At 39.6% G+C, this 72089-nt stretch overlaps 1 protein-coding gene across 2 annotated transcripts; it reads right to left on the bottom strand.

Moving 5' to 3' along the window:
* Positions 1–43404: 43404 nt before the first annotated feature.
* NRPC1 (nuclear RNA polymerase C1) lies at positions 43405–69072 on the bottom strand. 2 transcript variants are annotated; one of them, XM_086660025.1, is made up of 28 exons: positions 68497–69072; positions 68260–68350; positions 68001–68130; positions 67060–67209; positions 66698–66851; positions 61496–61680; positions 61207–61319; positions 60972–61071; positions 59691–59906; positions 59418–59566; positions 59145–59283; positions 58884–59024; positions 57918–58106; positions 57523–57718; positions 54424–54517; positions 53994–54228; positions 53507–53698; positions 52445–52543; positions 50295–50498; positions 49926–50204; positions 48515–48662; positions 46760–46911; positions 45665–45820; positions 45463–45579; positions 45253–45320; positions 44561–44765; positions 43923–44125; positions 43405–43817 (listed from the first exon to the last, which is right to left on the bottom strand). In XM_086660025.1, the coding sequence occupies exons 2-28, from the start codon at positions 68334–68336 to the stop codon at positions 43760–43762; spliced, it is 4149 nt and encodes a 1382-aa protein (XP_086516151.1). In that variant the 5' UTR covers positions 68337–68350; positions 68497–69072; the 3' UTR covers positions 43405–43759. The 2 variants fall into 2 exon arrangements, with proteins under 2 accessions (XP_086516151.1, XP_086516152.1); XM_086660026.1 differs by having other exon boundaries at positions 68260–68367; positions 68497–68914.
* Between the last annotated feature and the right edge of the window lie 3017 nt (positions 69073–72089).

The raw sequence follows: 72089 nt of genomic DNA, 5'->3' as shown, positions 1-72089 counted from the left end.
GGGCGGACATTTCGAATTTTTCTCAACAAAATGCCCGTCCGTGACCGTTTTGATAGTTGGGCAAACCGGATATCGGTCGGTCAGGCACCGGTCACTAATGATCAAATAAAGAATTTTTTATTCGAAACTAAAATTGTTTAGTAGCTAAATACAACTTTCTAAACTTCCACTTTACAATTCCAAAAAGTAAATGACTACAAAGAAATTAAAAAAATTGAGATTTCTCATGGATTAAGATCGGGTTTATTCTTCTTCTCATGGATTACGATCGGTGTATTATGATTCTTGGGTTACTAATGAGATATTGAGATTTTTATGGAGAGTGAGACGAAGACAAGATTAAGAAAAGTGATTTATAGGATTATATATTTTTACTCTTGAAATCTAACGATCGTAGCGAACCCTACAAATCTAAAGGCTTAAAATCAACCATATAGGCGGGCAGGTATAACGGGTAGGATAAACAGACGGGTATGGACGGGTATGGACGGGTTTGGTCGGGCGGACTATATAAGCGGACGGGTTTGGTCGGGCGGACTGTATAAGCGGACGGGTTCCGGTCGGAACACCGGGTAAGGACCTATGCCCGCGTCCGTCCACTTAAACTCTTTCGGTCGGGCGGGTACGGACTGATTTGGGCATCGAACGGTCACGGACCTTTCGGACTCGGACGGTCGTGGGCGGGTTCCGGATTTTCGGGCCAAAATCCCACCCCTAAGGCCCTTATTCGAGTTTATACTTGGTGTTCTCTTTGGTGATGTTTTTCAGATGATGGAGATAGTTAAGGGTAACTTTTCCGATAATGGAGATAGTTACCCGGGATCCCAATTTCGGTCTAGCTCCCATGATGGCAGTGGTCTAGGTGCCATTCCGGGTTTGGCTTTTGGTCGAAGACTTCTTCAACCATCCATGGGGCGATGTTTCGAATGGGAAGATTCTCCTCTCGATTGCCTCGTGGATGTGTGCCCTCAACTGCTTTTTCTTTTATTCTAGCAATTTCTTCTGTAATAAACCCGAGAGCCCACAGTCGTCTCGGTGCCCTTATCTGCAATTTCTTCTGTAATAATCTGAATGATCGCACTCTTCTTGACGTATTTTGGTTGCAATTTCTTCTGTAATAGGTCATGTTTCAATAATTAATAAAATCACATTCGTGCCCATTCATGACTACCCTTGTGTCTTATTAATACGCCTGAAAGTGTAGTACGAATGCTCTGTAATGCTTGTTATGGATATCCTAACGGTTACTGGGACTCTTCCCGGCGGCGACATAAGGGCGACCCTCTACATGTCTCTCAACGACGATGACTCTTCTATTGAAAACTTATGCACAGAAGTGGCCGGTGAAGGTTTCGTTGATGTCCTTCGTCCCCGGGACCTATTGGAAGAAGACAACCTTTCGGCATTGGCCGTAGCCAGATCACTTTATCCCCTGGTCTATTCATTAACCGGTATCACGAGTGCATCTGAACCTGCCCTTTTTTTGGCCGTCAGGTTTCTAGTTCGTCGTCGTAGGGGTGGTCGGCTGCTTGTTGTAATTGTCAAAGCCTCGGTGGATATTGGCGGCCCTCTTGCTGCTCCTTCCTCCTCTTTTGATGTGTAATTATCATAGCTTTTTGTTGTTTTCAGTGAACTCCTGTCAATGGCTGTCATCTTTATTCTTTTTACTTGCTTATCTCTCTTTTGTTTGCTTCTGTATAAAAAGATCATGGAACAGATATACATTATGGTTAATTAGCCTTAATCTTACTAATGCAATTCTTCTATCTACGTAATCTCCAGATGATCGCTTCTGCACAAAAAAAGTTCTGCCCCCGGTCGTTGCCTTAGCTACCTATTCTAGCATGACCTGACTGACTAATTCCCTCTGCAAAATAAAGCCCAAACTAGCCCTGTATAATTGCTTTCGAATAACTTTCAGATCTGAGTTCTGCCCCCGGTCGTTGCCTTAGCTACCAGGGCTATCTTTAGATCCCCTGATTGTTGTCTTAGCTACTAAGGCTGCTTCGTCGGCTTGAGCACGACTAGTTTCGCTAAGACTTCTCCTTAGGCCCCTAGTCGTTGCTTTCGCTACCACTGCTGTTGTCGTTGACTTGGGCTCAACTTTCGCTAGGACTTCTCCTTAGGCCTATGGTCGTTGCTTTCGCTACCAGAGCTGTTTTCGTTGGCTTGAGCTCAACTAGTTTAGCTAGGACTTCTTCTTGAGGCCTCTAGTCTTAGCTTTGTCTACCAGAGCTACCTGTTTTCGTTGGCTTGAGCACAACTAGTTTAGCTAGGACTTCTCCTTGGGCCCTGGTCGTTGCTTTCGCTACCAAGGTTTTTTTCGTTGGCTTAAGCGCAACTAGTTTAGCTAGGACTTCTCCTTGAGGCCTCTGGTCGTAGCTTTGGCTACCAAAACTACCTGTTTTCGTCGGCTTGAGCACGACTAGTTTAGCTAAGACTTCTCCTTTATTGTGTTGTATTTTTTGTAAAATACCGTTTATTGATAAAAACTATAGCTTATAGTGTTACTCCACCGCCTAACGACTTTATTTATAAAGTGAATTAATAAAAATAAAATAGGGTGCCGTATTAGCCATTCACCATACCTGAGCGGCTTTTATTATGGCATATCTACTGTGGGATCTCCGTAGAAAACCTTATCTCCTCCAACGGTCGTCGGGTTGGTTGTCTCCTCTCTGTAGGGATTTAAACCCTTATACTAGAGTTTATAGCGGAAATAAGACATCTAATGTCTACACTAGTATCCCCAGGATCACATGCAAAACTAGTAATTAAACTAATGGAGATAGTAGATTACCTTAATCGCTTTTCCCTCGAACTACTTGAATTGATTGAAGAAGACCAAGAGCTTCAAGTGTAGCTCCTCTACTTGGGACACGAGCAATCAATTTAATCTCCCACCTTGTTGTATAGCTAGCACACCAATGGTGGTTGGAAAGAAGAACACCTTCTTCTTTGACTAGATAGATAGTTAATGGGAATTAGCACACTTTCTCCTCTCTACTTGATGTGGTAGAGTAAGAAAGCTTAGAGAGAAATTCCACACCTTATTCTCTGCCCTAAGAGTGTTTATATAGAACCCTAATAAGAATCCACCTCCTTTTAGGTTTCCCAAAACACCCTTTAGAATAAGATTTAGGGAAATAGTCGAAAATAGCAACTATTGATATTTTCTCAATTCCCTAAGGAGGAGGTGCCCAAACACCACGAAAATTGGCAGATATAATTTTTATTATATCAGCAACTAACCCTCCAAAGTTCAGCCCAATCCGAGCTCTAGAAGTGCCCGAACCGGTCTAGGCCCAAAAACCCTGTTTTTGGCCTTTTTGTACTATCTTTGCCTAATTCCTTTTTAGGCCTATGAGATATGTTTATGGGACACTCCCATGATTATATCTCACTCCCACTAGTCATATCCTAGATCAATTTGTCACTCTTATGTGTAACCCGTTGTAGGATCCGATCGAAGTTAGCCGCGAATTACTTCGTAATTCGACGATCGTAGTTGGTCTTTAGCTACAACTCTACGATCCCTAAATCAACCGGACTTGATGATCTTCCACATCAATTGTCCTATCCGGCAAATTGTTCGCATTGTCACCTTGGTCGAAGGACATCTCCTTCAACTCCTTCAGACTCCCACTTGAACTTAGAACAAGTGCAATGCCTCGATTCCCGTGTCAATTTAGTATCCCATCTGATACGTCACGTCATTCAGACTTTCTTGATATCCGAGTACAACTGTAAAAGACAAGCGATTAACTTTTAATCCGTTTGAGCGCGGCCACGCATTTTCAGTTGCTACTCATCAAGTGGCCTTGAGACACTTTGTACCTAATGTGATTAGGGTGACACAATCCATTCTTGCGCTCCCACTTAACTTCATGTCTATCCTGTCCTTCCCAGTATCCGTCTTTATAACCTCCTTTTACGGCGCGGCGTTTGACGGAACCAAAGTCGGACATTCCTTTCATAAGATGAGTGGAGCACTCATGTTTTGAGGAATCTCTCCAAGTGACTTTATGAGAAGTATTGACGTTCATCACGAGTGATGTACTTCTCATTTGAGGGTTATCCAGTGTATAAACCTTTTACACACCCACGTAGTCGAATATAATTTACTATTCCTATAGCCCATGAAACTGCGCTATCCCATCGACTCCCGTGCTAGTCTTCGTGAGTCATTGTTGTCCATGCAATGACCTGGACCAGGGTTTTTGATAATAAATATTCCAAGTTCACTTAATAGGGTTTCATTCATCAGATCACGTATCTGACAAACCTATTCGGAACGTTTTATTATCGATGGACTGTCGTTTAAATACTAAACTAAATTTAGACGACTTGTGAAATAACTCTATTATTTCCGATAACGAGAGTTGTAAATCTGAGCCTCTTCCGTAAAACTCTTTTACCCACTTAGTTTTACTCGTCGAGGTTTATTCCAAATTTACCTCATGCCTTAGACTGTGTATGAGTCTCATACTATGTCTTAGGTGACAGTTTAGTTTGACTACGTATGTAGTCCGTTTTAAACTTTACTAATTATCAATTAATTTGAAGATTGCTTACTTCAACCTTGATAATTTCTAGTAACTTTTACTAGAGTTAAGGCTTTTAATTCTTTATGTAGTATTTGCAACAGTTCCTGGCTTAAAACACTTTTAGCCTACTTTCCTTCCATGTCTGGAAGTTTGCTACGATGACATGTTCAACTTTTGTACTACTTCATCCTTTAGCCTTCTAGGATGTTTCTATGTAGTGTTTCGGTTTTCAAATCCGAATTTGGATATTCAAATGCTAATCATATCCAATATGATTGACTTTATGTATTCGAACATAAATCTCCCTCTCATGCTTGTTTGTTCATCGGTGTCTTTTCAGACTCCGAGTTTTGCAACGCCCTCTGTCATGAGCTTTTGGGTCGAAATTCTTTTAGACTTTCCGAGTCTTAGATTTTCTGTTTCGGATCTCAAGCATCTCAGTGTACTGAGCCTCTCTAATCCTATCATCCTTTTGATCTATGCTTATAGATCTTCAGATGCCCAAAAATGGCATTTTATCCTTTTGTGTGTGGTCCTTTATTGAGTCAGTTCGTTACTGTTATACAACACCTTATATCGTACTCAATCTTTTGTATGTACTCTGCATACGGACCCGGAAGGTTTGTTTACTCCCACTTACCTTCTTGAAATTTCGTGATTCAAGATTTTCTTCATTCCTCGGGAATCAAACTTCTTTGATTGCCTTTTGAATCGAAGATTCTAACTCTTGCGTGCTTTTAATTCGTTGATAGATTTCTGAAGCATGCCTATGGACATAACTTGATTGGAAGAATCTTATTCTTCTTGTCTAGTTTCGGGAAACATGAATGTTTCCATCCTTCTCAGTTTTCTACTTTGGAAAACCAATTTAGGTCTTCTGCTGACTTAAATTATCAAGCTTCATGTCTTGACGAGATATGGATTCCACGATGATTTTGGCTTCTAGCCAAAATCTAGAGTCAGTTTCCGTTTCTGCGCAGGTCTTTTATCTCTTCAGAAATAACCTTTATTTTCTGAGTCTTTTAAGATTTTATTTTGACCTTTCAGGGCTTTTGAACAACAACTTGGAGTTATCTCAACTACTTTGAGATATTCCTTTAGAGACACTTTCACTCGCTTTGAGAGTTCTCCTGCGAATGACATTCGCTTTTGTGCGGTGGGTTTACAAGATCATATCTTTAACCTTTCCTTTTCCAAGGAGTCGCAGTTTGTTGCTCTTGGTCGAATTTAATCGTCTTGTACAAGTTTCATGATTGTTCTTCATGACCCTCCATGATTTTTCTCATGATCGAATTAAATCGACTTGTACTTTTCTCCCACTTATTCTTGTAATAATTAGTGTTTTTCTCCCAGACTACTAGGTGTGCTAATTATTAGAAGAATACTATCATGAGCAACAAAAACTTTGTTCTCTTGATTGGTTATGGAAGAAGCCCAAATTTCTTTCAAAAAGAAATTGCGTCAGATATTAGCTAGTTTTGTAACGCTTTTACAAATTTAGTTTTAGACGGAATTTTGGTAGTTTTGTGAGAAGCTATGTCTAGACTAATGGATTTTGGAGGATAGAGTTAGATTCGTGTTCTTCATCTTAATCCTTTTGGACACTCCAAATATGGATAGGTTAGAAGTACGTTTGAAGATCAATCTCTGTTTCTGACTCAAAACTTTCTTTCTTGTCAGTTTGATTCATGTTTTGGTTATAATGGACTTGTTGTCCTTATCCCTTTCGGATTGGGATGAACCTATCTCATAGGTTTTTGACCATGTTTAGAATCTTTTGGTATAATTTGTTAAATTTAACACTTATTAACATCTCAATTTAGAAATAAAGTTCTTTATTGATTCTCCGTAATGCTTAGTACAGAGATGATGTTAAAAACTAGAAAACTATTAATCTAGAATAGTGCCTAAAGTAGACTTCGATCCCTTTCAGCATCCTTAGCAGTCGAGGCTTCTGCTCCCTCTTGGATCTTGTCTTCCTTAGCCAAATACTCAGTTCCCAGCTGCGCCTGTACATTCACAATGATAGGGCAATTTTAGGTATCATATACCAAGGTTTGGGAATTTTACAGCATTTGATAAGTTAACTGTTTATACCTGAATTGGAAGCCACTGTTCCATTCTTCTTGTCCTCCAAGAACTTAGGGCAGTTTCTTTTCCAGTGGCCCTTGCCATCACAGTAGAAACATTTGGTGTCAGGAGGAGGACCTTTGTCTTTAGGTTTGGCAACTCGTTTGCTTTTACCTTTTGACGCGGTTTTCTTCTTCTGTTTTCCACCTTTCTTGAACCCTTTGTCCTTTTGTACCATAAGAACGTCCTTCTTAGTCTCCACTATAGCGACGTCCTTTTCGGCGGTTAGAAGCATAGAATGAAGTTCCTCCAACGTTTTATCCCATTCATTCATGTTGTAGTTCATCTTAAACTGATTAAAACCACTATGGAGGGAGTGAAGGATAGTGTCGGTAGCCGTCTGTTGGCTATAAGGGAAACCTAGTTTAGCCAGCTTGCCCATGAGCCTGATCATTTGACGAACATGAGGCCCAACTGGTTTTCCCTTTTCAAGGTGCATGTCCATAATTGCTTTAGAGGTTTAAAACCTCTCCAATCTCGACTGTTTCTGGAACATTTCCCGAAGTTGTCGGATCACGGAGTAAGCATCCATGTCTATAAACTGCCCTTGCAGAGTCGGTTCCATGGTTGCTAGCATTAAGCAAGTTACAGGCTCTGCCTTTTTCCGCAAACTCCTTTCTTCATCTATCTCTTCTTTAGTCGAATTATCATCCAATACAGGAATTGGAGTTTCTAGTACATGTTGCTTTCCTTCCATCCTGAGAACTATTCCCAGGTTCCTTTCCCAGTCAAGGAAGTTGTGCTCATTCAGCTTCTCCTTGTCGAGAAGTGAGCGGAAGTTGAAAATATCTTTTGTCATCTTTGAACTACATAAAAGAAATGGCAAAGTTTTAAAACTCGTTATCGTTTTTGAAAAACTTAGTTTTCCCACATTATTCAATATAAAATTGTCCCCGATTGAATAAGTGATTCCAAGACCCCAGTTCTTCGGAGTAAAGCGGACGAAGGCCCTACCCTTTGACTCCGTCGTTCCGGGTGAGCGAACTACTTCACTGATCATACCTTATGGCTCTTGGTTAATAGATTTCATTAATGAATGACTAATCTATCCTTTTGCCTCGAGTATCCAAGACTCTCTTGCTGATCTCGTTGAGTAGAACCATTTAGACATGTAGGCCTCTTCTATTGACCTACCCGCATTGTCCCAAGGTAGAGGAGGTACTCTGCGAAGGCCGACCCACCTTCCTCGAACAAAGGGCGCAACGAGTGTCTTAATCTGGATAGGCGATTACTCAAGATTACGTTTTGGGGACTTTTACGCTAGTCTGGCGTTTGTTATAGTGAACTATTTAGCCTAACTAACGTCCACGACATAAAGCGTAAATAAATAAGTAAATGCGCGCGAGAAAGTAAATCAAGCAGACATGGATCCTAGTATGGCCCCTAACCTAGAAGATCTAATCTCCTTTGGTTTTCTTCTTGTTTCGCCTTTCGGTTCGTCTTAGATCGCCATCTTTGAACCTCCATTGATTTCTCCCACTCGCCTTTGGATTTCATCCTCGAGTTTCTTCAATGGACTCATAGACCCTAAACTCTAATTACAAGACTCTAACGATTCGCAGATCGTATAAACTTGAAATTAAAATTAATTACAAAGCATGCACCCATCCGTGCTTAAAACAAGAATAAAGATATAAATCTATGGCCATACTAGTTTCCCGCATTCACATCACATGCAATCATATAATATATCCAGGCTAAGAATTATATATGCATGATTATCTTGGGAGATACTTTAGTTGACATCACATGTCACATTACGGACCTTAAGTCTAAATTCGAAGAATTCAACTAATGGTGCGTTCCGGTTTTATCTTTTATGATTTCTAAAATCATCTTTAAGAAAAACTCCGTTTCGGGTTCTGAAAGCCCGGGTCAATTTCGGAAAAAATATTGGTTCGATTCTTAATGATTTCATAAATCAATTTAAAGAGAAATCCGTTTTGGCCTTCTGGATGGCCCGGATCGATTTTGGAATTATTTGGTTGGAATCGGAAGAAATTTTGGCAAAAACTCCCACTCGAATGATGGTCCCTTTTTGTGGTCTGAAAAGCCTCGAAAAAGCCCGGGTCAAGTCCTAGACAAGTCCCGGCCCAAGCCCACAAAAGGGCTCGGACAAGGTCTAGGACGCGTCTGGTACATGGACTTGTCTCCTGGACGCGACCAGTGGCAATCTGGTTGCAGCTGCTGGACGCGTCTCCTGGACGTGTATCAGCAGCTGCTCTGGACGCGTCCAGTGGACGCGACCAGCATCTTCTGTCCGGCCAGGAAGCTTCCTGGCCGGTCACTAGGGTTTCCAAAACCCTAGTTTCCAAATTTTTTTTTTTTTTGTTGTGCTAATCTTATTTGCTAACTTCCAATTTTAAAACTCTTTCTAAATTTTGAAATCTTTTAGAACACTTCTAAAATTTTTACAAAACTTGTAGAAACTTTTAAAATTTTCCAAATTTTGTTTTGAGAGTTTCCTAAAACTCAAAACACTTCTTTTAGAACACTTCTAAAATTCCAAATTTTTGTTTTTCAAAAGTTTCCAAAACTTAAAAACAACTCTTAATCAAACCAATTTTGGATCAAAATCTAGGTTTTTGAAACTTTTTCAAATAACAATTTTGAAATCAATTTGAAAAATCTTTGAATCCAATTCAAAATTAATCAAATTTTATGTTTAAAACCTTTTTAAACATTACTATCAACTTAATCAAGCATAAATTAGTTTGAAATTCGATCAAATTGAGTTTTTTAAAACACTTTTAATCATCAATTTGATTCTCAATTTGAAATTCATTGAATCCCATTCAATAATATCAAATTGTGAGTTTAAATAATTTTAAAACACTTTTAAAATACTTTTATAAACTCAATTTATCAAACTATCAATCATATCTAATATGAACTAGTTCGATTCTTAGCAAAAACTAGTTCATTGCAAGAGGCTCTGACGCCACTGTAGGGATTTAAACCCTTATACTAGTGTTTATAGCGGAAATAAGACATCTAATGTCTACACTAGTATCCCCAGGATCACATGCAAAACTAGTAATTAAACTAATGGAGATAGTAGATTACCTTAATCGCTTTTCCCTCGAACTAATTGAATTGATTGAAGAAGACCAAGAGCTTCAAGTGTAGCTCCTCTACTTGGGACACGAGCAATCAATTTAATCTCCCACCTTGTTGTATAGCTAGCACACCAATGGTGGTTGGAAAGAAGAACACCTTCTTCTTTGACTAGATAGATAGTTAATGGGAATTAGCTCACTTTCTCCTCTCTACTTGATGTGGTAGAGTAAGAAAGCTTGTATGGGTAAATATCCGCCCCACGAGGTGCCCGCAGAATTTATGAACAACCGCTTCGTAAGGATAAAATCCGCGAAGCTTGATAAGGAGGCCCGGTAACGGCCCAAGACGCTAGCATGATCACCAGATCCATACCCGCTTAACACTAAGCGTATCTGACACGTGTCGCGCGATAACCACCTTCTAGTACTAAGCTATCTGACGGCTAGAAGGTTATCGCGCAATCCATAACCGCACTAATGGTGAATATTCCGTATCTTCCACTTGAAGACGGACGTTACCGGCCAGTAGCTTATCGCACACGCGGTAGCATCCTGACCGTCCCCCAAGAGATTCGAATTCTCATCTGACGGCCAGTACGTCAGATCCCCTATCTCTTAACGTACTTCCATGAGTAATGTCACAGAATAATTACGTCGGTTACGAGCTGACCGTCATCAAGACGACCCTCCTCTACCACTATAAATACAAGAGGCTACAACCAGACCAGGGCATCCAAGATTCGACAACAATACTCAAGTAATCCTATCCATCTTCTCAAGCATTCACTCCGATAAGCCTCTCAAAGAACTCTCTGGTCTGATATATTCCCCAACCAACGGTAACGAGCTGACGGTAACACCCATCCAACAGTAGCTAGCTGGCCGTATCACCTTCCTAATACCGCCACCTCCTTATCGCATCATTCATCTAGCGATAAGACGCTTGACGTATCATCTTCATTCATCCAACGATTCTCGCCATCTGATCCTCTTACGATAAGCACCTTATTGCTGATCCCTTTACGACCAGCACCTTATCGCAAGTTCACTTACGACTAGCAAGTTAACGATACCGTCATCCTCTTAATTACAGTAAGTATATCATTACCGTGGGGATCTGTTCCGACAACTCCACGAGCCGCGACACCTAAGCACTCCAACGACGGTTACCTCCCTATCGCCCATTTTCACTTTAATTATATTTGATCGAGTATCTGACTTGACCGTCGGAGCCCCCTTAGGCCGGCACCATCCCGGTGTCCCAGAGGCTTCACGATCTTTTCTCTCTTTTTGTGTGCAGGTTCTTTTCGACACGTAGCCGGTCCCCGAAGCATCCGACCCGACCCGACAGGACTTTGACCGTTGACCCGTTGACTGTCAGACTTTCTGACCCGTAGACATTTTACCGTCTACAATTTGGCGCTAGAAGGAGGGGGCCAGCCACTAACTACCGAAAAGACAAGTACCATGGAAGGAGACATGTCCAACGCTTCTGTGGATTTTTCATCACAACTTGCTGCACTCACTGCCCAGATGCAAGAAAACGCCGAAAGATTGAGAGCTTTGGAGGAGGAGAACTCTACTGTCCGGGCAGAGAACATGCTACTGCAAGAAAGAATTACGGAGTTGGTGGTTCCAAGAAGACAAAGTTTGGGGGACAATCGACCACCTCCCAACGGTTCTGAAGCAGGAGGACCATCTAATCGCCCGACACCCCCTCACAACACTACTGCAGGCTTCACCACCAGCCAAGTAGGGACAGGATCCGCAAGTGCTCCATTCATAGCTCCAACACATACCTTTCAACAACCTCTCACTCCACAGCAGACCATGGCTGCTCCTCTTTACTCATCTTCCACTATTGCTATGCCTACTATCTTCCCTATGCCTACTCAACCCACCATGGCTTCTAATCCCTTATTATTTTCACATACAGGTACCCCTTTAGAGCAAGCTTTAGCAAAGAGGCTAGCTGAAATGGAGGCTCTGATCACTAGAATTCCAGGAGTCCCGACCCCCTTCAAGAAGAGTCTTCCTCAAAGCTATGCCGATTCTCCGTTCGTCGATGCAATTGCTCTGGTAGAGATGCCCAGAAAGTTCACTTTTCCCAACATGAAGATGTATGACGGCACCTCTGACCCAGACGATCACATAGCCTCTTACAAACAGAGGATGTTTACTGCTGCGATTCCGAGGGACTTGCGGGAAGCGTGTATGTGCAAGAGTTTTGGGTCTAGTCTGATTGGCCCTGCTCTGCAATGGTACACCAACCTCCCTCATAACTCGATTGCTTCATTTGCCCAGCTCACAGACACCTTTGTCGAGCAATTTGCAAGCAGTAAGAAGCTCGAGAAACTCTCTGGTGATCTCTACCGAATCCAACAACGAAGGGGTGAACCACTCAGAGAGTATGTGGGAAGATTTAATCGGGAGAAGGTGTCAATTCCTTACTGCAACCAGGAGACAGCAGTTGATGCATTCAGGAAAGGTTTACTGCCAGATGGGGAGCTGTACAAAGAACTCACCAAGTTCAATTGCACAACGATGGAGGATGTTCTTTCCAGAGCTTGGGTTGAAATTAGGTGGGAGGAAGACGAAGCCCACAGAAACAGATACTATTCACAGGAAGATAGGTCAAGAGACCGTCACTCCAGAAGATACGAACGACGGTCAGAGGCCAGGAGCAATGATCCTTACCCAACCAGGCGACCAATTCCAAGGGAGAACAGGAGGCCATTCAACCCTCCATCTAATCGTCAAAACGAGAAACCACAAGGACCCATCCGTACCAAGATTCCAGAATACAACCTCAACATTGAGCCAAGTGAGGTGATTGCTGTAATGAAGGGGATGGGTAACACGGTAAGGTGGCCAGGGAAGACAAAGACGCCAAGCGACAAGAGGGATACTTCCAAGTGGTGTGAATTCCACTCGGACCATGGGCACACTACTGCAGATTGCATTGCCCTCAGGCTTGAAGTTGCTGAGCTCCTAAAGAGAGGTCACCTCACCGACTTACTGACAGATAAAGGCAAGAAAACCATGTCCCAAGGAGATGCACGACCCAAAGAGCCAGAGGAGCCGATTCCAACATTGACTTGCAACATGATCACAGGAGGCTCGGAAGTGAGTGGAGTAAGCCACTCGGCAGCCAAAAGAAATGCACGAATCACAGCCAATCCAACTGCTCACTCGACAGAGGCGTCGACTCTAACTTTCACCAACCAAACCATCAGCTTCGTTGACAACGAAGTCTCAGGGCTCGTCAACCCTCATCATGACGCTCTTGTCCTCTCTCTCACTATTGCAAATGTGTTAGTTAAACGCATACTAATTGATAACGGATCCTCCACTAATGTCTTATTTCTTCATGCCTTGCTAGGAATGGGACTAGAAGAATCAAACATCTGCCGACGTTCTACTGTCCTTATAGGATTTAGTGGAGAACAGAAGTATACCTTGGGAGAAATCGTGTTACCAGTATATGCAGGAGGAATTAACCTTAGCACCACTTTTGTGGTACTGGACTGCCCATCAGCTTATAACATGATCCTTGGAAGACCTTGGATCCATGAGATGAGGGCAGTACCATCAACATACCACCAAGTATTGAGGTTCCCAACACCTTGGGGAGTACGGGAAATCAAAGGAGACCAAGGAGCTTCCAGGAACTGCTACAAGAACACGATGAAGGCTCCCAAGAAGCCCTTGTAGCAATTACAGAACAAAGTGCCCCTTAACTCGAACCTTAACCAACCGAACATGGAGGAATTAGACGAAGTCCAAATCAACCCCAACATCCCAGAGCACAAAGTTCAAATTGGAGCACAGCTAGCTCCTACTCTCAGAGAAAAACTCATTGAATTCCTAACCGATAACTCTGATTGTTTTGCTTGGTCTCATGCAGATATGACAGGGATAGATCCCTCTATAATAGTTCATGAATTACAGGTAGACCCTTCCCATACCCCGGTCAGACAGAAAAGAAGGAAATTCGCACCAGAACGCAACAAGGTAATCAACGAGGAGATCCAGAAGCTACTTGACATCGGATCTGTAAGAGAAGTGCACTATCCAGATTGGCTCGCTAATGTGGTGGTCGTTAAAAAGAAGAATGGTAAGTGGCGGGTATGTATTGACTTTACAGACTTGAACAAAGCATGCCCTAAGGATTCCTTCCCACTACCTCACATCGACATGCTAGTAGACGCCACAGCCGGACATGAACTCTTGAGCTTCATGGATGCATTCTCGGGCTACAATCAGATCCTTATGCATCCAAACGACCAAGAGAAAACCGCCTTCGTCACGGAAAGAGGTATATTTTGCTACAAAGTCATGCCTTTTGGACTAAAAAATGCAGGTGCCACCTACCAAAGGCTCGTGAACAAAATGTTCGCCAACATGCTAGGCGACACTATGGAGGTCTACATCGATGATATGTTGGTCAAGTCATTAGTAGCAGAACAACACTTGGAACACCTCAAACAAGCATTTGAGGTACTCAGGAGGTATAATATGAAACTAAACCCCGCTAAGTGTTCTTTTGGTGTGTCCTCTGGAAAATTTTTAGGGTATATGGTGACTCAAAGGGGGATCGAAGCTAACCCAGATCAGATTAATTCGGTGATGGGTATTCCTTCCCCGAAATGCATCAAGGACGTCCAAAAGCTTGCAGGTAGAGTGGCGGCACTTAGCCGATTCATTTCTAAATCTTCCGAGAGATGCTATCTGTTCTTCACCACTCTGCGAAAGGGGAAAAATTTCGAGTGGTCACCCGCCTGTGAAGAAGCTCTACAACAGCTGAAGAGATACCTCACTTCTCCACCTTTGCTCTCCAAACCAAAAGATGGAGAGAAATTATTCATATACCTTGCTGTTTCAGAGACAGCGGTAAGTGCAGTACTCGTTCGTGAGGAAGACGGTAAGCAGCTGCCTGTCTACTACACTAGCAAGTCATTGCTCGATGCTGAAACTAGATACAGCCAACTAGAGAAGCTAGCCCTTGCCCTTGTTACTGCAGCCAGAAAGCTGAGACCTTACTTTCAATGCCACCCAATTGTGGTGGTTACAACTTTCCCAATGAAGAATATTCTTCACAAACCAGAGCTGTCTGGGAGATTGACCAAATGGGCAGTGGAGTTAAGCGAACATGACATCAGCTACCAGCCAAGGACAGCAATCAAATCTCAGGTACTGGCCGATTTTATTGCTGATTTTACACCTAACACCTTAGTGCAGGCACAAGGAGAATTGCTCCATCTACAGGAACATAGCCAACTCAAATGGACCTTATCAGTAGATGGTTCCAGCAACATGAATGGAGTAGGACTTGGTGTTGTTCTCACCTCCCCAGAAGGTGACCTAATCCAACAAGCAATAAGATGCGGGTTCAAAGCCACCAACAATGAAACAGAGTACGAGGCCTTGATCGCAGGTATGAACTTGGCAAAGGAGATGGGAGTCCAGAAACTTGCGATAAAATCAGACTCCCAACTCGTAGTTAACCAGCTACAAGGAACCTACCAGGCCAAAGACGTGAAGATGGCAGCCTATGTGTCGCATGTAAAAGAACTACAAAGTCAGTTCACCGAGGTTAGTTTCGAACAGGTACCCAGGCTCGAGAATGGGCACGCTGATGCCTTGGCCAATTTAGGGTCATCAATTCCAACCAAGGATGCACAGACAATACCCCTAACGCTACTTCAGTGGCCGGCAGTATGGAAAATAAAGCCTTCAGAGGTAGCGGTTACAGATGCAGAAGAGACCTGGATGACACCAATAATCAGGTACTTAACTAACGATGAGTTGCCACAGGATCGAAATGAAGCTAGAAGGCTCAAAGTCAAAGCTGCAAGGTTTTGCATCATGGACGGCCAGCTCCTTAAGAGATCATACTCTGGGCCTTACTTGAAATGCATCACCCAAGAGGAATCCAAGTATGTCCTCAAGGAATTACATGAGGGGGAATGCGGTAACCACTCTGGCGGTCGCAGCCTGGCCAACAGAGCACTGACTGCAGGTTACTACTGGCCGACTATGAGAGCAGACTCTACTGACTATGCTAAACGTTGCGACAGCTGCCAGAGGTTCGCCCAAACTTCCCACCTCCCTCCAGAGAAGCTAAGTTCAATTCTATCCCCATGGCCTTTCATGAAATAGGGGATGGATATAGTAGGCAAACTACCAACAGCCCCAGGCCAGAGAGTCTACATGCTTGCTGTCACAGACTACTTCACTAAGTGGGTGGAAGCCGAAGCCTACCACCAAATCAGAGACCGCGAGGTAAAAAGTTTTGTTTGGAAACATGTCATTTGCAGGTTTGGAGTTCCCAAGGAGATTGTCACAGACAATGGTTCACAATTTATCAGCTTTGATTTCCAAGACTTCTGCAGGGAGTGGGGAATCAAACTAAGTTTTTCGACTCCTAGATACCCTCAATCCAATGGGCAAGCAGAATCGTCAAACAAAACGATAATGAACTCACTGAAAAAACGACTCAAGAAAGCTAAAGGGGCATGGGCAGATGAACTACCAGGAGTGTTGTGGTCATACAGAACCACTTCAAAGACCCCAACTGGGGAAACCCCATTTTCACTTGCATACGGTTGTGAGGCGGTAATACCAGCTGAAACAGGAGTTCCCTCTGCCCGATACCAGTGGACCACAGAAGAAAGCAATTGGGAGCTACTTAACCATAACCTGGATACGGTAGACGAGGTAAGGGACATGGCGGCAATCAGGAATGCCGCATATCAACAGAAAGCAGCCAAACATTACAACAAGAACGTCAGGGTTCGTACATTCAAAGTTGGCGACTGGGTTCTGAGGAAAGTATTTCAAAATACTAAGGAAACAGGAGCTGGCAAGTTAGCCCCTACTTGGGAGGGCCCATACCTCATTACCAAGGTAGTGGGACAAGGAGCCTACAAACTTCAATCAAAAGATGGCCTAAACATAGGCAATAGCTGGAATGCCATTCACTTACGAAGGTACTACTTCTAACCTTGAAACTTCTCCTATTTTGCCTTTTTTCCAAAAGATCACCTACTGACTTGGGCGTCGGAGGGTTGTTGGCTACGCCAACAACCACCCCTCACTATCTACGTGTGATGACAGGAACTGTCTCTAAGACACAACAAAGTAGCAAAAACAATAAGAGGCTGGACGTCAGAGTCGAAGTCCAAACCACCAGAAGAGTTCCGTACTTCGACTGGGGGGCATGAGGATACTATAAGAAGACTATGAAGAAACTGAAGAACAATACGGGTTAAACAACCCTCACCTGTCCAACAGGCAACTAAAATCACCAGGCACCTAAGTTGAATGACGAACACTTTTTCATTTGACAACAACAAGATCAACGTACCGTTCATCAAAATTAATTTAGAAGGAACAAAGTCCCGCACTTATTCCTCAAGTTCAATGTAATGTTCTTAAATCTAAGATATCACTTCCGATGTAAACAAAAATTTAGAAATAAAATCTCAAGTATTTATCCAGTAATTACTTGTGTTTAAACTTTATCAATATCGATGTCATTTCACTACAAGGGCATCTAATTACTTGTCTGGAGGAAAACAGTAGGTCGCTAGACGATCCCAATAAAGTGTCGGTCGTATCACTTTTATAAGTGAAGAATGGAAACCCATCCAAGACGGGACAACAAGTAGCTAGCCGTCGCCTGAACACAGTAAGGTGCTGGCCGTATCCCGTATGTAAATTAGCATTCAAGTTGGGACAACAAGCAGCTGGCCGTCACCTGAACGCGGTAAGGTGCTGGCCGTATCCCGTGTATGACTTAGGATTCATAATCCCTTCAAGTTAGGACGACAAGCTGCTAGCCGTCACCTGAACACAGTAAGGTGCTGGCCGTATCCCGTGTATAACTTAGGATTCATAATCCATTCAAGTTAGGACGACAAGCTGCTAGCCGTCACCTGAACACAGTAAGGTGCTGACCGTATCACTGGTATAAATTATGATTGGTAGTCCATCCAAGATGAGACAATAAGTTACTTGCCGACACCTAAACGCAATAAGGCGCTAGTCGTCTTCCCTACATAAGCATAACCACTCAACTAAGGAGAAAAACAACAATAACAAATGTATCCTTGAAGGAAGAGTCTTAAAGAAATCCAGTGGGTTCACTTGAACCGTTAAAATACAAATCCAGAAGTCTAGCTGAACCAAGAGTCAACAACAACATATATCCGACGCGTGTCGTCCAAACAAAAGGGCTGAGCGCCTGACGACACACGATGACGACTACATATAGTTCGTCAACAACAACATATATCCGACGTGTGTCGCCCAAACAAAAGGGCTGAACGCCTCACAACACACGACGACGACCAAATATGGTTCGTCACATAGAAAAGAAATCAACAACGCACATAGTATTTCTAGACAAGTCAAGTAAAGGAAAGCACTAATGAGGCGAACCGCCTCCAGTTGCATCATCGCCCCTCAACACCTCGTCCATATCTATCGTCATCTCTCCCGCCCGTCGCTCCGCCAAGAGCTCCTCGTAACGAACCCGCCAGGCCTCTATGTTATCATCTATATCCCATCTGTCGGGCCCATGCTCGCGGTACTCGACGAACAAGTCTGCACGAGTCCGTAACGCCGCGTCAGCCGCAATCTGATCCCTCTCACGGGGAAACTCATCAACCAGTTGCTGGTTGTACGCCGCTTCTCGCTCCAGCACAGTGTACCGCCCCCGAAGATCCTCCAACTCTCTCTCCCGGGCACGCATCCTGTCACCCTGCTCTTGAAAGGAAACCACCTGGCTGTCGTAGCGAGTCTGCAACCTGGAGAATGATCCCGTCAACTCCGCAACTCGGTCAACACTCTCGCTCAACTGATGACGGGATGAGATCGACGCCATGAGAGCCTACCAAGACACAAAACAAAGATGAGCATGTAAATATAACAAAAAATAGTTGCAACTTGGATAAGAGGCAAATACCTGGTATTGGTGCGAAACACCATAGTCTGCACCCCCGCAGGGACCATAAGCAAGGAACTTCTGATGATCATCAGAAGAGAGCAACTGGTCCCCTCCAGTAGATAAAAAAGTGGAACCATCAAAGGGAGAAGCGGAAGGATGATGCCTCCACATAGAAGCCCCACCAGAAGGCTCAGATAAGGGTATCGCCGAGTAAACCGGCTCCGTAGCTGGGACCTCCTCGGTAATAGGAGCAGACGAAGAAGAGTGCGGAAGAGAACTCGAACTGGTACCTGCCTTGGACCTCTTCATCTGGCCACCCTTCCGGATGTCCGCATAAGAACCAGGGATGTAGCCGGAACCCACCATTTCTGACGACGAGAAAGACTCTGTACTCGCTGCGGGAGGAGAGAATAAGATCGGCGCACTGAACACCTCTTGGGAATGACGAAGCGCACTCTGTATCTCGACAGCCGCAGCAGGAGGAGGAACTTGACCAACCAAAGTTCTACCAGGGACGAAATCCCACAGAGGAGTACTTGAAATAAGAGAATGAGACAGAAGGAAAGCGCTACTTCTCTCGGGGTCACGTCGTTCGAGCAGTTGGGAGATCCTCTCTTTCCAGCCACGAAGCTTCGCAACGTTCTGATTATTGAACGTGCAATCTGTCAAGAAGGTGATACAACATTAGGCAACAACATACATGGCATACTCAAAATAAATGGTAACATACTTACGGGCGTCTTGCCAACGGAAAGGAATTTGACCTATCCCCCGGTCACCGAACACCAGGTCACCACGTGCAAGAAAATAATTGGTTTTCCACTTTCGATCGGTATCCGGTAAACCAGTGATCAAAAGAACACCAGGTTTGCGCGGCTTGATGCCATACCGACCCTTGTCCCAAGAGTGACTCGCCAAGTGGTAGAAGCAGAGGACATCGTTCGCTGAGAGATCTACGCTTTGTAGATAGGCCAACACTTCCAGACACAACAAAAGCCTCCACGCGCCAGGCATGAGCTGCGAAGGAGCTATTTCGTAATGATCTAAGACCCCGTGAACCAAGCGGGGGATGGGGAATCTAAATCCCATGGAGAAAGGAGTCGTGTACAGTGCGGTCCAGCAGCCATGATCCTCGTCAATCAGCTCATCGGGTTGAGGAAGCCTGAGCTCTATAGAGCCGGGAATGTTATACATGAATCTCACATTCTGAAGCCCCTCCTCCGTAATAGTGGAGGCCGGGTTTTCAGATAAGCGCTTCAAGGATGCGCTTTTTCGCGCCAACATCCGTCTAAATTCGGAAGGTTCTGGCGTGTTAGTCGGATCAGAGGAACTACCGTGCTGACGGTGACTCATCTCAGAAGGCAAAGTCTGTATGGAAAATGGACAAGGTTTCAGATCCTACAACGACTAACTGAGGCTAAGGAAGTGAGCAATAGCTGGCTTGGTATGCAATATTTAGTTTGGTGTGTGCAGTCAGTTAATCGAGCTACGTGATAACCCACTCAAGGTATCAAACCTAGCAGCAACCCACTCAAGGTATCAAACCTTGCAGTAACTCACTCAAGGTATCAAGCCTAGCACTAACTCAGTCAAAGTATCGAACATAGCAACAACTCGGTCAAGGTATCTAACCTAGCAACAACTAACTCAAGGTATGTATCTCAAAAACACATGCCAACAAATAAGGAAAGTAACTTTGAAGATCAAACGCTATAAACACTCAAGAACGATTCAAGAATAATTGAAGAACACTAAAATTCAATCAAAGAACTCAACAAAATCAAGTAGGAAAGAGAAAAATACCTTATCAAGGTGAAGAATCCCAAGAATCTCTCTCCAAGCTCCAAATGGCAAGTGAAACAATGGCCTTACACCTCTCCTTATAGGGTCCAACCCAAGGGGTACCCCCCACCTCCTTCCCGCGAAGTGGCCTTTCGCGCAAATACATTTTAAACACTGATACGCGAAGACCATAGGCGTCCCAAGGACCCACGACATATCTAGGTCATGCGCGGAACCAAGCGGGTGACACCCGGAGAAAACGAAGCGATAAGATCCGATCGTACAAACAAGGTGCAATAGGTCACTGGCCGTCCAAACGGCCAACGCGCAAGAAGGGGCTGGCCGTCCGGACGGCCAGTACATATGCAGGAGAGCGCTGGCCGTTGAACGGCCAGCGCGCGCCCACGTGGCGCGCTCCTGGCCAAGCGCACAGGAGCGCGCTGGGCGTATCGCAAAGCCCAGCGCGCGCCACGTGGCGCGCTCCTGTGCGCCCCGCGCAGGAGCGCGCTGGGCGTATCGCAAAGCCCAGCGCGCGCCACGTGGCGCGCTCCTGTGCGCCCCGCGCAGGAGCGCGCTGGGCGTCATGCGTACGCCCAGCGCGCGCCACGTGGCGCGCTCCTGTGCGCCCCGCGCAGGAGCGCGCTGGGCGTAATGCGTACGCCCAGCGCGCGCCACGTGGCGCGCTCCTGTGCGCCCCGCGCAGGAGCGCGCTGGGCGTACGCAGACGCCCCCCTGTGCGCTCCGAGCGCCCTGTGCGCTCCGAGCGCCCTGTGCGCTCCGAGCGCCCTGTGCGCCTCGTGCGCTCCCGGCGCCCCGAGCGCCTCGTGCGCTCCCGGCGCCCCGAGCGCCTCGTGCGCTCCCGGCGCCCTGCGCCCAACAAACCCGCTACCGGCACTTGATATATCCGATTTTTTCACGTGGCACCCCATCTCGCGACCAATTTTCCGTCAAATGAATCTTCCCGCGATTCTGACAGACCAAGTATCTGAAACCTACCGGCACCCCAATAATACGAACAGGACACTCAACCTCGAAACAGCCATCGCTACGATGCAAAGTGGCACTCCCACTAGTAAAATATGATCGAGACGCGCACTCCTCCGCTGACACGGTCATACCTCACTACTCTCTAACTCCGCATCCGGACTTAGAGAGTGGGGGGCAAATTGTATGGGTAAATATCCGCCCCACGAGGTGCCCGCAGAATTTATGAACAACCGCTTCGTAAGGATAAAATCCGCGAAGCTTGATAAGGAGGCCCGGTAACGGCCCAAGACGCTAGCATGATCACCAGATCCATACCCGCTTAACACTAAGCGTATCTGACACGTGTCGCGCGATAACCACCTTCTAGTACTAAGCTATCTGACGGCTAGAAGGTTATCGCGCAATCCATAACCGCACTAATGGTGAATATTCCGTATCTTCCACTTGAAGACGGACGTTACCGGCCAGTAGCTTATCGCACACGCGGTAGCATCCTGACCGTCCCCCAAGAGATTCGAATTCTCATCTGACGGCCAGTACGTCAGATCCCCTATCTCTTAACGTACTTCCATGAGTAATGTCACAGAATAATTACGTCGGTTACGAGCTGACCGTCATCAAGACGACCCTCCTCTACCACTATAAATACAAGAGGCTACAACCAGACCAGGGCATCCAAGATTCGACAACAATACTCAAGTAATCCTATCCATCTTCTCAAGCATTCACTCCGATAAGCCTCTCAAAGAACTCTCTGGTCTGATATATTCCCCAACCAACGGTAACGAGCTGACGGTAACACCCATCCAACAGTAGCTAGCTGGCCGTATCACCTTCCTAATACCGCCACCTCCTTATCGCATCATTCATCTAGCGATAAGACGCTTGACGTATCATCTTCATTCATCCAACGATTCTCGCCATCTGATCCTCTTACGATAAGCACCTTATTGCTGATCCCTTTACGACCAGCACCTTATCGCAAGTTCACTTACGACTAGCAAGTTAACGATACCGTCATCCTCTTAATTACAGTAAGTATATCATTACCGTGGGGATCTGTTCCTACAACTCCACGAGCCGCGACACCTAAGCACTCCAACGACGGTTACCTCCCTATCGCCCATTTTCACTTTAATTATATTTGATCGAGTATCTGACTTGACCGTCGGAGCCCCCTTAGGCCGGCACCATCCCGGTGTCCCAGAGGCTTCACGATCTTTTCTCTCTTTTTGTGTGCAGGTTCTTTTCGACACGTAGCCGGTCCCCGAAGCATCCGACCCGACCCGACAGGACTTTGACCGTTGACCCGTTGACTGTCAGACTTTCTGACCCGTAGACATTTTACCGTCTACAAAGCTTAGAGAGAAATTCCACACCTTATTCTCTGGCCTAAGAGTGTTTATATAGAACCCTAATAAGAATCCACCTCCTTTTAGGTTTCCCAAAACACCCTTTAGAATAAGATTTAGGGAAATAGTCGAAAATAGCAACTATTGATATTTTCTCAATTCCCTAAGGAGGAGGTGTCCAAACACCACGAATATTGGCAGATATAATTTTTATTATATCAGCAACTAACCCTCCAAAATTCAGCCCAATCCGAGCTCTAGAAGTGCCTGAACCGGTCTAGGCCCAAAAACCCTGTTTTTGGCCTTTTTGTACTATCTTTGCCTAATTCCTTTTTAGGCCTATGAGATATGTTTATGGGACACTCCCATGATTATATCTCACTCCCACTAGTCATATCCTAGATCAATTTGTCACTCTTATGTGTAACCCGTTGTAGGATCCGATAGAAGTTAGCCGCGAATTACTTCGTAATTCGACGATCGTAGTTGGTCTCTAGCTACAACTCTACGATCCCTAAATCAATCGGACTTGATGATCTTCCACATCAATTGTCCTATCCGACAAATTGTTCGCATTGTCACCTTGGTCGAAGGACATCTCCTTCAACTCCTTCACTCTCCACAACCCTGCGCTGAGATTAGATAGCATTCCCGAGCTACTTCTTGATTCCCTTTGACCGTCCCTATGACGTTTGTTCTCGGGACTGAGAATTTCATCATTAGGTGGTTCATAGAGATTATGGCTCCTGACTCCCCCAGGAAGTTCCTTCCTAATATGATGTTGTAGGCATGCATTTTGTCGACTACGACGAAGTTTAGCATTATAGACTTTTTCACCTCCCGTCTCCTATCAGCATGGGTAGCGACGCTGTTCCATCGGTTTCTACCTGATTGTCGTTGAATCCTGTCAAACAAGATTTGTATGATTTAAGGTATTGAGGACTTACCCCGAGCTTTCGAAAGCACGTACGGGTCATGACTTCGGGTGAGCTTCCTGTGTCGACTAGGATGCGCCCGACATTCCAATTTGCCACCACCAACGTTATTACCATCGGGTCTGTGTGTGGGGTAATTACCCCCACCAAGTCATTATCGGTGAAGGTGATGGGTGGTGTTTCCTCGCTAGGCCTGATGAACAAGGTTGGCTTGCTTTTTGCCTCGTTGGCGTATCTGCGTTGTTCTCCCTTGGTGCTTCCGCTGAGGGTTGGTCCCTCAGCGATGGTATTGATGTTGCCTATTACTCCGACATTCTCTTCTGGTCCTTTGGCTATCTTCTTGGAGCTCGTGGAATGTATGTCAGTGTCTAGTCCCTACCCAATTCCTCCTCTGCTTGCTGACCTCTTGTTCTTATATTCAGGAGATTGTTGTTCTTTCTAGATCTTGTCTAGCTCGCCTTTCCTTACCATTTCTTCTATAAGGTTCTTAAGGTGTCGGCAACTGTCAGTGTTATAATCGTATCTGATGATGCACAAAATGCCCAGACGTCTGAAGAGTCAAGATCAGACCTGAAGTCTACTAGGTCAACCCGGCTTAAGGTACCAGGTCAGCTGAGCCCCTGATGGTCCACCAAATATTCCTCCAATTGGGAGGTCGGCCAGAAGAAACCAACCCTGCAAAACGCCCTTGGCTTGGACAGATCAGCCTGGGGTCTTCAGAGGAGTAAGGGGGTCTGCACAGGTTCGGCCAGTGTCTTACGCACAAAACTGGGGAGGCAGCAGCGCCAAGCGACCTACCGACTTAATCCCGAGACTTTTAGAAAGATCTAAGTCAGCTACACATCTCGAAGTGTTTAAGCCAATTTGGACTCCAAGTATCTAAAGGAGGAAACTTCTCCTTTAGAGTCTATCACATCGGCAAGATATCTACGAAGAATCCTTAAACTTAGGAACTTCCACTTATCAAAGATCCGAGATAGACTCTAAGATAAACCCTAGATACTCAAGAGAGGAAACTTCTCTTTTGGTTTGACGGCAACTGCCTCACCGCCGCCACTAATCACAGTCGGCCTAACATCGCCTATAAAAAACCCCCCACATCGTCCTTCACAGGACACGATCTCTTTACCTAAAAATATCACAAGAAACTCAGAGTTCTCGTAACTCGCCCCCCAAAAGGATCAATTAATATTCATTCTTTTACTGCAAAGAGCACCCTGACTGGCTTCAGCGTCAGAGCGGTTTTCGAACCCTTTACAGGTTTTCCCCCCTCGGGAACAGACGAACAGGAGCTGGAGCAAGAAGCAAGGAGCAGGAGCAAGGAGCACGAGCGAGGAGCTGGAATAAAGAGAAGTTGAGCTCGAAGCAGGAACACTAAGCTGAATAACATCTAACATAACAGAATAATCATACGTAACGGAGGCTGTCATGCATCAACTCTCTTTTTCATGCCGATCTAACGGAAGGCCAATTTTAGACATCAACAGTATCCTCGATGAAAAGCGCACCATGCAATTATGTCTCTGGTGCTGAACTCCTCTCTATTGTCATTAGGTTTGGGCAACTCTACTCTTCCTTTTGACTTGAGTATCTGCAAAATTTCCTCTCTGCCATTCGTTAGTGGGGTGTTGAAGGAGTTGAAGGAGATGTCCTTCGATCAAGATTGCAATGCGAGCAATTTTTCGGCTAGGACAATTGACGAAGAAGATCATCAAGTCCGATTGATTTAGTGGTCGTAGATTTTATGCTAGGAACCAACTACGATCGTCGAATTACGAAGTAATTCGCGGCTAACTTCGATCGGATCCTACATCGGGTTAAACATAAGAATGGGTATTTAATCGGATGATATGACTAGTGGGAGTGTGATATAACATTGGGAATGTCCCATAAACATATCTCACAGGCCTAAATAGAATTTGGGCAAAGATAGTACAAAAAGCCCAAAAACGGGGTTTTGGGCCTAGACTGATTCGGGCTCGGATTGGGCTGATTTTTGGAGGGACGTATCCTTATGTTATGAACATTAAATCTGCCAATTTTGGCTGGGTTTGGACGTCATCTCCTTAGGGAATTGAGAAAATATCAACTAGTTGCTATTTTCGATAATTTCCCTAAATCTTATTCTAAAGGGTCTTTTAGGAAACTTAATTGGATGTGGATTCTTATTAGGGTTCTATATAAAGACTCTTAAGGCAGAGAATAAAGTGTGGAATTTCTCTTTAAGCTTTCTTACTCTACCACATCAAGTAGAGAGGAGAAAGTGAGCTAATTCCCAAGCTATCTTCTAGTCAAGCAAGAAGAAGGTCTTCTTATTATCAAACCACCATTGGAGTGCTAGCAAGCTTTCAAGGAGGGAGATTAAATACACCGTTCGGTGTCCCAAGTAGAGGAACGACGATTGGAGCTCTTGGTCTTCTTTAATCTATTGGAATAGTTTGAGGGAAAGCGATTAAGGTAATCTACTATCTCCTATTAGTTAATTACTAGTTTATGCATGATGATCATGGGACCAATACTAATGTCAAGACATTAGGTGTATGAGATTCCACTTATACGACATTAGTAGACACCACCATAACCCAACAGTGGCGACAGAGCCTCTTGCAATTAACTAATTTTTGCTCAGAATCGAACTAGTTCATATTTGATATGCTTGATAGTGTGATAAATTGAGTTTTTCAAAGTGTTTTGAAAGTGTTTTAAAAGTATTTTAAACTCACAATTTGATTACAATGAATAGGATTCAATGAGTTTTCAAATTGAAAATCAAAATTTATGATTGAAAGTGTTTCAAAAACCTAGATTTTGATCCAATCTATGCTTGTTTAGATAGATAGTAGTGTTTAAAAGTATTTTGAAAGTGTTTCAAAAACCTAGATTTTGATCTAAAATTGGTTTGATTAAGAGTTGTTTTTAAGTTTTGGAAACTTTTGAAAAATAAAATTTGGAATTTTTAGAAGTGTTCTAAAAGATTTGGAAGAATTTTAGAAGTGTTTTACAATTGGAAAATAGCAACTTAGAGTTGCAAAAGAATTTTTTTTTTTTGGAAACACGAGTTTGTTAAAAACTCATGAAATCCGGCCAGGAAGCTTCCTGGCCTGACCAGTAGCAGCTGTGGACGCGCCTGACCAGATGCGTCCCAGCACTGGTGGACGCGTTTGCCAAGACGCATCCCAGCACTGGTGGACGCGTCTGACCAGACGCATCCCAGCTACTAGTGGACGCGTCCAGTAGCTCTCGACCAGACGCCATCTGCTGGTCCAGTCCAGTACCAGACGCATCTAGGATGCGTCTGGAGCAAGGACTAGCGTCCTGGCTCCATCCAGGACGAGACCAGGCCTAGAAAGGCCTCGGCCAGGACATGCCGGCCCTTCGGGCCGTGCCATGTCCGGACCTTTGTCCGAGCCCTTTGTGGGCTTGGGCCGGGATTTGTCTTGGACTTGTCCCAGGCTTTTTCAGGGCTTTTCAGACCATCAAAAGGGACCATCATTCAAGTGGGAGTTTTATCCAATTTCTTCCGATTCCAACCAAATATTTCCAAAATAAACCCGGGTCATCCGAAAGGCCAAAATGGGTTTTCTCTTAAAATTGATTTATGAAATCATTAAGAATCAAACCAAAGTTTTTCCGAACTTGACCTGGGCTTTCAAAACCCAAAACGGAGTTTTTCTTAAAATTGATTCTACGATCATAAAAGATAAAACTAGAACGCACCATTAGTCCAATTCTTTGAATTTAGACTTAAGGTCCGTAATGTGACATATGATGTCGACAAAAGTATCTCCCAAGATTATCATGCATATATAATTCTTAGCCTTGATATATTATATACATGCATGTGACGTGAATGCGGGAAACTAGTATGACCATAGATTTATTTCTTATTCTTGTTTTAAACACGGATGGGTGCATGCTTTGTAATTAATTCCAATTTCAAGTTCATACGATCTGCGAATCGTAAGAGTTTTGTAATTAGAGTTTAGGATCTATAAGACTATTGAAGAAGCTCAAGGAAGGAATCCAAAGGCGAGTGGGAGAAATCAATGGAGGTTCAAAGATGGCGATCTAAGACGAACCAAAAGGCGAAACAAGAAGAAAACCAAAGGAGATTAGATCTTCTAGGTTAGGGGCCATACTAGGATCCATGTCTGCTTGATTTACTTTATCGCGCGCAGTTACTTACTTATTTACGCTTTATGTCGTGGATGTTAGTTAGGCTAAATAGTTCACTATAACAAACGCCAGACTAGCGTAAAAGTCCCCAAACGTAATCTTGAGTAATCGCCTATCCAGATTAAGACACCCTTTGCGCCCTTGTTCGAGGAAGGTGGGTCGGCCTTCGCAGAGTACCTCCTCTACCTTGGGACAATGCGGGTAGGCCTATAGAAGAGGCATACATGTCTAAATGGTTCTACTCAACAAGATCAACAAGAGAGTTTAGGATACTCGAGGCAAAAGGATAGATTAGTCATTCATCAATGAAATCTATCAACCAAGAGTCATAAGGTATGATCAGTGAAGTAGTTCGCTCACCCGGAACGACGGAGACAAAGGGTAGGGCCTTCGTCCGCTTTACTCCGAAGAACTGGGATCTTGGAATCACTTATTCAATCGAGGACGATTTTATTGAATAATGTGGGAAAACTAATATTTTTCAAAAAAGATAACGAGTTTTAAAACTTTGCTATTCTTTTATGTAGAGTTAAGATGACGAAAGAAATTTTCAACTTCCGCTCACTTCTCGAAAAGGAGAAGTTGAATGAGCACAACTTCCTCGACTGGGAGAGGAACCTGGGAATAGTTCTCAGGATGGAAGGCAAACAAAATGTACTAGACACTCCAATTCCTATATTGGATGCTGCTTCAACTCCTGAAGAAAAGGAACATGAAAAGAGTGTTCGGAAGAGGGCAGAACCAGTAACGTGTTTAATGTTAGCAACCATGGAACCAACTCTTCAAGAGCAGTTCATAGACATGGATGCTTGCTCCATGATTCGACAACGTCGGGAAATGTTCCAAAACAGTCGAGACTGGAGAGGTTTGAAACCTCTAAAGCACTAATGGACATGCGCCTCGAAAAGGGAAAACCAGTTGGGTCTCATGTTCGTTAAATGATCAGGCTCATTGGCAAGCTGGCTAAACTGGCCTTTCCTTATAGCCAACAGTCGGCTACCGACTCTATCCTTCACTCCCTCCATAGTGGTTTCAAACACTAGAGGAACTTCATTCCATGCTTTTAACGGCCGAAAAGGATGTAGCAATAGTGGAGACTAAGAAAGATGTTCTTATGGTACAAAAGGACAAAGGGTTCAAGAAAGGTGGGAAACAGAAGAAGAAAACCACGTCAAAAGGAAAAGGCAAACGGATCGCCAAACCTAAATACAAAGGTCCTCCTTCTGAAACCAAATGTTTCTATTGTGATGGCAAGGGCCACTGAAAAAGAAACTGCCCTAAGTTCTTAGAGGACAAAAAGAATGGAACAGTGGTTTCCACTTCAGGTATAAATCGTTAATTTATCAAATACCGTAAAATTCCGTGCCTAAAGAATGTACAGGTGCAGCTGGGAATTAAGTATTTGACTAAAGAAGACAAAATCCAAGAGGGAGCAGAAGCCTAGACTGCTAAGGATGCTGAAAGGGATCGAAGTCTACTTTAGGCACTAATCTATATTAAATGTTTTTCAAGTTTGTAACATCATCTCTATACTAAGTATTATGGAGATTCAATAAAGAAGTTTATTTCTAATTGAGATGTTAATAAGTGCTAAATTTAACAAACTATACCGAAAGATTCTAAACTTGGTCAAAAACCTATAAGATAGGTTCATCCCAATCGGAAAGGGGATGAGGGCAACAAGTCCATTATAACCAAAACATGAATGAAACTGACAAGAAAGAAAGTCTTGAGTAAGAAAGAGAGATTGATCATCGATGTACTTCTAACCTATCCATATTTGGAATGTACAAAAGGATAAAGATGAAGAACACGAATCAAGCTCTATCCTCTAAAATCCACTATGTTTAGAAGTAGCTTCCCACAAATTTACCAACATCCGTCTAAAAGGATAAAACTTGTAAAAGCGTTACAAAAACTAGCTAATATCTGACGCAATTTCTTTGAAAGAAATTTGGGCTTCTTCCACATTAAGCTTTCTTACTCTACCACATCAAGTAGAGTGGAGAAAGTGAGCTAATTCCCAAGTTATTTTCTAGTCAAGCAAGAAGAAGGTCTTCTTATTATCAAACCACCATTGGAGTGCTAGCAAGCTTTCAAGGAGGGAGATCAAATACACTGTTCGGTGTCCCAAGTAGAGGAGCGACGATTGAAGCTCTTGGTCTTCTTTAATCTATTGAAATAGTTCGAGGAAAATAGCGATTAAGGTAATCTACCATCTCCTATTAGTTAATTACTAGTTTATGCATGATGATCATGAGACCAATACTAATGTCAAGACATTAGATGTCTGAGATTCCGCTTATACGACATTAGTAGACACCACCATAACCAATCAGGTGTATGCGGTGAAATCGGGCCTTGACCTCATGCTCTGGTCTCATTCCCTGGAGGGCTTTGCTTCCTCTCGCTCTTTCCTCCTGAATGGTTCTCCTTCGTATGGGATGTTGGATACTTCCTTCATCCTTCGATAATCTTCCTCTTTTCTAATGAATTGTTGGAACTTTTCTATCAGCTCTGCGTAGGGGTGGGAAAAGATCTGGAAGACCGCTATCCGACCCGTTCGACCGAGATAAAAAGTGTCCATGGACACCCAATGGTCATAACGGTTAGTGCCCGACCGGCCCGAAAGAATTGGGGGACGGTCACGGTCAAAATTTTATGTCGAAAGACCGACCGCTAACAGACCGACCAATATAGACCGTCCAAATAACCGACGGGTACTAGTGACCGAATAGGTTGACCGACTAAACTGTCCTTATTTTTAGAAGTTGACCGTTGGATTTTATAGACATATGAATATATGATGGTCGTTGGCTATAGTCATATAGTCATCTAGAAGACCAAACATGAGTACATGGCTTAATTATATCATGTCAAATGATGATCAACTGTGTTTTTTTCTTTTTTATATTTACTTTTGATTTTTTGGTTAAACATCTTCATTTGTAAGTAATTTTGTTTGTGGTAATAAAAATAAAGTTTTGAATTTGAGTAAATTTTATTGGAAAGCCCGGACCGAGACCGTCCGGTGTCCGACTGGCCCGGTAAAATAAACGGTCTTGGACGGTCAATGGACAAAGAATTATTGAGAATGACCGTCCGAGTCTGTTCGAGTAAATAGGTGGTCACCAACAGTTTATGTCTGAGTCGACCGGTTCGATGAAGTTAGAGTCCGGTCCCGACCGATTCCCACCCCTAGCTCTGCGAGCGTGCCTGGTCGTTGGTTGGGGATCTCTTTTATGATGTCATCCTGTCGGAGACTCATTTTCAAGGCGACGAACGCGACTTTTGGCTCAAACTCGAGGATCTGCACCATGAGGTTTCGTAACCTTTGCCAGTAGGTGACAAGGGATTCGTTCCTTCTTTGGACCACATTGAACAATTCGTCGGTCTCTCTCTTGATTGTGGTGCTTTCCCGGAAGGCGTCGCAGAAGACTTAGGCGAGCTGTTCAAAAGATTTGATTTAGCCTGACGCCAACGCTTGGTACCATGCCTGGGCTGGCCCTTTTAGTATGGTGGCGAAAACCACATACCACACGTTCTGGTCGGTAGTATAGAGGTTCATTACTGAAGTTTAATTATTGATGAACACTCCTAGATCTTTCAAACCGTAGTAGTGGTCAAGTGCTGGACACTTGAAATTCTTTGGCTTTTCCGACTCCAATATTATCTCCCGGCTGAAAGGAGGCTGGTGTATTTGTGCTCTTCCCCACTGCTTCTCTTTTTTTCTCTCTCGGGTCAGTCCCGCTAGTTGGTGTATGAGTACCTCGCAGACCGTCGGATCGTCAGTACATTATTCGTTGACCCCCTTGCCTTTAGGGATGTATGGGCAGTTTGGATCCAATGCTCCATATTCGTCTAGGATGCTCTTTAAGTGCATCTGATCGCCAGGCTGTAATTCTAGTGTTCCGGTCGAGAATGCATTGCCCGGCGAGAACAGTCTTCGGGCATGCACCCTGATTGCTTCCTTTCTTTCCTCTGGTGCTGCACTTTTCCTGGCCGCTTCGGCCTTACGAAGGCTTTCTTGTAATTGTTTTACCTTTTCATTCCTTCGTATGATGTCGATCTTAAGTTGCTCAATTTCGGCCATGAGTTCAACCACGTTGGGTATCAGGTTCTGGGATCCGTGAGGCGTGTGTTCCTCTGAGGACATGTTTATCTAAGGGTCTTAAAGAAATAGTTAGTGCTAAAAAAGTAAAGAGTTCGGGTTACCGAACTGATGATTTTGCTGGAGAGACCCCATCCTTCTAGCGCCAAATGTTGATGTCAAAAAAAGGCCTTCCGTTATATCAGCATGAAATAGGGAGTTGATGCATGACATCCTCCGTTATGGTCGAATATTCTGTTATGTTAAGTTAGATTCCGCAGAGTGTTCCTGCTTCCAACTCTGGTTCTCTGCTTCTTTACTCCTGCTCCTCGCTCTGCTCATTGCTGATGTTCCAGCTTCTGTTCGTCTGTTCCAGTTCATGTTCATCTTTTTTCGCTATAGAGTGTCCTGCATGACATTCTTATAAACGGAAATATTTAAGAGTTAAAGAACTTTATATTCTATCTTAGAGAATCTTGATCATGGACTCTTCCCGTTAAGGGAAATCATAGAGGTCCTCTTGTTTATATTCAATATCGTTATTCAGTAATGAGAATTGTTTCTCAAATCCAAGCTTATCAGTTTCGAGTCGAGCCAGGCATTGAATTGGCTTCCGCCAATTGGCAGCATTATAGTATAAAATAATTCAAATATTTATAATTGATTGAACGAGAAAAGTGTTCATCGTCTCAGTTTTTAGGGCCTCTAAGTGGCTTTGCCCAAATTGAGTTAGTTCATGCATTTGTGATATTAAAGCTAACAGTCTCTGCTTGAGTTGTGTTCCTTGGTCGTTTAAACCGAGCACGTGGTAGTGTTTTGTCGTTTCGACAATATTTTGGTTTAAAGAGGGTGTTCTATTCCAGGCGTTCTGTTGAACATCTGTTGAGCCGTTTGCACCTTGTTTGTGCATTGGTTCCCATATTATAGGAAATTAAAAGGTATTTATCAAGTTCAAAGTCTCGGTTGTCTGAGGAAGGCTGTGAATCAACTATTAGAACAATTATTATGATTAGAGACGAGAAACTTACGTGGTTGTGGTAGTTGCGTCGACCGTTTTCAACTAGAGTTGATGGGACTGGCTTTTTTGCTCTGAAACCTAGGTTGTTCCGCTTATTTCTCTTGCTGGTCACGGTTGGACTCCCGTCGTTGTTTTTCTGTTTCTTTCTTTTTCTTTTCTTTCGCAGTAAATCGGACAATTTTCCTCCTTCCCCAACTTGTTTGCTCCGAAACATAGTTACATGTAAAATACAAATTCAATTCAGTAGTAAACAAATCAGAAATTGATGCCTTACATGTTAGAATTTGATTATAAGCACTTCAGAACTTAGATAACGAGTTAGAAGTGATTATACTAAGTCAAAGCTATTTGTTCTAGCGTCGGGATAGTTTCAGAGAACTATGTATGTAAATATATTGCGATATATATCTATATATAGATCTATGTGTGTATTTTTCATGGTAATATTAAAGCTAGAAACCTTGGCTTGGCTTTTGGTTGCTAAATCGACCGAATGTTAAAGTTTCAACCATTGTCGGGTTCAAAGAGAGCAATCTCTCTTCTAGACACCTATCGGGTCGCTTCCGTATTGTTTGGGTATTGGTCTCGTAAGCGTAAGAACTTAGAATTAAACCAATTATTACTACGAAAGATGAGAAACTTTCCTTATTCTCGTTGGATCGATGTTCTTCAGTCGAAGTTGGTGGGATTGGTTGCTCCGCTTCAAATTCCGGGTTGCTCCATCTCTTTGTTGTTTCGTCTCCTGCCATTGTTGCTCCGAAACATATGTACATGTAACAAACAACTCAGAGTTAATGGTGAACAACTCAGAACGTGATAATAAGCAAATTAGAACTTAATAATAAGCAACTCAGAATTTAAAAGTAAGCGAGCTAGAACTTGCGGCGAGTAAATACCAATGAGGGAAGCAATCATAGGTATGGTATAGCCCAAAACTAGCTCCTAACGTTGTGGTTTGAAGGAATCAATTGTTTTTCCAATCGATTCATGTTAGTGTCAGGATAAGTGACAATAGCTTCGGAGGACTGTGCGTATAAACTAACATGAATATGTATAGATATATGTACATATAGTCATTACTATTATTATTCTTATTATTTTTATTTATTGAATATCCTATATCAGGCAAGGTAGACTAGAGACAACTCGATCAAATTATGCGCAATAGCGTAGGTTGTAGTCCGACTATACTATTTGTTCGTAATTGCCGCAAGTTTGGTTGAGACTATCCCATATTTGGTATCATCATGAAACCATAAGATAAGGAAAGCTAATATGTAATAATTAGAGTAAGAGAACTTCCCTGTTGGTTCCGTCGAGCCGCTGGAGAGATGGTGGAGGCAGCTTAAAGGGTGTAGTGGATCTCCCCATTACAGATGATTGAACTCCTCATAAGGATGAGCCTAGTATCCCTTTGGCAGAAGTTACTTTCCATATAGCTCTGAGTAAAGTTTCCCCTAGACCAGAGTTGAAGTCTCTTTAGGAAGAACTCTTCTTCTTCCCCTTTACTTTTTATGTAGTCTGTCATGAAAGCTAAATAGAGTTTCATCTCTTTGCACTTTCAACCCGAGAACAACAAGCAATCCATCAACACGAAAGTGTCGGCTGAAAAATCTTAATTTCTCCCTTAGAGATTGCTAGATTGACTCCAATCCCTCATAAAGTTAATCTGATCAAAATAACTTAGACAAGTATGGCCACTCCCAGCTATGTCCGATGCATCTTTTCCCAATGTGTTCTTTGATTGTTTTTGGTCTTTTCCCCCTGTTTGCTTCAGGTAACTTTGGATTTTTGGTTGGAAGGTATTATTGACCATGAGAGACCACTCCTTTCTTGAATCTTGTCGGAACGAATTTAGCTGACTACGATCTACGTATGTCGTTACATTTGGCATTGATACATCAAAAATGTGATACGCTCAATAACTGCCCAATCAAACTGAAACAAGACCGGGCCTATAGCCCAACATGACAATGGCCTAAAGCCCAACTACATTATTTACACCCTAATAATCCCAAATCCAATAACCAAAGATTCCACCTTCTCTAGGATTCGAACCTGAGACCTCCAGGGATTTCTGGACTTTATGTCAACACCTTGGAACCACTTGGGCTACCAACTGTTGACAACCGATAACATAGTTGGAGTTTTGATTATTCAAACCATTGAGAGAGAATTTGATTCCATTTTTCTTTCTCTGATTCGAGGAAACCGACCCTTAATCACCATATGTTGTTCAAAAAGAGAGAAGGGACCCTAATTTCTCAAACATTCTTTCTCCTTTTCCTCTTGTTCTTTTTAAAACCAAGGTATTTGCTTGCGATTCTTATACGCAAACCGCCATTACTGAATTTTTCTGAAACTTGAGATAAACTCCCAATCCTTATAGGAAGACAGATCCTCCATTATTGTCTTCTTTTCTACTTTGTCTCACCAGAACATGAGAGTCCTCCAAAACAGTAAACCAACTTGCGGAATCCAAATTTTAAGCGGCTACTTTAGAGAAAAAGGACTGTTGAAACCCTAGTTTCCCAAAAACGCACAGACCTTCTTTCTACTTTCCCGTTTCTCTTAACGAATAGCTTCCGGGGACTTGTTTCCCGTCATTGGTGGAAGCAACCATCAAAGAGGGAAAGCTCAAGAAGAAACTAAATCTAATTGCTGAAAAAGCAAACATTCAAAGATGAACATCAAAATCTAAAGAGATCAAACAAACATTCAAAATGAAAATTCATCTGTATCTATTAAAATCTAGAGAGAGAAAACAAATATTCATAGATTAGTTCGAATCTTTTGCTTTTGATTAGTTTTATGGTGATTTTTTTAATTCTATTTTTGGTTAATGATGATGATGATGATGATGAAATATGATGATGAATTTCAAACTCTAAAAAAAATCTGATGATGATGATAGATTGATAGTATGATGATGATGAATTTCTGATGATAGTTATCTGATGATGATGATAATTATCTGATGATGAATTTGAAACTCTAAAGAAAAAAAATCAGACGATGATTTCTAATGATTGTTATTTGATGATGATGAACTTGAAACTCTAAAGAAAAAATATGATGAAGGTTGATGATGAATTTTTTTTATAGTTATCTGATGATGATGAAATATGATAATGAATTTGAAATTCTAAAGAAAGAATCTGATGATGAATGTTGAATTATTCTTCATATAATTTTCACTTTCGTTACCCGTCTAAAAATATTTTAGAGAAAGACTTTTTAGAAATCAAAAGAAATGATGAGAGAAAGAAAGAAATAGGTTATGTCGGAGAATTAAAAGAAGGGTGATTTTGGGAGAGAAAATATAAGGTAACATGGTCTTTTGACGTTAAAGGCAAAAGTGGGTCATCTGGATATTTTTGATAAACTAGAAGGCTACGCGGAAGCTAGTCATAAATTAGGGGGTCATTTGGAAAATAACCCCTTTTTTTTTTGACACATCAAAGAAATACTAAACAAATAAGAAACCACACAATCACATTCTGTGGTACCCATGTAAAAAAAGATTTAATGGTACCTCCCTTCGCAGTTTGAATGCACATCTATTCCTAGCCAAACACTAATCAGTACTGAGGGATGCCTAAAATTTTTAAGGAATTTACATGCAAAACCATCCAGTAAATAATTGAATAAACTCAAGTAATTGAACAATGTAACCTAAACCCGCCTTGTCGTATTTTTCCATGGCACTTCAACAAAAAGGACACATAGGATCTATTGTTTCTTATTTGATATTTAACAATTACCACAAATCACATAGAAATGGAACGAAAATGATTAATTTTTTAGTCGAGAAATAGTATAAAACATAAGCAGTTTAACATTTAATATTTTTGTAAAAAAAGCATAAGTAGTAATGTCTATCTTTATCTCTTTCTTTCTTCAGGTGATACCCACCATACACCCACAGACCCACTCCAATTCTTCTTTCTCTAACATTTCTTTTATTATTCGTACAATACATATTGTACTCACATAAACTCTTGTTCATCCACCTCTATTGCAAACTTAAGTTGAAGATCCACCTAACTGTACATAGTTACAAGTCTCGGACAGAGGAAGTTTATTTTCGCGGGGATACACGTACGAGGCTGGCAAACTACAAAAACAGACCCAAAAAAGGATGGGGCATTACAACCAGTAGAACAAACCAATCACAATTGAAAGTATACATAGAAAACCTTATACGAAACTAATCTGCCAAACTCTCTCTCGAGTCTTGACTATGTAACTAATAAAAATTATTTGGCTTACTTGTAGTAGATACGCTTCTTGCTGAAGTTGTTAATAACTTAATACAGAAGGCGACCGAGTGACCAGTAAGTTAAGTTGGGTCAAAATACATGTAGGTTAAAATGAACATTGCATTTAAATAATGTACTTATCTTCTAAAAACTATAATGCATCACCCCAATACTACAAGAATTAATTGCATGGGCAAACCATCTCTTTTACTTTTCTACCCTAGAATCTTGAATGTTGAAACTATACAATACTCTGTATTTGTTATTTTCGGGCTTTCTTTGTCATCAACCTCCAATTGTATTCCCAAACTAAGTAAATTTCTCACAAATCTCCTTCAAATACATACAGATATGAACTTCACATGTTAGTGCTTTTACTGAGGTGGTGTTATATGGAGAAGTAACTGAGTCTATGCTGATAAAAAATGGAAAGTCTGCGAGACGGATAAACAATTACTACTACACCAAGTTTTACAATTTGATCAGACAATCAAAACTACAATATAGAATGTTGGGATTTTTGAAAATTAATAGATTTACGTAAAAAGACGTAACAGATATGCATGATATGTAGAATTCTAAACTCACATAATTAGCCTCATATAATTAGTTAAATGACATACCAGATATTATAATTCACATCTTACAAGTAAGAGTTTTCACTCCCGTTTTCATAAGAAAGTTGGATGGCCTTGCTTAAGCAATTAAATAAGCCTTCAGAGTCACTCTAGTACACACATAACACTTGAAAAATGTCAAAAACTCAAAATAATGCCAAAACAAACCTTGGTATACACAACAAACTTAAAGAATGTCAAAAACTCATAAGTCCAAAATAATACCTGACATTTCTTCAGTGCATTGGAAATTGCGACAAGATACCATTTAGCAATGATTTACAAGGTTCTTGATGAGTGATTGTTTCTCTATAACTTCATATACCTCAACTTCTTCAAGATACCTAGCTAGAAAAGGAAAATGGTCAGTTTCATTTAATTGTTTTGCTTTAGTTATATAAACTGTATGGACATTAGTGTCTTCGAAACTATTCTACAACCAAACTCGAAATATTGTAAAAGCAACACAAGAAATTCACTTCCATTCAAAGCTATTAAGTCTCATAAAATCGAGAATAAAATTTCTTGATAATTCTATTAAGTCAAAAAAATAGTTGTGTATAATTACATAATGTTGACAGTTCTAGCTGCTTCGTGAAAGACGAATTGAACACGTAAACTCCAATATGTTCATTATGTTAGCAACCATTGCAAAATTTCAGGTGAGCAAACATGAGAACCAAAAAAATTAGTTAGAGATCGATCTAGAATATTATTAGATAAAACCGCAACACCACGACAACAAAATATTTTTAGACATTTAAAAAGTAGAATGACTTAAATGTGCACCGTTCGGCTTGATTGGTTTGCTTAAGTGCTCAGTAATTCACTTTGGACAAGGTCAGCCTCTCAGCTCTAAGAAAACCATAGCTTGCTCGGTCGATTGTTCATATCGTCCATAAACAGAGCCGTGTTTGAGGGGGGGCGGGAAGGGCGTCCACCCTGGGCCCCCACCTCAAAAGGGCCTACTTCCTATAAAAGGGCCATAGTTTAAAGGTTATATTATATGCGATATCTAATTAATCATCTAATTACTGCTAGCTTTGTTGGAAAGGGTGATTGATGCCCATGCAGTAGACACGGGTTCAAGTCTAGAGTTCTACTTTTTGAATCTTTATTTTTGCTCCACTACTACACTTTGTTGTCTTAACCATTTTGTTACCTTTGGTGTATTTCGTTAATTTTTGAAGTGTTTTTCAAGGAATAGAATGTTAAGTGTTTTTTCAAAAAAAGAAAACCAATAATACATGAATACACATGTGAATCATCTATGATTTTCATCATCTTACATTGTGTTCAACTTTTTGCTCGCAATTTATTTTTGTACGAAAGGCCCGCAATTAAGTTTCGCCCAGGGCCCTCAAATTCTCAGCCACGGCTCTGTCCATAAATATTTAAACATTCAAATGTGTACAAAGTTATACACATAAGATCAATGTATTTTTCTTATATATTTTTGCTGGTTGGAATATGTTATCAATAAAATAATTGGTATAAAAGTTCGAAACTAAAGACTAGACAGAAAACGATTGACAGTGTAGGAAAAACTACTTGAGAAAAACCAAAGATTTGGAAAAGTAATCCTGACGGCAAGGAAAAAAGAATTATATTAAGGGGGTGTTACAAAAAAACATAGAGAAGGAGAAAAACTTGATATCTTGTATTGGCATTACATTAGTATCTTGCAACCATGTTAACCGTTCCAATTTTCATGAGATAATTCGTTGCCTGCTCCAAGCATGATGTTGCCTCTAGAAACACTCGAGGGAATTGCAAATGCATAGGTCGATCAACAGTCTTATTTTTCTATCTTATTGCTTATCTTCCTCATATAGAACTTGGGAATTCTTCAATTTCTCTTAAGTTTTGTAGTCTTTTGTCATTCTCTTCCCACAGTTCTATTAAAATCACGTTTCTGCCAACAACCTTAGGTTGGAGTGGTAAGAGGTATAATCTTCGAGGTCAAGGGTTCGAGGCACACGCTGAACAATTCAAAACAAAAAAAAATCACATTTCTATTAAAATCTATTTAACAGTTACTCAAAGAAACATTCACAAAGATCAAAATTTACGTAACAGTTACTCAAAGAAATATTCACAAAGATCAAAATTCATCCAATCTTCTCAACCAATGAATCATTCTTACTACCATAATCCAACACCCATATGGAAAATGACCAAAATGGGGGAGCTGATGTTCATAGAAATATTCAAGTTTTACCACTATAAGATCAAACACACATACACTTATGATCAATTTTGAACGAATTAAATAAATTTCTAAAACGAAGATGAAGAGTACCACAGATTAATACTAACCTCTCACGTGCCCTGCACAATGAACCCAAACAACAAAGGAAAATGATGAAGCAAATTATAATTTGTCCATGATTTAAATGTGGCTTTTAGTGAGGGAGATGAGATGTGTCCCGTGATTGAGAAGATACATCCCTTGAGAAAACAGGAAAACAGTGTGGCTTTAGGCGCCTAACTGCCCAACTAATAGATTTTGCTCAATCCAACGGTAGATATTAGTGTAGATGTGTGTCGGACGACTGAATTTATCTAGAAGTTTGTCCCAATCAGCACTCATACACATGTTTTATTATATAGACGAGGGTATAACTCGTGCCTGCCGGACACAGACAGTTCTATTAGATGCGTCACGTGAGGTTGACTTTAAGATAATTGTGGTTGATCTAATTGTAGCTATAGGCACCCTCAAAGGCTAAAGTTTAAGGGATCCATATGTAAATGGGGTGCCTACAATATTATGGATATTCCCAAAGAAAAATGGATCTTTGAAAATATGTTCTTTCTTATAATCTAAACCCTTAAATGAATTCTAATCTAATCTGAACTCTCATAACTTTGAGAAAGTGAATCCCAACCATTAGAGATAAACATGGGAGAGTAAATCTTGGCCATTTGGAGGGGAAAAGATACCCTCCTCCATTATTATAATGATTGTTATGCAGGATAAAGGTACCATTGGATTACATAATTGCTGATGTCAAAAAATGGTCTTCCGTTATATCAGCATGAAAAAGGGAGTTGATGCATGTCAGCCTCCGCCCTCCGTTATGATCGAATATTCTATGAGTTGATTAAGATTCCTTCTTCCGTTCCTTGCTCCTAGCTCCTGATTCCTGGTAAACCGCTCTGACGCTCTTTATAGTAAAAGATTGAATATTGATTGAACCTTTTGGGGGTGAGTATGTGTTAGTGCAAGTGATGGTAGTTTAGGGTGAAGTTCAGATGTCTTGTGGAAGATGATGGGGGGTCTTTTATAGGCAATGTTAGGTCGACTGTGATTAGTGGCGTAGGTGAGGCGGTGGTCGTCAAATTGTTTAGGGAAGTTACCCTTTAGTCATATCTAGGGATTCCCTTAGAGTCTATCTCGTATCTAAGATAACAGGAACTTCCTACGTTCAAGGATACTTCGTACATATCATGCCGAGGTGATAGATCTTTGGGGGATACTTTCTCTTTGGAGACTCTTGAAACCCAAACTTGCTTAAACACTTCAGATCTGTAACCGACTGTGATCTTTTAGGGAGATTCCGAGATAGAGTCGGTAAGCCTGCAACACTGTCCTGCCTCCCCAGTTTAGGATCTGAGGCAGAGGCCTAGCTTACGTGAACCCCCCCCCCCCCCCCCCATCATTCCTTTAGGCCATGTTTGGCGCGCGGGAATGGAATGTCATTCCCGGGAATCACATTCCCGTAATGCGATTCCCGGGAATCAAATTATTTTGGTTTAATGTTTGGTTCAACCAGGAATAGGAATTCCATTCCCAATGGATTCCTAACTTGTTGTTTGGTTTGTGTAGGAATAGGAATGTAAATTTTACGAAAATCCTGTTATATCCTTTTACTCAAACTACATAAATTATAGGTCAACTTTGTTATATATATATTTTAAATAGTATTGTCTATTCAAATTTATAGATATGAAATAATAACGTAATACACTAATTTAAGTTGTATTTAAAGATTTATTTAAAATAAATAAGGTCTCGACTAATTTTTTTAAACGTTATGAAATTGATTTTTAACGAACAAAGAGCAAGAGAGAAGAAAATAAACTAGAGATATGGAGAGAGAGAGTTACGTTTGAGCGAGAGAGGGGGTGGGGGAGAGAGAGAGTGTGTTGGTATGGTGGTAGTTGAAACCCTAGATTTTTAAATTTTTTTAGTAAAAATGTTATGAGAATTCTAATATTTTATCAAGGATTATTTTGTCCATAAATATTAAATGAAATCATTCCCGGGAATGGGAATCACAAACCCACCCCCCTCTCTGGGTTTGCTATTACCTCATTTCGGGGGAATCCCATTCCTCCAGGAATAGGATTCCCCCTGCATTCTCGCGAGCCAAACAGTAGTCGGGAATGTGATTCCCAGGAATCACAGTCCATTCCCACGCGATTCCCGCGTGCCAAACATGGCCTTAGAGATTCTAGGGCTGATGTGTTTTGTGCCAATAGTGAATCCCTCTTAGCTTGTCACAGCCGACCTCCCAGTTAGGGGTGTAGGTGGCGGAGCGTTGAGGGCTTTAGCTGTTCTTCTGCCTTAAGTCGGGTTGACTCGTTGGACTCAGGTCAGTTCTTGACTTCAGTCAACGTCTGGACAATTTATGCATCATCAATAATCACTCTCAAATGGTTGAGGTCCGATTGCAACATCCTAAAAATTACGTGTTGGACATCGAGTATGTACATAATTTGGTAGAAAAGTTGGGGAATGGGCAACATGAAACTTGACAAGGTCTTAACATTTGTACTTGTCGAGAAGTGGCATGAGGAGACGAACACTTTCCACTTAAAAGTTTAGGGAGATGATAATCACGTTGGAGGATGACTATTGCCACACATTGTTGCTATCAAAGATAAGCCCATGAAGGGTGCGGTTCCTCATGAGAGACAATTACTGATAAAAACTGATGACCAAAAAATGGTCTTCATTTGACTACGTCAATAAGTCAAGAAATGACAAAAGACCTAATAGATCAACCCGTATCAAGTCCACAAGGAGGACAAATACGAAAAATGTTTGCCACTCAAGCCAATAACTAGGGGGCCTGTACGATTGTCTTAACCACCTTGAACTCTCCCTTAGCTGAATTAAAAACAGCCTGCCATGTGCTTAAAACAAGATATATGGCTGTCTTGAAGATAATCTGACTGACGGTCTTGAACGACAAAGAGGTTTCTGAGTTCCTCGCAAGTTTCGTCCCACCAGTTGTGAGAAGCATAACAGGATTCGACGTTGCAGTCTCATCCCCTTGACTGATTCCAGAAAGACAAATTTTAACGTCAACAAATTGGTGCTAGAAAGAGGATTGACTCCACCAAAACCACCATCTTCCGAAAACCCCTATGTTTGGCATTGCATCATGTCTTTAGCCAACGATAGCAAGACGGTCACGAGTTCACGACCAAATTTGCATTCTTAACACTTCAGCTACCAAAACCTCTCTTTTAAAAAAAAAAAGCTACCAAAACCCCTTGTATACAAGTACCAAAAAACTTATGACATGAAAATTGACTACTTTCACATACGGTTTATTTAAATACATCTCATATCGTCATTCATAGATGATTTTATCTAAAGACTTCAAAACAAGCCTTTAAATTAGCGAAGAAAACATCTATTGTTGTGTCTTCCTTGATAAAAACTCGAAACAATTCTTGTTTTTACCCAACTGTTGATCTAAAGGCTCTTTGGTCAATCACTACTTCAGATGTACACAAAAATGCGAAGTAGCTCATGCAGAAAAGAAACTACCGACACTTTGGAACCGTTCCAAGGATATGAAATTTAGCCCTAAAATCTCTCCTGAATGGTTTTTTATTTGCATGATATGACTGGGTCCGGCCCGTAATTGAATTGAGGAATCTGCTCGACTCTGCAAATTGATAGAAAAATAAGTTCTGCAACAAGCTAATAGAACTAATGGTAAGATAGAGCAAAAGATACAATTACATCACTACTCAGATGAGACAGTATGTACCTTTGTCTAATTTTAAGTATTCCAGTGCCTAATTGCATCGGTATACCCATGATGATGCATTCACTTACTCCTTCTATCTTGTCATCTCTTCCATTTACTGAACCATTGAAAAGATGATCTGCTGTTTTTTCAAATGACGCTAACATCAGTACACTCTCTTTCATTCTTTGGATGCCAAATCTTGTTATTCCAAGCACTTCACCCTGTTATAATAAACCTCGTCAAGTAAATATCGATATTACCACAACAAATGATCTTAACACAATATTCTTTTTTCTTATAGTCTAAATTTGAATCGCCTTAGTCTAACTTGTCTGTATCAGCAGGATCATTTTAGCCTTGCTTGTTTGAGTCATCGGTAAATTTTTAGACAATGGGTTCTTACTTCAGACTTATTTTACATCCGACAAGTAGGTGCAAAATAAGATCTAGTAAACCATTCACACCAGCCAGACACAGATAAAATAACAAACGTTCTGAAATCTGACTCGAGTTCATTCAGCTCCCGAGTCAAATTTCATATCTGTTCAGAGGACAAAACACACCACTTCAAGATGCTATCTCAGACTTTAAAATGGTTAAGTTTTTACTTTTGGTATTGGAGGATGCAGAATAAACCAAAGAGAAACCTAACTTACTTTATATGTCATCAAGTCTGCTAAAAGCATCATATGGCGAATATCTATGCTCATTCCGTGACTTGCCATGGTGAAGTTAATTTCCTCAATGATACATTTTCTAGCAGCCTCGATTCCAAGTGTTTCCTGGACTTCTATAATATGGTTGCTCTTTGTTTTAATTCCATTAACTCCGGAAATTCCCATGACTGCCCGAAGATTCGTACTGCAAAAGAGAAAGTGTAGCGCAAATGAAAATCAAAATGAATAACAGAAAATTTAACGTCTAGCTGTATCATTACTCAATTTATAAGCTAAAGCTAGATATCCTTAAGTTGCTTTCAGCTACAGAGACGTACACTAAAAGGAATCAGAATTCACCAGCATACAAAATCCATAACTGAAATTGTTCGAGCCTGATATGGTTCTTGTTAATCATAATTAATCATAAAATGGGAGCTGTGTGGTCTATCTCTAAGTTTCTACACTTTATTCAATTTTTCTCAGTCTGAAGTTGGAGGAGAAAGTTGAATACGAAAGAATTGTAAAAGAAATCTAAAATGCTGTCTTGAGTGGTGGATTGTGATAGTCCTTCATTGCTTGGAAGAGCATCTAGAGCCTGGACTATAGGTGCATGCACCGCGTACAAACATGCAAAGTTTTACATGATAGATTCACAATAAGTCATAGGAAAAGAGAACCAAGATACTAACCCTTCCACAAGCAAGTGATACTTCTTTTTATCTTCATTAATTACGGCACGTTGAACACTTGGTATGCCCTGCATGACAACAACCAAAGTATTCAAATACAAAATCGTCCAATCCAACACGACGTAATCTGATGACGACAACCTCACAGAATTATCTTGTTAAATGTGATCTTTAATTTCAGAAAACAAGAAAGAAACAGGAGTATCTAACCTTTACAATAACCTCCGGAAGAATGACTTTTAGAGAATGTAGCTCAAAATGAAGTTTATTTCTATCACACTCAGGAGGAACAATCATCAGCTTTCTATTATCTACTGCCACAACATTCTGTAATATACCATTTACTTTGGTGTTATCATCGATAGACCAGGAGATAATATTCAATAAGTAGAAAATCTTCCTTCGCCCTTACCTTATCCTTCAATTTAATCTTTGGATGACGCAAGATGGATTGTTTTACACTGTAAGCTGAAATAGCCAATTGTAAAGATTGAATCCTTTCCATGTCCAGTGTAACAGCTACATAAGCTTTTCTTGATGTCAAAACAATTTTCATGCTTTCAGCAACCTGCATAATATTATGAATAATGCATCTTCAAACTCATGGCAGAAGAATAGTGTTACCGTTTCCACTATTCGTGATCCTTACTTGATAGGAAGATAATAGTTTATAAAAGAAATACTTTTAAAAACTGAAATGATATTAAAAAAACATAGAAATAATGACCAAATCCAACCAACCATTAAAATTGAGGTTCATCTCACATCTAACGCTAATTATGACCAGTGGACCTATAAAGTTATTGTCGACTGTATAGATGAATGAGATAATCACAAGATAATGAACGGAATAATGGAAGGACTTCCCCCATTTTATAAAACTAATGAATATGTGACATTGTTAAGATGATATTGAATAATCATATTTGTACATCATTTTATGTTCTATCAAAATATCCGGTACTTTGGTTTGATGTCGAAAATCTTATATGGAAAGACAAGAGACTCTAAGTATCTGTACAAACTATAGTTCATGCTGCTTCTTGATTCCATTGTCAAGGGCAATAAACTGAAATTGAATAGCCTCGCAAAATTTGTTTAGTTTAGGTTCCTACAGATTTTGAAAGAACTGTAGAATATACTAATCTATATGTTGCCACAAGACGGAAAATTATCTTTCTCATAAAGCTTCCACATTGTTGTTAAATCGAGTAATCTTGCCACTGCTTAAAGAACTAACTGCGTAAGATATCAGAGAAAACAGAACTAACTGCGTAAGATATCAGAGAAACTGCGAACTAACTGCATCTTGCCACTGAATAGAATTCCTTATTTCGAGTTACCTTGTGAAGTAAATGCATTGCATTATATTTGATGACTAATATAAGCACAAAAAGAAGGAAGTCTATAATACCTCTGTACACAAAGATGCAGGCCAAACCGAGAATCATAATCAAATGGTGTCAAAAGATCAATAGCAGAAAAAATATAGTTGCCAACAACATACCTCACCCAGAACTGTTTTCTCAATACAGCCTTTCACTATTCGTGCAGATTTACCATCATCGTCACAGTCAAGTATAGCCGTAATAATGGGTGTACTAATATTTTTGGCACCATTGATGATTTCTTTGATACGGGGAACTCCAAGTGTAACATCTAATGCCAAGTTAAAGAATCACAGTAAAAAAACAACCTGATGAGAATTCTAGTTTCTGGAAATATCGAAGTCAGCTGCAAATCACAACAAAATGACATTCGACTAATAATGCTATTTGCCTATGTTATCACTTCCAAATAACCTGTTGAGAGTACAAATCGTAACCAAGATGACTGTACTATGACAGCCACCGTGATAACAATAAGAACAACTAAAGCTGATATTCCTTAACGAGAGGGAGGATGATGCCTATTACTTGCAAACATGGACATGTTAATAACCATCTGAAAATAGTTATCAAGTAGGAGAGTATCTTAAAGGAAGCTCTAGTGTCTAGTACATGGCATCTGGCCTGTCTCTATCAATTGATCATTGACAGTAATCATATTTCAATGATATATTGGGCAATTCACAAAGCATGACATCCATCATGAGTTGACCCTTGGTAAATTTGTCTTAAACAGAGAGATACCAAATTACCAAGGCCAAGGGACGTCATTTGAACCAAAAGAACTCTTAGCTGAGAGACTGTGCCTTCAACTTGACCATGACGTTCATAATACTAAATTAACTTATAGCATCTAGCTTTTATAGAAAGGGCAATGTTATTAGATTTAGGAAAAAAATAAAGGGTTATTTTGCAAAAGGGTCGTACATAAGTACCGGGTTTTGCAAATGGGGCATGACCGTTATTATTTTGCAAAGGGGTCGTGGACTAGGATTGACCAGTTAAATTTTAACGCAGTGAGTTTTAACACTGTTAAATTTTAACACCGTTAGGTCTAACTAAATTACGTAAAAACTTATGGTTATATTTAAGTAAACTTCATACAATTTTGACACTAATTCGCGAAAGTAACAAAATTATGACCTTCACTATTATTTTTCTAGATTTCTTAACTACTTCTGTTAAGAACTTAGGTAACTTCGAATTTCTTCTAAATTATCAGATCAAACAAAATGATCCCATTAAAATGGTTAATAAATTGGTCATTTTAGTGCACAACAATGCACTAATGTTGTGCAACTACACTGCATTGTAGTCACTTCCAGTGCACTCATCTAAAGTGTACGACATTCATTTTTTTATGTCTTGTTGACTCCATGAAATTGAAAAACATAATGTACACATTCCACATCATAAGATTGACCAGAAACCAAATTTTGATTAAAAGTATAGATATGGTTTGTAACTCGTTCGTCAAAATATTCAAACTACTTAAAGTATAATCAAAATCATTATCTGGTGAAAATCAAAGGTTGAAGAAATAAAAAGGAAAGAAGATAAACTGAATAAGTTATTTTCGTTTTATCAATAGAGTTTAGCCATCCATGTGGAGGAATAGCGTTCATCAGATTTACTTGAGGTAACACCGTTACATCTACATAACGGCGTTAACTTTTCATATAACGTGAAGTCAAATCTAACATTTATCAATCCTAGTCCACGACCCCTTTGCAAAATAATAAGCGGTCATGCCCCTATCGCAAAACACGGTACTTATGTACGACCCTTTCGCAAAATAATCAAGAGACATAACCCCAGCAGGGAGTTAATAGAATCAATTTGGGCGTTATGAAAATGTAACAAATAAAGGATACTCATGCTTGCAACTCCAGCAAAATGGAAAGTTTTTAAAGTCATCTGCGTCCCAGGTTCGCCTATACTTTGAGCTCCAATTGCACCAATTGCAGTTCCAGCTTCAACTCTCTTTAAATGGTAACGAGAAATACAGGTTTCCAAGAACACCTAAAATTTCGAATGAGAGAAATTAAAATGCACAGTTCAAACCAAGGAATAAATTTCAATTTCGGTGGAAATTTTGGTCGGCCCAAATATGGAAACTTTTCGTGGAAATATTTTTTAATGCGGAAATTTTACAAATCCACAAAAAATGATAGAAATATTATGCAATTGTATATAAGAAGATTACTACACCATAACAACACATAAAAAAGATGTTACGTCGACTCTAACGATAGTTAATTAAGGTAGAAATGAAAATTGCTAGTTACATTACACAACAGTTAATATAAGGAGCAAACATGAAAAAAATTAACTAATTTGTACAAAATTTGTTAGTTTAGGAGAGTACATGCAATTCTACTTTTAAGTTAGGAGGTAAGTTACGTAATTTCATCACAGATTGTTATGGTAGGGGGTGAATCACTAAACTGGAGTATTATGTATACAAGTAAAATAGCCATCAATGAATAATAGAAGAATAAGTCAATAAGCTCTTATATACAATCATAAATAGATGGAGTGAATACTCTGCAAAACAGGAACTGAGGGTTTGTCCAGTAACTGAGCATCATGCTGAATGCTAGTTATAGTTAAAGAAGCAATTAAGGAGTCAATACCTTAGAAAGTCAACAGGCCTACAATTGAACTTAAGGTTCATAACCTGGTAAGCGGATTGCTCCGGTACGTGGTACGGGTACCGGTACGCGGTTCGCTACCATCGGTTAATTGGGTACGCTAAGGGTATACTTCTTCGGTACGCCATTCCCAATTTCAGTACGTTTTGAACTATTTTCCTAGACAATATATATTATTTATGATGCATATATAATAGATAGACCTATTCGTAGACATTCTTTTTTCGTAAAACTTACAATCAAACAAGCTATTTGAAAAAATTCTTGTAGTTGACTACCGAATTAGTCGAATTTAGAGTTCTCTACAAAGATTTTAGGTTAACTAAGACTAAAAATTCCGATACACTAATTTTGAGGTACTAGATCGCGAACCCACCCAAAAAGGGTACGAAAATCGGGTACGGTGAATCTGGTACGAGGAGAGTATCTGGTAACTCCGGGTTCATTTGTAACGAAAATATCCTCACACCCCTAGGTCAAGAATAGCTTATGAGATTTGAAGCATTATAGGACCAAAACCGGTTCTGGACTTGATAGTTTGAAGACATAAAGCTTAGACTAGGGAGAAGTTACTCAAGTCAGTAGCTAAACCTATCCAGTTAATTAAAGATGAAAAAAGTATTGAATGTACCTGAAGCTGTTTCTTAGTAATTCCAGATATATTTGCAGCAATTTTTTCTAGATAATCAGAACCATTCTTCTGAATGTTATCTTCATCCAAATGAAGGCCCGCCCTTGTGTTCTTTAATGTATCTATGTGCTCCATAAGAAAATCATGAAGTGATTTGTTAAAGGCATCAGAGCAACCCCCTTCTAGGGTCATATCATGTCTTGAGAGTCTGCCATTAACGATTTTTAAGATCTCTGAAGGTGACAAACTGGCATCACCTTTTTTTGCCGGACAGGTAGCCTGTTTGAAGGACAAAAAGTCTGAGGTTGGTCTATCCTGAAACATCCACAAAAGCGTAAAACCAATAGAAAAATAATTTTGATATCTCACCTTCACTTTCAAGTATAATCTCTCCAAATTTAAGGGGGTGCCACTTTTTCCTTCCATTCTTGCTGGATCCATGCCATCGTCCCCATAAAGAAATTGAATAATACCACCGTTAGCATTACGAACTGTGTTATCGTATTGAATTGAGAGGTCTTCTAAGGCTTTGATTAATCTACGAGACATGTAACCAGTATCGGCAGTCTTAACCTGCATTAAATATATACTTGCACTATCAAACATATCCTTATACAGAAACCTTGTTTAACAATTAACACCTGACTATAAAGGACTTCAAAGATGTTTCTTTTACAGACTTGGTAGTCAATTGGGAGACTTGGATGAAGTAGCAAGTCCCTTTTTGTAATATTTCTCTCTTAATATATTCATTCAAATTTTCAAAAAACAAAAATTAACACCTAACTTTTAGGCCAAGAATTTTCGCAGTAAGTAGTAACGAGAGTATGCAAGTGCTTGTGGAATGCAATCAAGAGGAGACTAATGGACTAATCGTGTAATAAGTTCATCATTACTTTTGCCTTAAGACGTCTCGTAACATATGTGTAGCAACTCAAGTTGTATAATACTATAACGTATTCGACAAGAAGACCCTGTTACATCTTAATTTAAAGCATGAAGCACCAAACTCAAAGTATAACCGTACAAGAATATCAGAGCACACATCAAGTATTAAGGTAGTAGAACTGCTGTATGAGGAAGAATACTTGCTTGCTGTCTTGGTGTTCAGCTAAATCTCACAAACCAATAGCTCGAATTTCAGTGAGAAATACAAACTTAACTTCCCCGAGTTAAAAAGTGTGACTTCATGACTGATTTTCCCATTTCGTAAGATCTTTTTTCTACTGTGTCAACGAATGGTTTCTTTATGAAGTTGCACTGGATGATAACGGTTATTATTGTAGATAACTAATTACAGGTTTCAGAATGCACTTGCAAGAAATTGACATAAAACTCACACCTCAATAAGAATAGTTAATCAATCCTTGCAGAATCGAACAAGAGTTGCTCACATCATTGAAGGAAGAAATCCCCAACCTCACAAAAGCAAGCTTGTAAATTGTATTTAATGACTGGGTGATTCATATTTCTCTCATCCAACACTATTCATCTTAATATGACTAGCATTGTAAACCTCACCAAGGTGCTTCAATATAAAGACATGGAAGGAGAAGAACGATAGGATATTTAAGACAGGAATCAAGCAATAAAACATCTTGGAAGATGTACAACCCACGGTATTTCATTGGAGCTGAAAAACTTACTCGGCCTGAGTATAAATCTTATACCGGTTTCGTGCAAAAAGGTCGACCCTAGTGTCATAACATATAACCCAATCTGCATTTCCCTTTTGTAAATAGTTTTCTTTCAATATACTGATTCAAGTCTTAACAACAAAAACATTTTCCTTGATTTGTAGTTGGATGTATTCCTCCATTTGGAACACACTTCATTTTCTTGTACCAAATATTTCAGATTTAGTCTCTCCATGAAGCACCAACAAGAGGTTCTGATACCAGCAAGCATTATATAGCCAGCTACTGCTAGACAACAGAACGTGTGTTCTCTATGACTCTGCCTTCAACTGATGCTACCCCGAACACAAAAAACTCCAGTAAGTTAACGTAGCATAGTTTTAGTACACATGATTTGTAGTCAGAGTCTGCTGATTATCCCTATTAACCCATAGTATGCCTGATTACATCTCTTTCTCAAAATTATACTCTCAGTGAAACCTAAGAACTGGGTACATCAACCAGTTGTCCAGAGTGTTTGACATGTTTATGTCGCGAGAGTCATTAGTTAGTTTTTTTTTATTCGTCTTTTTATACTTAGTTTACTAAGCTTACAAATTATATGCTTCTTTAGCCCATGATAACCTATATATTTAATAAGCTGTAAGGAGAGATTATTTATTCAGTCAGAAGCTACCCACAATACTAGTATACATTTAACATAAAGTATTAAGCACAGTAACCTTAGGAAATCCAAAGAAGGTTACATACTTTCATATTACAATACCAATAATGACGTATAACAGTGTAATCTTTTCACTAAATAGTGATTAACTGTGTGATGCAAACAGATTAACCAAGTTGAATAGATTGTTAGAGAAAAACCAAGTTGAATAGAATTACCGCAGTATCTACAAGACCTTCACGCCCTCCCATAGTGTGGAAGAAAAACTCAGTCGCAGTCAAGCCAGTGTAGAATGAGTTAGCAACAAATCCTTTAGCCTGCAAGTTGAATAAGGCATAGGCATCAATGCTCCACAGTTTCAAATTCACTTAACTTGGAACTCATCCCATTCCAGAATGATATGTGGTCACTCAAAGACTTGAACAGATTCAGGTAAAGAAGATGTAAATATAACATTATAATGTCAATGTAGGAGCTCCTTTTCCGAATTATGTTTCAAGGGAAGCTTTACTGAAGCGTTGTTACTCCCGGAAGATATTTTGATACCACTGGTATAAGTTATTATGGGATAGATATTGTTGCACAAAACTATGTCGAAGTTCTAGAACTGTTTAAGTTGCACAGTACGCACATTATTTGAGAAACAAAAACAAGACCAATTATGTTATACTTATGAGGGTAATTTATTAACTTAGATCTTATTAATTTCTTGTCAAGTTTTTGATGGTGTTGTTACAAACTACAATTTGTTGAAATATATAGGTGTTTTTCATTAGGTAGAGGTGAATCCATTCAAAATCTACTTTGGGTATCCCAACAGCTAGGATCAGCCCCAAAAGTTCAAGCAACACTACAGTAAATAACCTAAACAGAATGCGGATGATCGAGACAAACTCTAAAGTCTAGAAAAGACGAATGAAGTATCTCTTAACCAACTTCTGGGGTGTTGTTAGGGTCATTACTGTGGATCACAAAACGTATGTCTTCCATAAGGGTCTGCAGTAAAACCACCATCTGCGCCACATGCCAACTATTTTTCGTCAGCAAAATGAATTTGGTTTGACCGTTCAATCTTATTTAAATTAAAACAAGTAAACCCTACGTGCCTTTTTCTTGTTGTTATCCTTCGTCTACTCCCTTCTATTTCTCCAAAATTGAAGTAGACATTAAGGAATCCCACAAAATCTGAGGAGAAGCAGCTATGGGCCAAGAACTACTACATGTTTGCATTTGCATACAGGGATCAAGGGATATAAACGATGCCAGAGGGAAAAACTTACATCAGGTTCTTTTGAGTTCCTACGGAAGTGAGGAAGACTCCGATCAATAAACCCATTGGGCGCACGGTTACCCCCGACTGATTGTTGACCGACACATGCAACCATCTGACTAATATTGATAGGAGACCCTTTAGATCCACATTGTGACATTATCAGAGGGCTATTCCTCCAATGTAGATCATTCATACAAACCTGAGACAAGTTTTAAAGCAAAAATCAGAGGGAAATCATGTAACTATGCAAAATCTATTTGCTGCAAGTAAGCTAGCTCCATTGACAAACAAAATTGATGGTACGCTAAAAAAATTGATAAATTAGATTCTGCTTCTGTGTAGGAAAATCTAGGAGGCAACCTAGCATAAAAGTCAATTATAGATACACAGAAAACTTAAAAGTAAGAATAAATGTGGTTGGTCAGTGATCTATCCAAAAGATAAAAACTATTGTGCCGCCAATATTAATAAAGAAAAAGTAAATAAATATTTACGTTTGCTGCTGCCTCTCTGATTTTATTAAGTTTGCCAGTTATCTCGGCTTCCAATGTTTGAGCAGCATCAGAACCTGGTTGAAGTTTAAGTTCCCCTTTGTTGTATTTCTGTATCAACTCATGACATTCATTATAACCCTTCTGAATCTCATGCACTTTGGACTTATTCAGACGTTCTCCCGGTTGAACATCATCAACGCCAATAGAGAAACCATGATTTCCAATCCAGCGTGCACTGCGTGCAAGATAATGATAAAGAGTATGAGCTTGTAAATGGAGTGCATGTCTTACAGGATAATTTGTTAACCTCAGTGTAAATTAAGACCATTACCTAACATGTATATGAATCAAATGATCCATGGTCGATAAATCCATATGGCCATAACCACAACAAATAAGATAACCAAAGAGATGGACAACAGAAATTTACCTGAGTTTTGCTAGACGATTCATACAAGCAGCTGCGGCATGTGTATTATAATCTCTAAGAAGAACGGAAAAAAGTCCATCCTTGTTGCCATTTCCTGAAGTTATGAAAAACAAAATAACAATATCAAACTCCAAGGTCTAGAACCAAGCAATATGTTATAGATGGAAACACTCAGATACAACCGGGCTGCATCAAGAGCAGTGTGCATGAAATATGGAGTGGTTTTCTGAAAATAGTCATTTTAGTTTAATGAGCCCATTTCATTTCTTGAAATTTCCATCGTTTCTTCAGTCAATGAACTAATATAAAAGCGATTTCAAACGTTTCAAAAAAATATATAAAAGCGATTAGACAGTCTTTACGAAATATGTGTTAGTTACTTAGCAAAGCCCATGCCTGGAGTGGAGAATCGTTTCAACTTTCAAGAAACTCTATAAGTTTGAGGTGTCTTTAGGAATGAAGAGAAAACAGACAATAAAAGAATATGCTGATTTCAAAGATCTCAGTTTCTTCTTGACTCTTCCAGATATCCTTTTCTCTAGTTTGTAATTCTCCTCTTGATTGATCTTTCCTCTTCTTCTCCTTCGGATATCTCTCTTCAGAACTAATCTGTGCTAATTCCCGGTACCTGCTTTGCTGAACCTTTCCTTCTTATGATCTCAGAATTTACCTCCTCTGAGCTAACTCCTCTCTTCCGAACCACCTGTGCTTATTCCCCGCCCCTCCATCTCTGCTGGTTTATTTCTTCTCAGCTTCCATCTATTCTACCACCTTGTTTCTATTCTTCTTCAATCTCCTTGAAGTATTATTGAAGTTTATTAGGAACAAGTGACTCTTTGAAGCTCTAATGGCATTTTTATTTGATTTACATATGAAAAATGGACCAATGTCGAACAAATATATGCATTATTTCTAATTTAAATCATCTATCTACTCCTTATTGGTTCATAAACCCCACCAATAAATATTTGATTGCATAAATTGGTTTTCTCAAATTTTTTACTTACATTATCGATGCGTAGTTGTGAATCATTTAAAGCAACAGTATAATTCAACTACATTTTTTAGCAGTCTTAAAATGCTGATGTTACCTGTGGTATCGTAAACAGAAGAAAGAAGTTGGATCAATGCCTTCAAAAAGCAGAAGAAATAAATGGTTTTAAAGTGTCAAGAACAGGCAAAAGCATAAACCATCTACAGTTTGCTGATGATACTTTGTTTTTTATTGAAGAGGATCTGAACCAGGTTAGAAGACTAAGGGACATCCTCATTTGGTATGAAATTGCCCCAGGGTTAAAGGTAAACATGGAGAAATCTTAAATTATAAGGTCACTAAGGTAGGGGGAAGACAATTTAAACCATGAGTTAACTAAGGAATTTGGAGGCCAAGAGGGATCCTTACCTACATCATATTTAGGTCTGTCTCTAGGGGAGAGATACAAAGCTAAGCATATGTGGAACCCAGTCCTGGAAAGTGTTAATAAAAAGATGGCAGCTTGGAAGAATCATTTGCTCTCAAGAGGAGGAAAAATCACACTGATTAAGTCAGTTTTTCAAGCATTACCAGTTTCGTTCCTCTCTTTTTGCCATGCCTATGGGAATCCTCAAAGAGTTAGATAAAAAGATGTCTCTTTTCTTCGGGAAAGCACGAAGGAGCATAAAAGGCTACATTGGGTTGTTTGGAAATCAGTTTGCACCAGTCGCAAGAAAGGTGGCCTAGGCATCAAAAAGCTCTAGATCATGAATCGGGCACTTCTTATGAAGTGGATATGGAGGCTTGATCCGGAGCAGGGGAGCCTTTGGAGGGTTCTGATTGAAGAAAAATATGGAGACAACCCAAAGGACTGGTTTGTTGCTAGTAAAAGGTCAGCTTATGGGTGCAGTGTGTGGAAAGGAATCCAAATGCTAGCTCAAAATTTTCATAGGCTAACAAAACGGGAATTAAGGAATGGAGAGAATATTAAGTTCTGGTCAGATGTTTGGCTAGGAGACTCCACTCTTAGAGATAGATACCCGAAGATTTATGCTATTTCGTCTGATAAAGAAGCTTCAGTAGAGAGTTACTTCGATCAGGATCACAATCTTGGATGATCAGGATCACAAGCTTGGATGATCAGATCAAAAAGAAATCTAAATGACTGGGAAGTTTACTGATATGTTTCAATTTTGGGGGAGCTTCATCAAGTGAGACTTTCAGAAGGCCAAAACATCAGGATTTGGAAGACTCTCAAGACAAAATCAAGAAGATCAGATTATAGAGTCCAGTTTGAACAATCTTTTACGGAAGAAGGCAATCCCCCCTAGAGTTGGCTTCCTTTATGGGCAGTAGTCTTAAACAAAGTCCCAACTTTAGAGAACCTGAAACACAGAGGTTTTGTACTCCCAAATAGATGTATTATGTGTAGATGTGAAGAAGAATCCTCAGACCATCTTTTCCTTAGGTGTAAAGTAGCCTCTGAGCTTTGGGATTACTTCACCAACTGTAAACGACATAGTATCAGGCATATGGTGGCTCATTGGGAAGGTCTTTAGAAGAGGAAAAACAGACTTATGGCTTGGCATTTGATCCCGGCAGCTATCATTTGGAGCATCTGGAAGGACAGACACAATAAGACTTTCAAGGAGGAAAATAGCTCGAGTTCAGTGGATATCGAAGATATTAAAGGAACGGTCTTCCTATGGTTAGGGAACGAGTCTTATAGAAATCTGTCTTTCACTGATGTAGTAGTGAATTGGGAGGCTTGGATGTCGTGAAATGTACGACTTTCATTAGCACCCCTTCTTTTATTTCTCTTCTTTTCTTTGCTTATACAATTTTTTCCCCTTTCTCTAAATATATCCATTCAAATTTTCACAAAAATCATAAACAGGCGTGTATATATTTCTTCCTTCATTAATTCGAAGTATTCAAAAAAACTACCTGTCAGGATATATAAGTAAAGATTTAAGAGAGATGGCTTTCTGGTGGTCAATTAGTATCAGAAGCGCAACGACATCCGCAGAAAGTCAGCATAAAACTGGCTGCAGAATGTAAGGAATGTTGTTCTAGGAAAGACAATTTACAGTAGAGGGGAGAGGGGAGAGGAAAACAGAGCGCACCTAAAGTAGCTTTGCCAAGTTGCCCAGAGATAAGTTCGCTGTTCCGGAAATAGACAAACCCATCATTTGGACACATTGTTTCTCCAGATTTACTATAACTTTTTTCTAGAACCGTAAGATTCAAATAAACCTTCATATTAGCATGAGGACGAACTAGAACGCTGAATAGTTGTTTTCCAGTCCAAAGTTCTATTGGCTGTCAAATAACAAATCATTCAAATTACAACAAAATCCACATGAAGTGCAAAAGTAACAGAACTAAAAGATCAGCCTGTCGATCAATTTTCACATAAGTGAGCCTGGTTAATGTCTCTATAGAACTCATGGAAGTAACTACCTTTCCCCACATGCTTACTACTTTCATGTTAGGCCACACATTACCAACTTTTTCTCACCTTAAGTAACGCTGGTGTTGGCAAATCAATACAATCCATTCCGTCACCCATATAGGAACACATAAGTGAAAAAGAAGCACGATCATAGAATGTATCCTTTCTCGTAATGAGAAAAGATGACGTTAGAAAGTCTTGAGTAGATGCAACCAAAATTTCTCCATTTTTTGGCGTACACAAGTTGTTTTGCACCTACAAAATAACCACATAATGATATATGGACAACCGAAAAAAAATTAACATATTAAACAACACATGATGTAAATATATATGTAATTCGTCTAACGAAAAACTGATGAAGAATATAATCACTTTTATACTTTAAATGGATGGGAACAGCATCGGATGCTGGTTCCTCAGAAAGCAATGTATCAAGTCTTTTCTGCATAGATGGAGTATCAAACTATAAAGGGTGGTGGCAACAGTAGTTATCGGTTAGACAATCATCATTTTGAATGTTGATCGTCTCCCTAACTAGTACTGACATTAATAAACCTCCTACACTGTCAGGAGTAGATATCTGTGAGACAATCATCATTTCGAATGTTGATTGTCAAGAGTAGTTATCTGTTACCTAATCATCATCTTGAATGGCATCGAGTCCCTAACTAGCACTGACATCAATAAACCTCTTACATTGATAGTAATCGATGTGCATGGAAACCCAAAGATGACTAGCTAGGTTGGCTACAATAAAGAAATTGCTATTTTGTGTTTTTTATTTTGTTTTATTTTATTTTATTTATTTTGTATCTTCTTCTTTCGGAAAGGAGCCACTGTATATATTCATATCAGAACATTAAGGGTACAAGTTACTAGATTATGAAGGTTACATTTAGCTTTAAAATCAAATCTATTTAATCTTTACTGAAGTCAGCGCAACAAGCACACAAAATAAACAACACTTATATAGCAAGCAGAACAACCACCGAACCGTACGTCTAAGCAGAAAAATTTAACAGCATTTACCCCCATCAGCATGAGAGCCTCAGTGCGGGCCTCTTCTGTTTGTGGAACATGCATATTCATCTCATCTCCATCAAAGTCGGCATTATACGGGTTACAAACAGATTCGTTGAACCGCAATGTTCTCCAAGGCATTATCTTAGCCTAAAAGCATAACAAAGGAAAATATATTTTTATACAAATATATGAATATATATACCACATAAGTAAAAGGAAGTGGAAGGACAAAATGCAACATTTAAATCATAAGCCGGCAGAGAATACCCTGTGCGACATGATTGACATCCGATGCAAGCTTGGTTGTCGGTTAAACAGAACAACATCCCCATCTTCCAGATGCCTTTCTACTATACAACCATAGTTCAGATTATCAGCATGATATTTCCTTGCATATTTCAAGTTCCTGCAGAAGGATTGGGAATCAAGAACGTATAAAAACCAAAAGAAAAACAGTGAAACGGAAACAGCAAGGATAATGGTAAACACTTTATACTTGGTAACTAAACAACGATAATAACAGTAGCAATCAGCACGTACACAAGATGACCATCAAGAAGTGTGAGATAATTTGCTCCGGGGTACTTATTAGGCCCATTAAGGACACATTTCCTCAACTTTTCTATGTTGTGGCGAGATACTCGCTCAGGAAATGTCAAAATCTTAGCCATCAAGATAGGTATACCCACCTTCAACAACCAAAAACCAAGGGGAAGACCAAGTCAGGACATCATATGACAACATGAACAAAAGAGGGAAAAGGAAAACAACTAACAACATGAAAGAGGGATAAAGCTTTAAAACAGTAGGGACCTCTGTAATTTTAAGATTAGGATCAGGTGAAATAACAGTTCTGCCAGTATATTCAACACGCTTTCCACTTAAGTTCCCGCGGAAACGTCCCGTTTTCCCCTTGAGACGCTGCATAAATCCACGTAATGGTCTACTTGGCTGCATACTTGGCGGGACACCACGCACATCACTATTTATATACTGTGCAACCTCAACTTGCAGTAATTCCCAACTAGACTGCAGAGAATCAAATTTAGCATTCCATCATTTAAATACATTAACTGGGAAAAGGAGTACAAGAACTTATATCGTTTTTGGCCTTTACCAATTTAATTCTAAAGACAAAGTAGGCACAGTAGAAAAATATGTACATAACAGCCATATATATCTAATGTATCACAGATCTTATGCATTAAAAGAAATGAAAAGGCTAGAAGGCAAAGCATTCATCTGCTAACAAAGACCTTTGATTCAAAGAATGTAAGAAAGTAAATCTGAAGGTGTTTAAGTGTTAGCTTCTCATGAACTGAAGCTATAACTGAACTGGCATGAGTTCATCATAGAGGATGAATTTGGATTACAGATAACCATGCCTTCTAGCCTACAATACTTGCTTCCTTTTTTCTTAAAAAATTAAAATGGCTGCATTGTCTTTACAAGACAGTTATGTTTGGGGTTTCGTTGAGGACCTTGAGGTATAAGCAACCAGCATGCTGGTGGTCCAGGGACATGCTAACCAAATCACTCATATTAGATTCTAGAATATTAGTCCTGCATTGCTCCATCATCATCTTCTCCTAGTGATGCAAATGGTTTTACTATTTTAGACTCCAATGCTTGGGATACCATGGATGGAAACTATTTAACCAATAACGGCCCTCCCCCTTTTCTCTAAATTCCTCTGATGTTTTTTCAAGAGACATAGATATATGTATATGAAAAGGACCACTCTGCACAGCTTTCCTGGCTCTGAAGTGCTGAATTTCATTTAGGATGATACCATGTATATAATAACATTTTTTTGTCAGGGATCACCTTATCCTTTAAGAGCAGTAGCATAAAAAGATATAACCTTGTGAAATAGGATTCTCAATGAAAGAAAGGTGTATAAACTAGAAGAGATTAGCAATATGTTTAGGGAACTCCTAGGAAAAAGCATCTGACGAGTCCTTATCAGATATTTGTCTCACAAGTGATGAGTCAATATTCATCAACAACAACAAAACCCTTTTAAGAAATAACTTACAATTAGAAAGAAAAATGCTAAAAGGAAATGCAACCATGCAACAAACTAAATTGTACCAAATACGTGGATACGGGAGCCATGCACTGCAAGTCGTGACGAAGACTGGTATTCGTTTGAATAATTGTACTTAGTCTAGAAGTGATGTCATCTTCATTACTGCATCCAAACATATAGACAAAATTGTCACTAACAAAGTGAGCATAAGCTTTGTCATTAACAAAGTGAACCAGTGAAGCGAATACATCATGAGCATTCATGGTCGGACACAATCGGGAAAACTATGTCACTGACCTAATTTTTCCTCCATCCGAGAAAACAGAGGGGCGAAGAGCTGTAGGTGGGATTGCAATGTCTGTTACAATGAGTTTTTCAGGCCTATCACTAACATAGAGTAGTTCACAGTCCTGCAACATCACATAAAAACATTGATAAAAACGAAAAACTTGCATGGATAATAAAATAGAAGGCTACTGCATCCTGAAATATCTGTTTTTTATTAGAAGAATTGACTTATATCACTTTTTATAATTATAAAATCTTTCGCCATTTTTTATGAAAGAATCATAAGTAGGAGCATTACCTCATCCGGAATTCTTTTAAAAAGGGAAAAAACTCTGACAGGGTTGAGAACTTGAACTACTTGAAAGGGTGACTTGGACTCTTTTGTGTGAGAAATTGCTTTTTTGCAATCATCCAACGTCCCATCAAGAATTTTTGAGCGATCGTGAACAATAGCCAAGATGGATCCTGCCTTTTTTACCTTACCTGCAATGCGACATGAAAGCATAAGAATCAGTTACTACAAGGTCATCTTCAAAATAATGGCCAGTGCCAGCAAAAAAAGCCAAGAAGGAACTGGTTCACACATTCTCAAGTTTCAAGTTATTCAGCATTTGCCTGTTTAAGAACGAAGTCTAGGGTTAGCTAAAGAAAAAACAGCCATTAAGAGAATAACATGTGACCAAGTTTTTGCTTGTTACACCCAATGAATAGCATATTTAGAAAAAATTGGATAAAAATGCAGTAACACAACAAATGAAATTGGCTAAACAAGTAACATTAATTAAACCATCCCACAAGTGTATCTAAAATCACGATAAACAATATCACAACCTTCACCTCCTCTAAGCCCAGATTGCCCAGGTTTTGTGTTAAAGAGACTTCAATATAAACAAGAACGAAAAAAAAAAAATGATTCACAGAGATAAAAGAGTGCCAAAGTTGTTTCCTCCGCTTTAGTACTCGCTATCTAGAAGCAAATCCAATGACGGAGCCAGTAATTATACTGATCTATTACATAGAATGCATCCAATATATCATATCTAATTAATAATGTGACAAAGGAGCAGTAAGTGGTATGCTGTTTAAAAGTAAACCAAACTATGACCGTTATATTTGCAATTGAGAAAATAAACAGGAATTCTTTATTGGAAGATGTAGGTGTCCACTCGATATAATTGCACTGAGCTCAATGCAACAAGTAAAAATAAACTACAATGTTCATATGAAATTAGCTCAAATACTCAGCAGAGAGACAAATACAGTCAACCAGATAAGATATAATGTAGATCATTGGAATGAACCAAAAATGACTTTAACCTAAATCCCAATCTAATAGAAAACTCTAAATTAATTATTCAAGTACAAAGTAACTAAAAAGAAGTTTAGCAACAAAATTTAGTTCTTTCATTGAACTACAAAAATATAACAACGAAGTAAGGCTTCTCCATTCTTAAAGCTCTTATAACCAAACTGCCAATAAGGTGTTCAAGTAGGAAATAGTAAGTGACTTCCTAGTCTATCACTTCAATAGGAACAATAACTGTGTCTCTAGCGAGAAATAAAACTAGAGCGTCAATAAAACAAGACATACTCATACTTAAACACTCAAAGCCAATGTCTTAAAATTGGGTAGATGTGCCCTCTAGTCGAGGCGGTCTGTTCTCGCCTCGAGGAGTACGCATCTACAGAATAGGAAAAAAAACTTACAGGCATCGTTTAAGTTTATGCAACATACGAAGTAACAACAATGAAGGAGCCTTACGGGTGCAGTGTGTGGAAAGGCATAGCAGCAAAGGCAAAGGATTTTAACAAACTCAGTACGTGGAGTTTAGGTAACGGGGAGACATCTTAGCTTCCGGAGTGATATCGGGTGCAATACAATCCCCCTTAAGGATCGATTCCCAACAATATACCACATAGCTCTGAATAAAGAAGCATGTGTGTGTGATATGTTCAATGGGCAGCATCAAGCTTGGGATCTGGTTTGTAGAAGACACTTGGATGACTAGGAAATACCCATTTATTCGCACCTTCTTAGGATCTTGGAGCCCATCATTCCAAACGTAGACCAGGAAGACACCAAAGTTTGGATGTTCGAAGAGAAGGGCAGCTTTTAGGTAAGTCAGCGCTATAGTAGGCTTGTTCCGGTGGAGCCGGATCGGCAATTTAATGTTATAGCTAAAGTCATATGGTCTCCAAGCATTCCCACGAGGGCAGTTTTTGTGTGTAGGCAGCAGTCTTAGATAAAATTCCAACTATCAATAACCTTCGAAAGCGTGGTATGATCCTTCCAAGTAGATGTGTCTGCTGTAGAGATCAGAATGAATCTTCGAAACATCTGTTCATTCACTGTGTTACTGCTTCCATGTTATGGAATTACTTCGCGAGGGCTTGCAAGATCCAGTGGTGCGCCCCGAGATCGATTGCGGATATTCTGGAGCAATGGATTAGGCTGGGAGGGGAGAAAGCTAAAAAAGTATTTTGGGCCCTAATTCCAAGTGATATCGTTTGGTCTATTTGGAAGTTTAGAAACTCGGTGTTTTAAGGTGGGTACTGTGAATAGCAACCTCGAGGTTGAAGATATCCTACGCACTTTGTTTCATTGGTTAGGAATTTTCAGTGGGCTAAAAGTCTTACATATTTGGATTTTATATTACATTGGTGGAACTTTATGAATAATTGTGTCCTTCAGTCCTCCCCTTCGCTCTCGTTCCTGTAATTCTTCTTTCTCAATATTAATTCAAATTATTCAAAAAAAAATGTTTATTGTTTGTTATAAAGTTAAGTCTTTATGTTATTGTAGTGAAGTGAAAATGACCCTACTATCTACTTTTTGGACATATGCGTGATATCATTTCTTTTCCTAAAAGCATTAGTGTATGCCTTCTGCGCGTCGAGGAATACGCCTCAAGGTAGTGCTTCGTTTTTTCAGAGCAACCCGCCTTGAGGCACGAAAACAATTCTTAAAGCATCTCTCAAAGCTACTAATAAACTCCTATCAAAACGATCATTACTTAAAGTAGGCCATTTATACTCTAAATAAAAAAAGGATTGCATAATTTGGAACTGCGAATATAAAGTACGGCAAAGCAAGTCGGAAACTAATTCTCATAGTAGACAGTATAGACCACGGTATGGTTAGGCATGTATAATAAGGTGGAAACCTATTGAAGATCAAGTAAGTTGAAGGTGGGAAACGGTAGCAACATTCTTGCTTGGAGAGATGTTTGGTGTTCAATTAGACAGATCTATATCGAGTTTCCTACCTCTTTACATAATTACACTTGCCATTAACCAAGATGCAAAAGTAATAGAGTGCTATGATAGAGTGTGAGATCAAGTATCGTGAAATATCAAATTCAGACGCAACTTTAAGGATAATATTTTGAAGCAATCATTGATGGTCAAGGGTAGACAAAAAGGTTGGATTCCAACGGATGATGAGTCCTCTGTCTGTCAAATCTTGCAATTTCGCTATTACCAATCAAGGGTGGGTTGAGGAAAGTGCAAAGATGATATGGTGTAAAGTGACTCTCCTAGAGTTAATTAGCTAGTTTGGGCTATCTCCTTGATGAAGAACCCTACTACGGATAACTAGGCTCACCGTGGAGCGATGAGGGTGAACTGGTGCCGCACATGCAAAAACAACTAAGGGAGTACTTCGCACTTCTTGCTATATTATCCTGTGAGTATCGGTATTCGGGTCATTTTTATAGTTTTTTCAAAGTATGTTGGGTATTGCCGAGTCTATCAACGATTTGTTGCTACAAGGGGGTAATGTCAAATTTCCAGGAAAGGTTAAGCCTATATGAAAGCTCTTCTCCATTTCATCATTTGGAGAATTTTGGAACTTGGATGACACCGAACAAAGCAGCTTTTAAGGAGAGATTGGCCTCAGTAAGGTTGTTTAATATTTTAGTCTGCGCGACCTTCTTTCTCTGGTCAAGGGGGGAGGAATGAGCAAAGTATAGCACTTATTGAGTTCATGGTGTCTTCAGAAGCTTAAATTGCAACATTATAATTTTTGTGCTCCTGCACAAGCTGGTCACTCTAAGATGAGTGCCTCACCTCCTAGGGTCCTTGGATTATTTTTTGGGGCTTGTTACTCTTTCATCATGTTTGATTAGCACTTGTCCTAAGGGAACAAGAAAACGTTTTCTCTAAAAATAAAATTTTGTTTGTTTGATAGACAATTTAGTGAAACAAAAGGTTTCTTCACGTGACTAAATTTTCTTCATTTCTCTAAAATTAAGGACTATTACCCGTGTCTCCCACAAGAATCTATTTCTACGAGAGAACTCATCTTTGGCTGACTTCAATAACAAATGGTTAAAAATGAAAAAATGACTTTCTCCTCTATTTCCACTTGCTTTTTTTTGAAAAGTTTGAATTAATGTTAAGGAAGGAAAGGAATAAAAAAATATTGAAGAGTACTTATGAATTACAAGTAATAATAATTTTCAATCTCTTTCTTCAACAAATAATAAATTTTGTTCTTTTACAAACTCGGACAACAAGGATCACTGTGAAGAACGATCTGTCATTGATCATTTCTTTCGAAAGAACTCGATCTGGAAATGAAAGATCACTAGGTCACTCCTATTTTATAAGGCAATCACTCTAACCTTTTGAATTATTTCTCTTCATAATCTAAATTGAAAGTATTCCTCTCTTTCTTTCAAACTCTTTATCTGTCACGAAATTATTTAAAGACTGCACTAGGGAAGAAGCGTCAGAATGGGAAATCAGCTCCTCTGCAACCATTGAAATCATACAGAGAAACCATACATATATATATATATGTATATTAGTGTGTACATATATATATATATATATATATATATATATATATATATATATATATATATATATATTCGTAACCTAAATCAGAACTTGTTTATCTTCCAGAATGTTCACAGGATACAAAGTTCGATTCAGTGCAGCATCCAATGAAATTTGGAGAATGTTGTCTAGACGATATCATTCCAATTAAGATAAAATCCTCTGATCTTATCTTGCGGATTCAAATGAAAGCTCAATCATATGAGGAAAAGAAATATGCAAATATACTCGACAAAAAGAATTTACAGGGAATCGGATATGCTGGTGCAGCAGTGATTCATGTTAGTCTTTCAAAATGATGGATTTGCAAGGATGAGTTTGAAGAAGATGATGGTGATTCCGACAAGTAATTTGTAGAGTAAAACAAACAAGGGAAAATAGAGAAAATGCTTATACAGAAAGTCTTCGTTAGAGAAAATGTTTCTATTTTTCCGTTTTCCAAGTTGCAACCAAACACAACCTAAAAGGATTCCCTGGCCTCTAGAGGCATTTTATTAGAGCTTGTATAGTTTTCTTTTTTCTATATATTCATTTGAAGATTCAAAACGAAAAAGAAATTTTATAAACTGCAAGTCTAGAATTTAGAAGCAGCAAAACGGGTCTTAATTATATAAAGTTGATAAAGCAACAAATTAAAAGTAGAAGAGAGAAACCTAACCGTTCGTATATCCACATCTTCTGCATTTATCTTTACACTTTTTCATTATTATTTTAACCATGTTAGTCTTTTGCAAAGCATCCATTCTCGGGCCTCTCATCTTCCTTAAATAATCTCTATGGTCTCTATCCAAGAGAAGTATGCGCGAGCAAGACTGTTAAGAAATGTATCAGTAGTTGTTTATCATTGCATCAAGTATCAACAACTCATAACAGAATCAGACAGTAACTAGTAACATTACAATTTCTGCATAAAAAAAGTACAGGACTCGAGAAAGTTCTCAACAGGTTTAAACAACAAGGGGGAAATACAAGGTTGAGAAGATTCTTCGAGAAAAGATACACGAAATTGTATATTTGTACCTTACATATGCACTTTAGGATTTGTAGTATAGAGCCAAAGTAGCCAATGTTGAAAACCGGGAGGACGAGACTCAAATATCCAAAGTGCCCTGGACAGTCTGCAAATTTCCCATTGCATGTTTCACATATAAGATTCTTGTTTGGAGGACCCTATAAAACAAATTGAAACATTAAGGGTGTACTATAAATTTTAACACAATAAGCGAAAGTAAACATAGCAGTTTTGAGACAAATGAACATCCTCAATTAAACAAAACATAAGGCATTAGATCATCCGAGTTTTTTGATGACAAAGGACTCCAAGACTCCTTACATGTCATTGACACGTCGTGAAGATAGAACGTGACTGGTATGAGCACATTAACCGCCATAAACATTTAAACACAACACTTGGACCCTTAAAAGTCATCATAAATAACTAAAAGCCCATCTACAGTACCTTTATTTTTTTCCCAATAATTAACATGGGATAAATCTTGGGGATAATCCAATTCCACCAAGACTCGAACCCGTCAGCTCTGGGACTTAAGAGGGAGATGCAAACCAATGGACCAAAGGCCCATTTGCGTTCATCATAGTCGTTGGAAATAAGAATCTAATGGGATAAACTTCCAAGAAAATGACGGATTTCACCTTACCGAATTCATACATTTTTATAGTATAATGTGATATCATGTTTGACTTTTGAAACTCTCTAGGTCCTCGTAATTATGCAATACTTTCTAGTACCCATCTCAAACAGTTCAATTCGTATTTCAAATTGTCGTTAAGAACTTCAATTGCAATTTCTACCAGTTCCGGGAGGAGGTACCAAAAACAGACATTTATCCCAGAGATAAATTTTATGGTTAAGCAATTACTACATTCAGATAAAGAAATTCAAAAAAATTAAAAGTAATGAACTAATTCAATCTAGTTGAACAAAATGGGAAGAAAAATACCAAATGAAGATCAAGTAATCCATTTACTATTGGCTTCTTATCGATACCATAGTAACGATTATTCCATACTTGAACCTCTGAAGCCTTTCTTATTTCATCTCCAGATAACATTGAAAATTTTATGCTTTTACTGCAAAAGTAACAATTTGATGAAGAATTGAAGTTTCAAATACATAAAAAAAAAAAGAAAACGAAAATGATTCAGAGTTCATAAGAATTGAGTAAAAAACAATGAAAACTTCGATTAACAGGTTCTTACATTTTTCTGGGACCAACATCCTCAACGTAAGGCTCCTTGGTAAATTTGATTACGTTTGTCTTTTGCTCAGGTTCCATATCTGAGAGAATAACTGAATAACAACGAAAACTAAAAGACTGAATCAACTATTCTGAACGAGAGTTTGATTGTTCGATCAAAATCAAAAGAGATGATGAAAATCAAAATATTTGCAGTCTGAGAGAATAAAAACCAGACCAAAATTGTGAAAGAACATACCTTCAAGCTTTTAAAAAAAATCAATTTTCCTTCTTCCTATTTCAGTCGATATCTTCTATTTCTTCTGATTAAATCTCATTTTCTTTTCCATTTAAATAGTAATCATCTTCTCCACTTAATAGTTATATCAAACTTGAAGAGATTCGGCTTTGATTTCAAAACCTAGAAATAGAGAATGAGAAAACCCTAATTCTATTTTGGGGAAGACGAGTGAAACTCAGCACAGTTTTGAAATGAAGGACCACCGAAATGAAACTGCGCGCGAACTAAAACCCTAAAACCTTCAAAACCGGAGGTGGGTGACGTGAAATGCGAACGTGCTGCTGCAAAACCGCGGAACTGGAGATATATAGCGGTAGTTTGAAGGTTAGTTCGTTGATGTGGGAGTATGACTGTATGAGAGTATCTAGTTACCACTGACAAAAACTCTGCCGAAGCGTGTGAGTTGCCGAGGAGGGTACTGGGGCAACGGGTGTTTCTATAGGCGCCCCGCCTTTTTCTCTGTAGGCGTCTGGCTGCTGGAGTCATCGACGGTCTAATCCCACATCAACGAACAATCCAAACTACTTTGCGGGCATGATGAGGGCATCTATCCTCGGACTGTCTAATCCAGATAAGAAGTACTCTCAGACCATGTTTGGCGCGCGGGAATGGAATGTGATTCCCGGGAATACCATTCCCGTAATGAGATTCCTGGGAATCAGATTACTTAGTTTAATGTTTGGTTCGACCAGGAATAGGAATTTCATTCTTGATGGAATCCTAACTTGGTGTTTGGTTTGTATAGGAATGGAAATGTAAACTTTTGTAAAAGTTCACTTTTACCCTTACATAAAATACACATTAACTTTGTTATATATTAAAATCATTATTACTTATTCAATTTATAAATATGAAATAATAACACGATACACCAAGAGTTAGAATTTCAAGATAATAAATAAAGGTCTTAATAAAATTTTATTCGAAATAAAGTTCTGCTCACAAACCTAAATAAAAAAAATTTGTTCATAAACCTAAATAGTACTTATTAATATTAAATCCCACAAAAAAAATTCGACTGAATTTTTTTTATATCTAGGACCTATTTTTTCCAAGTAGCTTCAGAACTCAATATAGACGACATTCAGGTGGCAGTGCAAAGAAAAGAGCTGCTTTCGAAGAGTCACTATTGAGGATATCTGTTGCTTCTAGCATTTGATCGTAATCCAATCCTTCGTGTAACTTGGATAACTCGGCTACCACTTTAGTTGCGGTTTCATTTTCTTGGTTATGAGTAAGAGCTACAACCATCTTATCCATATATTCCTTCGTTCCTTCAGCAATTTTTTCAATGGAACTAGCAATGTTTCCCAAACTCGTTACGAATTCATTTGGTTTTCGGAAACGTTTCCTCTTATTAGAGTTTGAGGTTTTTGTTGTTGGAGCTGGACTGGGGTTAGGGTTTTCTTCCTCGTTAGCAAATGATGCTTCAGAATCACATTCCCTATTGATTTCACCATCAAACCCATCAACACCATCAACGAAGGAATCATTTTCATTTGCATCAATTTGTTCCTCCTCGTCAGCTGGTGCTCCTGCATCCTTTCCGTTTGCCCTCTCTTTCAAAAATATATCTGCCAAAACATCATAATGTGGGAATGGCTTACTTCTAAGCCCTTTGGCCGATGGATGAGTCTGAAAAAATAAATATTTAAGTGATAAATAAAGAACTCAACATACACAATAAATTCAATAAGAATACTAATAAGTCAGAAAGTAAATGGACTTACCTTAACCCATTCGTCAAAAATGCTCTTTTCACATATAATCATTTTGTCTTCATCACTCCATGTAAACCCGCTTGCGTTTGAAATAATATCTGAGATAGCTGCTGTCTGTTTTTTTAATATTTTAATTCGTGATTCAATGTGAGGCACCCCTTTAATATTGCATCCTGGTAACTTTTCTTCCATCAATTTTTCTAGATGAGAAAGATATCCTGATCGGAAACCATTTTCCGCCTTCCAATGTCCACCAATAGCAATTTCTATCAGACATTCGACCAGTTTGTCATCTTCTTTAGGTAGGCATAAATGTTTTGTTGGTCTGGAGCGAGATTGTAGATCAATAGGAGGTGTCATCTGGATATATAAGAAACAAGTATATCACATATAATTAAATAAATAACCAACATCAATGAACAAACTTGCAATAAAAATAAGATTATTATAACTATATATTAATATTCGATGTACTTCGGAAAAGAAATAAACCAGTTTTTTATCTAATATGAAAATTAAGCATTTTTAGATGTTTGCCACTCATTGAACATTTTAGATGCTAATTCATCCCTCCATGTAGACCACTATCCTGAAAAATCGATATGCGATATTGGATCACCATGTGGCTGTGTATAATTTAACATATGTCGGTCTAATGCTTCTTCTAATGGATCTACTGACATTTCTTGGCGAATGAGATTGTGCAAGAGACAACAAGCCATTAATATCCGATTATGCGTCTTAACGGGATAAAATGAAGGACTTCTCAAGATAGCCCATCTAAGCTTTAGTAACCCAAAACATCTTTCTATCACATTCCGAGCACTTGAATGTTTCATGTTAAAAAACTCTGCAGCAGTGGTAGGTGTGTGTCCTTCTCGCCAATCACTTAAATGATAACGTTGACCTCTATATGGTGCAAGAAATCCTTCACTATTTGGATATCCAGCATCAACGAGATAGTAACAACCTAATAAAAGAAACTAGAAGTTATAATTTTTATTTAACGTGAGACAAAATACACAAGAAAATAATCACTAAAATCACATGTTTATACCATGAGGAACTTTCAATCCGTTTCTCCTAAGTATGGCGTCCCTTAGAACTCGGGAATCCGCTGCCGATCCCTCCCAACCAGCCAAAATGTAAATGAATTGCATATCTTGAGAACACACTCCTAATACATTGGTAGCAATATCACTGTTTCTTGTCCGATATCGAGGTTTGTCATTTTCTGGCACATTAATTCTTATGTATGTTCCGTCTAGAGCTCCCAAACAATTCTACATCAAAATTAATTTCTTATTCAATTAAGATGTATTTCTTACTTAATCTAACCTAAAAACCTTATTACTCAAAACATAGATAAGATGTATACCTCGAACCATTTCCATTTTGAATCAGTTGAATTCTCAGAGACAGCTTGAGGTTTTTTCAACAAAACTGATTGCAATCGAATTACCCCATTTAACACGTTATTGAAACATCTACTAATTGTTTCTCCTGAACGAAAAAACCTTATTTTTATAGTTCTATTCTTCACATGGTGGGCAAGTATATGCAAAAATATCGCGACCATCTCCTCTACCGAAACCTCATTTGTGTCATTCACTTTACCAACAGTGCGCAACATTTTACACAAAATGTTAAAAGTTTTCCTATCCATCCGAAATTGTTCTCTGCATACTAAATCACTATCCCAAACCATTCTCTGCATGTTCTCTGTACGCAATTTATTTGTAAAAGTCGATGATGACTTTAATATGTAAGACCTATAATAGTGTTCGACTTGTGTGACGACCATTACGGACAATAACGTCAACATATTTA

Source organism: Eschscholzia californica, unplaced genomic scaffold (genome assembly GCF_041429995.1).
Source record: "Eschscholzia californica isolate CP2 unplaced genomic scaffold, dmEscCali1.0.p SCAF_2, whole genome shotgun sequence".
Taxonomy (NCBI): domain Eukaryota; kingdom Viridiplantae; phylum Streptophyta; class Magnoliopsida; order Ranunculales; family Papaveraceae; genus Eschscholzia; species Eschscholzia californica.
This window is presented reverse-complemented; position numbering and strand designations above follow the sequence as displayed.

Coding starts and splice junctions, on each gene's coding strand:
- NRPC1 (XM_086660025.1), bottom strand. CDS start 68,336: ATGGAACCTGAGCAAAAGACAAACGTAATCAAATTTACCAAGGAGCCT. Junction 58,107..58,883: donor AGGCTCTCATGCTGATGGGG/GTAAATGCTGTT, acceptor GTTATTTTGTAG/GTGCAAAACAACTTGTGTAC. Junction 43,818..43,922: donor ATACTTAAAATTAGACAAAG/GTACATACTGTC, acceptor ATCAATTTGCAG/AGTCGAGCAGATTCCTCAAT.